Source organism: Tauraco erythrolophus, chromosome 2, assembly GCF_009769465.1.
Source record: "Tauraco erythrolophus isolate bTauEry1 chromosome 2, bTauEry1.pri, whole genome shotgun sequence".
In the NCBI taxonomy this organism is placed as follows: domain Eukaryota; kingdom Metazoa; phylum Chordata; class Aves; order Musophagiformes; family Musophagidae; genus Tauraco; species Tauraco erythrolophus.
In genome coordinates, this window is record NC_141466.1 from 114561955 (window position 1) to 114626078 (window position 64124).

Genomic DNA, 64124 nt, shown 5'->3' on the forward strand with positions numbered 1-64124 from the left:
ACAACGAAGCCCTCCTGGCTGGTTTCAAACAGCATCTTTTGGGGAAGATTTTTCATTTTGCTATGAAAACTGAACCACCAGAAACGTTCGCTTCAGACTGGTCTAAAATGAACCCAGCTGACCCTCTTTTTGATTTGATTAATACCATGGAGAATTTATTATTTGTACAGGTTTATTAACAACCCATCAAGGAAAAGCCTTGGACTGTGGCTGAACCATGTCGGGAGCCTCCTGGAGAAGGGAAAGCTGTCCCAGCCTGACCTGCAGCAGCTGCTGCACCATGAGCTCCGCACAGCTGCTCGAGGCTCACCGAGGTGCTCACTCATCCCGACACCTGAGCTCTGCATCTATCCCAGCTGGATGGCACCTCTTGTGGCTTCGGGGTGCTGCCAACAGCATCCGCCTGACCAAAAAAGTCCTAGCTGCAGCAGGATTTACAAGAAAGAGCAAAGCCAGCCTGGAGCACTTGGAACGGCAATGGAAAGAAGAAAGACTCGCAGTATTTTTTTCCCACTATAGTTATTTTAAAATATTGAAATGTTTTGAAAATACAAAAGACTACTCTGTAGAACTGGCCAAAACAACATGATAATACGACAGGAACTTGTCTGCCCTTTTTTATGCCCTCCTGCCCTCCATCCTCATCAGACAAAGCCCAATGCCAGACTTCATGTCCAAAGAGGTCATGATTTGCAAGAGCAAAGAGACTTGGAAGAAGCTGCAGTTGCAGAGCAACATTGTACAGCAGCAGCTTGTTTCTTTTGGGAATGGGGAAGAGGGGACGTTATTAAATAATAAACTTTATGCTTTTAATCCTCATTCCACTCTTCTCACCCTCAACCCCTTCCCTACCAGCAAATTTACCTGCCATCACCCACCCAGCTGGCACAACAGTGATCAAGGCACAAAAGCCCTCAAACTAAAAGAACAGCCTGAGCAGCAGCAGTGTGTGTGTGTCTAAACTCAAAACTGACTTTATCCAAGGGCCAGTGACCTCACGTGTTACTTGAGAAAGGCAGAAGTTGCTCATGGTTGTTCCTCCTCTCCCCGGCATAGACTTCTTTAACAGTAAAAATGAGTCCAGCTGGTTGCATGGTTCAGCTGGTTGCATGGTGAGATCCCACCTGCAGTACTACATTCGGCTCTGGGGCCCTCAAGAAGGACATGGATCTGTTGGAGCGGGCCCAGAGGAGGGCCACGAAGATGATCCAAGGCCTGGAGCTCATCTCTTATGAAGACAGGCTGAGAGAGATGGAGTTGTTCAGCCTGGAGAAGAGAGGGCTCTGGGGACACCTTCTAGCAGCCTACAAGAGGGCTGCTCCAAGGGGTCTGGAAGAAGGCTGGAGAGGGACTTTTAACAAGGGTGTGTAGTGATAGGACAAAGGGCAATGGCTTTAATCTGAAAGAGGGGAGATTTCAATTAAATCTAAGGAAGAAATTCTTCACTCTGAGGGTGGTGAAGCACTGCAACAGGTTTCCCAGAGAAGTGGCTGCCCCATCCCTAGAGATGTTCAAGGCCAGGTTGGATGAGGCTTTGAGGAACCTGGTCTAATGGAAGGTGCCCCTGCCCATGGCAGGGGGGTTGGAACTAGGTGATCTTTAAGGTCTCTTCCAACCCAAGCCATTCTATGATTCTATGATTTTGCAGGCAGGGCGAATGACCTGTCAGGGTTGTTTTTTCTCTTTTTTTGGTTGTTTTCCCCCTCCAGGCAGGGTTAGAGCCGCCGGCAGCTCGCAAAGCCTCTGCCGTGGTATTTCCTGACAGCAGAGGGAGTTATTGGGCTTCTTTTCCTCCGCCTCCCCAGAGGAGCGGGGCCGCCTGCGCAGCCTGTGCGGGGCTCGGCCCGGTCCCAGCCCCGGTCCCGGTCCCGGCGCCGGTCCCGGTCCCGGCCCTTGTCGCCCCCGCGGGGCTCTCCGGCATCCCCACAGGGGTTCCCGGCACTCTCGGGGCTCTGCGGGCTTCGGCGTCCTGCTGCTCTCCGTAGCCACGGGAGGGAGCGGAGGCGCCCGGGGGCCGGCCGAGAGCTGCCCCACGGCGGCTGTGGGTGCGCGGGTGGGGTTTATTCCATGACAACCTGGTGTCCCGCCCGGAGGGCGCTGGCTGCTCGGGTTTGCTCGTCTCGTCCGCGTCGGGAGGGATGTACGTGGCTGCTCTCGCATAGGATGACATGGAGGAACTGGTGCAGCAGCTCTCTGCCCGGGAGGGCGGTCTGCAGGGGCTTTTTGCCCCCTCCTCATCTCTGAGGGCTTTGGGCAGGAGAGGGTGGTCTTGCCCTTCAGCCATCAAGGAGACACACCAGCTCCGAGGCTGCTCTCACCCCGTGTCAGAGCAAAACCCACCGTGGGCAAAACTCAGAAGCACACCTGTTACCTGAAAGATATTCCCTGAGGGGTTCTTGACGTGAGGTGGAAATTCATTCCCACCACAGAAGTGGGAATTCATTCCCACCACGGAACTGGAAGTTCTTGGCTCTGTGGGACCTCGGGCTGCAGCCAAGGCTGGGCTGGCCTGTCACCTGGCAGAAGGACATCAGCTTCACTCTGAGCAGGTACTAACCGGAGCAGGACAGCAGGACACAGCTCCCCTGTGCCACTCTGACATAGCCCCTGCCCAGTGCCCACCCGGTCGTGTAACTGGTCCCCATGAAACGGTAGATTTCATGGCAAAAGGAGACTGCACGGGATAACAGCACACCTTTTATAAATTGCTTTAGCTCCTGGGGATGAAAGGTATTCTGTGAAGCTAAAATATTAAAACCACCCTGGATTATTCATTAAGCATCAATTAACATCATCACATTTACTGTCAGATGTTTCAACGTTGCTATTCTGCTTGAGGAGGGAACATATTTTTAGGCTGCTTTCTGAAGGAAGGAGGTTCTTGGGATCAGTCAGGCAGTCTGGTTGTCTGTCTGTCCTCACTGGTTTGGGAACCTCCAGGTTCATTTCAGCTGAAATTTACAGAAGGCTGGAAGTCTCCAAAATACTATGTTCCTGCAGGTTAATTAGGAAAGGGGACGGTGGGGGAGGCCCCAGTCCCAGCTAGTGGTGTGGGTGCAGAAAGAGCAGGCTCCAGGTGGGTCGGGCATGGATGGTCCCGGTGGCAGGAGAAGCTTCAAACAGGGCAGCATTGCTGCCGGCACCGGAGAGCTCAGCCATGGGACCCTACCCCACAGGAGACTGGGCTTCCCTAGCGCTGCTGCCTGCTGAAATCTTTTATAAAAATACCCGTCAGGTACGAATTGGCTGTTTATTACACACTGGTTTTGCTGCATCTGCCTCCCCTCGTTTGTACTTTCAGAGCGTTACAAAGTTGGAACAAGTAGGTTTGGTTTAAGAATAAAGCCAGCCTCATCTGCAAAACAGGATGTTCCAAAATAAGGCAGAAGTAAATTGATATCCACTCTAAAGGCAAACACAAACGAGGACTTATTATTTATCATTAAAACATCTTAAAAAGGCTCTAGAGCCCTAAAAGCAAAAGTTTGATGCTGTATAAAAGAATTATGTTTCTGAGATGTATCACTTCAATAATTAAAACAGCATCTATGAAATATAAATGTAAGACATTAATAAATTAAATTAAAGCCACTGAAAGCCAATTATCTTGTAAAAGATCTCTGATAGCTAAACTAATGAGATGTAGAAAGATTAATTTAGATCCCCGTTTTAGGAGGTGATTATAAATTGCTATAATGCCACATCCAGTTACTAGGTTGTTATTGAAACTTGTGAAATACATTTGGAAGGGCTTTTAAATATTCAGAACGAAGTAGAAATTAGAAAGGAGTTAGAAATAATTAAAAATTAGCTGTCTTGCCACATTGCAGCTTTAATCCTATTACATCTTCTAGTTTACAAAGCTTCTGATGTCTCTCAAAGTATTGATCTGTGGGGACAGTGGTGTTTATGAGCAGGGATTTATGTGTTTTAATAATTGCAGAGCTTCAAATATTTCTCCTCGTTTCACTTATTTGGGAATTGTTTCTTTGTAGGATCATTGTGCTTGCTGCTAGCACTGCCTGATGGATTTCTTTGGCCATAGGGCAGGTTGGGCCATCACCCGTGGTCCCATCGAGCCCCTGAAGATCCCACCACTCTCCTTGCAGCTCCTGGTGAAAACACTGAGGAACATCAGTCATGGTCTTTATGGTCAGGGCAAAGCACAAGGCCTTCGCTCCTCTATTCCTACAGCTGTTGTAGCTCTGAGCAGAGCACAGGGCTTCTGGAGAAAACAGAAGGATGATGGTGGTGCAGTTCATCCCTGTAGCCCACAAAATATGCCCTTGCCACTGCCAGAGGCTGGACACGGAGGGTCACCAACCTTACTTTGGTTGGGACTTGCCATTGTGGGGAGCTTCACGTGAGCTCTGTAGCTGTAAGAGCAACCGGGGACCCTCACCCATCTGCACTTTGCTTTGCCTGGTCCAAGTGATGCTGAAAGGCCTCCAGCAGCACAGCTTGGCCATGCTTCTGCAGCACAGCAGGAGCAGCTGCAGTTGCAGCAATCGCTCCCTGAGCTACAAGGAAAAATGCAGCGTGTGGGTGCAGGCAGGGCAGGGCAGCGGGGCCTTGAAACCCTCGGCGTGGGGTGATACCGGCAGCTCCGGCGCTATGAACTACTCCCCCATGGGCAACTGCTGCTTTGCTAGAGGAGCGTGACCTTGGGGCTGGGAAGCACAGCTCTCAGGCAGCGAGGAGGGCGAGGAGCAGGTCTGCAAAGTGTGCACAGCTCTGCCTGGAAGGTCCGTGCAGATGTACCCAGCTCTGAGGACCAAGGAGCACAGCTGAGAGCGCCTTAGAAACTGAGTGGAAACAGCCCCAGGAGGACTTCAGCAGAGGAGGAGGCAGAAACCCTACCACCACCACCCCGAAGAGGCAGACGGAGGGGCTCCAACATCAGCATCACACTGCTGGAGGCAAAGGACTCGGGAGTGACGACTCCTGCAGCCCTCCCTGGGCAGCAGAGGTGTAAGCATAACCCTGGGAAAGCTTCAGTGGCTAAGGGAGGGGTGGTTTTGACACCCACAGGGGATTTTTCTTTTTTCCCTTTTATCCCCTTGCTGTCTAATATTCTAGATATTATTGTCTGTCATTGTAAGTGGATTGATGAGCACTCTTCGATCAGGCTGTTAAAACTTTTAGACAGTCAAACAGTGGGTCCTCCTGTCTAAAGCGTGTTTCTCTAGCCCACGTAAAGGCAGGAGTTGCAGTGCATCCAACTAGTGGAGAAGGCAGCAGCGCTCCTGGGAGCCCTCACGGCGTTTTTGTGAGCAGCCCTTCTGGGAGGCATTTTTTTTGGGTGCCATCCTGAGGCAGTCAGGGACAACCAGCAACAAGGCTATACCCTGTGTTCCCTTAGCCCAGCCAAGTGTCTTGCTTAAAGCATAGCACCCGGTTTTGAGGAAGCAGCAGAGGCACCCCTTTAAAGACTTGTTGAAAATCTTGAAGTGGGAAATCCAGCCAGAGGGAAAGCCCTCGGCCTCCTGCCTAGGAGGAGGAATGCTCAAGGGATTCCCCACTGGACAGGGGAGCAAAAGCCCTCTGCCTTGTCTGCCAGAAGAGCTAAATTAGAAATCCCAGCTTGGGAGGTTTCTTGGTTGAGAAAACTTCTGGAGGGAAGAAGTACATTAGAAAAACAACAGAGGAGCTGCCCAAACCTGGGTGAACCTCTGCTATCTTCTCTCAGCCTGCTCGAGCGGTAGTTTGGAAGCAGCCCTTTCTGTAAAGTCTGAAAAACCTTTAGGGGAGCCAAAATATGTCAGAGCTGGCAAATTGGGTTATGCAGTGGGGACCAAACCCCTGGGGTCCAAACTCTTGCAGAAGTATCCAGCAGGCTGACCTAGAGTTTGCCAAATTAAGAGAGATGGCTAAATCTAAACTCTTCTCCCGAAAATCCTTAAAATGTGCAGGGGCCTGGGCTGTGTGGTTAGTGGCCAAAAGTTTAGTGGAAGAAAAACAGGCAGCCCAGGTAGAAATTCAGAACCTAAGAGAGGAAAACAACAAGCTGAAAGCAGAAATAAAGGCTCAGCAACTTAAACTAGAGGAGAGTAAAACTCGAGAAGGAGTTGCGGCTATGGAGCAAGTGCGGAGCGTTCTCCAGTATCAAGAGGTGTGTGAGCAAAAAAAGGCCGTTTTGAACGAAAACCAGGCGTTGAAGGAAAAACTGGCTGTCAGTACAAAAGCTGTAGAGGAGGTGCAAGGGGCGATCCGAGTACTAGTGCAAAAAATACAGATCCTAAAAGAGAAGGGCACAGACCACCGAGCCTGCGAGGCCCAGATGGAAAAGTTAAAAGCAGCATTAGGGGCGAAGCATGGCACTGTCACGGGCCTTACAAAACCACCCTACCAAGGAGACGACGAGCAGTGGGATGGAAAAAGGTGGATTAATTCCGATGGCAGCCCCTCCAGTGAGGAGCACAAGCCTGCCAGCCCCCATTCGCCACTTTTTGAGATGCCGGAAAAGTTTCAAGCAAACCCTGTGTCGCCCAGCAGCGCCGAGGGGGCTGTGAAAAGGGAAGGTGGAGGAGCAGAAGGGAGAAGCAGGGGAAATGTGCAGCCGGAGGCAGATGGAGTTATCGGGGGGGAAACAACTGCTGCTGCCCCGGCTCCGCACCCCTTCAAACCGGGGAGCGCCCAGGGAAGGAGCAAGCAGTCAGCAGGGAGTGCCTGGGCAAGGGAGGACGGAGGGGGCTTGGGGAAAGGAAGGGGCAGCAAAGGAGGGGAAAACCCCAGGGAGAATTGGGACTCAGAGGTGCCGCAGACCGCCGCCTCTGCCGATGCGACCCTCCAGATCCCCTCCTTGGGGAAGGGGAGGAAGGGAAGGTGGCAGGGCAAGAGGCAGTGGCAGCACGGCACAGCGCCCCGGGTCGTGGTACAAAATACCGTGGCCAGGAGGGAGTTGAGCACGATGCGAGTGGACATATGGAGGCAGCTTCGGAAGCACGGGGAGGATATGTCCTGCTGGGATAATGCTCCTACCAGGGTTTTGCTGGATCGCCTGCTGGAGATCAGCAGGAGAAGGGAGGGGAATGGGCCTGAGGCCCCTGCCCTCCCCGTCATAGTCTAGAGCAGTTGGTCCCCTCCTTCCCTGGGCTCGTGGTCCGACCAGAACGGGACCACTGGGGAAAGCCCCCCCATGCTGGGAGCACCGGGGGATTGGGAGCAGAGCCCACGAGACATCGCCATGTCACATATAAACCCAGGGCACCGGGCACAGGCTGTGCCCGATGCAAAATAAGAAAATTCCTCTGATGGAGAAAACACAGGAGGAGAGGGAAGCGTTACAGGGTTTTTTGTTTGCTTTTTTTCTTAAGAGAAACAAAGAAGGAGAAGTTGACTTTTCCAACGAGAGCAGGCAGGGCTGCGATGAGCAGAGGCTGCTTTAGCTCTGGCACAGCTGCCCTGGTGCCTGTTTCGCTGCAAAGAAGTCCAGGGCAGGGATACCAAACGCTGCTCGGGCCAAGTTAGAGGCTGTTTTGGGAAAAAAATCCAGCAGCTTTAAGGATTGATAAAACACCAGAGCGAGTCTAGGGCTGCAGCGTGTGCGAGCAGCAATGTGCAGCTGCGGGACTGAGAACGAGCTATAGGTATGTGCAAGGAAGCTTATAGGAGTCCCAAGCATGGTATAAACCTTGAGGGTGAGGCAAGGAGAAAAGAATAGCGTCATCTTTCTGGCTCTTCTATGGGCTATCCAGCAGCGTTTGGACTTTTTTTTTTTAAAAAAAAAAAAGGAAAAAAAGCACTGTTTCAAAAAAATAATACCTGCCTGTTATCAGAGGTAAAGCAGCTAAATCAAGGGATGCGAACAAAGCAAATTCAAAAGATACCAACACAAATGAAGTAGTTCACACTTAGCATTAGCATTGTTAAATTCAGTAGTGTGTTTTCACATAAGTATGTGCAGGAAAGAAATTTAGGAGTGGTACAAAAAAAAAACCAAAACAAACAAACAAACAAAAACGGAAAAAAAGGATTGCAATAGAGGAACACTAAGTGCTACCAATACATAAAAAGTTAGAAGCTGGAAAAATGGCTGATTATATATATATATGTATATATATATATAAAAAAAGGTTTGAGGGAAGGGCAATTAATGGTAAAATATTCTAATTGATTTGGGACAAAGTTCACTCTGAAAGCAAAAAGTTAAGCCTGTAATACGGGATTCTAGTTGATGTGTTAATACTAGCAATTTTTTTTAGAGTGAAGAAAAGGTAAAATAATTAAAGAAAAAGAGTGATCGTGGTAAAGATTATGCATTAATGTAATAGATTTTAAATTAAAACATACAGTTCTGTTACAGAGAAGACACAGAACCAACAGAAAACAAATACAATGGAGGATCAGTGAGCAGCTGTTTAAGAGCATAAGCAAGTAAATTGTATAAAAATATGTAAAGATGCAGTTTATTAGATCCTTAATATCATCAAGAAGTTCTATGAGTGTAAGTGATCTACCTTGGTTAACTAAGATGACTATTAATAACAATCTTTGCTATTTTTGTCTTCCATAGGTAGCACAGAAGAATAAGTAACAATTCCAGATTATTGATATTATTAATTGTATGTGGCTTAGCATTTTCTTACCTGCTTTTTATTTTGCTTTATCATCATATATGCATAGATGAAGAGAAAAATATAACCTTTTTTTTTTAAATCAGTTACAGTTGGTGAAGTTCAAGAAAGAGAAAAGTATAAGCAAACTGTGGTGATAGGGAAAAAATGGATCTAGTTTAAAGGGGCCACCATCTCCAGAGAAGAGAAACCCTATTTCCTTTGATGAGGATGAACACACCTCCCATTATCGATAGAGATTGTGATCAATAGATCACCAGCATATGATGCAATGCCTGTATATGTAACACTGAAAACACGTAGCTTTATCTGCAAAACGTAGTATTTTGAGTACTATGAAAAGAAGGATGAATGAATCAAGCGTAGAAATTTCTGGTAGGATAAGATATACTTTAAAAATATATACTGTTAGTGTAGCTTTACATTAGGAAAACTGCATAGCACAGTTTGGAGTCTAATTTAGAGCACTTTTGTATAAATTGATGGTGCTGGGATGAGCAGAAACGTAAAGGTTCCCCAGTGATGGAGTTATCAAAACACTACATATGTGTATGATATGTAATCATATTCCAGTCTGATGAAAGCTTTTGTTTTGTTATGGAGAAGATGATGAGGTGATTTTAGAAACTTACAGCAGGAGAGTTTCCGAGATGAGAGCTGTATGCCAGCGATGATGGACAGCACAGAAGGGTGGATTGCTGCCAGTCACCTCTCTGAAAGGACACCAGCAAGCAGGAAGCACTTACATGTGCAAACTGGATACAAGAAGATGTCAGTTTTCAATGAGTTTAGAACAGCGTTTAGCCAGATGTGAATATGAAAAGTATCCTTTGGTTTCTAGTGGGTCTGTAATCGCTTACAATCCAGCTGTGTTTGTGTGTATACCCAGCATCCAGAAGTCACCTCTGCATGTCTAAGTTGTCTCATAATACACACGCATGTAACGTAACTTTAATTTAATGGTATGATTTTAATTATATGATGCTTTTTAGAAGTGACACTAAAATTACCAGAAGCTTTTTAACTGTGTACTAAACAAAGCCAAGTAACATTTGGTTTAGGCTTTGAGCCGTTGTTGCAGATAACAGAGCATCGAGTTGTAACGTTTATAGTCCCACAGGCAGTGAAACAAACCACCAAGGCAAGGTTTGCAACATGTGACAAGGGAGAGCAAGTTGCTCTTACTGCAACTGCAATAAAAGATGCTGAACATCATTCTCCATGTAAATCTCCCCTTGGTGGGACTCTCATTGGCTACAGAAATTTTTAACTAGGCTGTACAGCCTAGAAGAGTGATCCTGGGTATTGCTAATTGTGCGAATTATCCTGGCTATAAAATCAAACATTAAGTAAAACAAGTAGTGGCTATACACCAAAGCCAAGACCTACAGGCCACCCTCAGACCCACACGAGGCAAGACCAGATAGGACAGAGCAAATGCCTCCAAGAAGATCCAATTGCTCGGTCCTGGTGAGGAGCCTTGAGCCACAGGAGGGTTTGCAACATCCTTGCTGGACTCGTGTGTGAAACCTCATGTCCAAGGACTATCAGGAGGGGGTCTGTATGCCTGCAGCTCACAAGATATGTTCTTGCCACTGCCAGGAACACACCACGGGCTGCATACTAATGCTGCAAAACCTAATACAGAGGTTTGTGAACCTTGCTTTGGTTGGGACTTGCCATGTGGGGAGCTTCAGGTGAGCTCTGAGCTGTAACAGCAACTGTTTAACAACTCTGGGCCCTCGCCCATCTGCACTCGGGTTTTGCTTTGCCTGGTCCGAGGGGTGCCGAAAGGCCTCCAGCAGCACAGCAATTGCTCCATGAGCCAGGAGGAAAAACACCGTGTGTGGGTGCAGGCAGGGGAGGGCAGTGGGGCCTTGAAACCCTCGGCACGGGGTGATACCAGCAGCTCCAGCACTATGAACTACTCCCTCATGGGCGAGCACTGCATCAACGCAGGAACATGACCTTGGGGCTGGCAAGCACGGCTCTCAAGCAGCGAGGAGGGCGAGGAGCAGGTCTGCAAGGTGTGCGCAGCTCTGCCTGGAAGGTCCGTGTGGATGTACCTGGCCCTGGGGACTGAGGAGCACAGCTGAGAGAGCCTTAGAAATGGAGTGGAAACAGCCCCAGGAGGACTTCAGCAGAGGAGGAGGAAGAAACACCACCACCACCACCCTGGAGAGGCAGAGGGAGGGGCTCCAACATCAGCATCGCACTGCTAGGGGCAAAGGACTTGGTGGGTCTATATGATACCTGCAGCCCTCCCCACTCCTCCTGGGGGACAGCCAGCACTGCCAAACCCAGTTCCGCAGGCAGTGGAGGGGTGAGCATAGCCTGGGGAAAGCTGCAGCAGCTAGAGTGCTCTGTGTGTCAGTTTTGACATAACTGGTATGTTAAGGATTTTTTTTCTTTTATCCCCTTTCTCTGTAATATTATTGATAAAATCATCTATCATTGTTAGCATCCTTGTAAGTGGGTTGATGAAGACTCTTTGATTAGACTGTTAAAGCTTTTAAGTAGACTAACAATAAATTGTATGCCTTCTCATACAAGTTGTGTTTCTTGAGCAAACACAAATGGCACAAATTGTGGTAAAACAACTCCAACTTCTATGAGGGCAGTATTTGCTAAGCTGGAATAACAATCAAGAAAAGGATGAGCATCCAAGAGTAACCTCACAAAACCAGGTCTGGTCGAGTGCCACCCTTGGTTGTCTTTCCAGCCTATAGGATTCAGCTCAGGCCTTCTTGCCTTTCTCTGCAGTGCTGCCACTCCCTTGACATGATTAAATAAGTTTTCTCCTTACAGTACATGTAAATCAGTGAAATGCCTGATTTCTAAAGCACAGCCTTGCAGGTGCTTGAAAACAGTGGGCACAAGTCCTGTCTCCAACACCAACAGCCCTGCTACGCAATATTGTATCTCAGATGGTTTTAAGATGCAGACAATGTTGTTCAAACACAGTGCAAGCTGCTGGCTCCTCCATCCTGTCACAGAATAACTGGAGTACAAATTTGTGTCAGGTCATAAAAACGACTGTTTATTTATGATGGCTACAGGAAAAAGACTGAGCAGCAGAGAAGGAGGCTCTGCTGACATGAACGCCGTGCTCGCAGAGTGGATAAAGGGTCTGTACTCTCTTAGAGATGCTACGTGAAAGACAGATGACAGGGTACGAGTTGTACACATCTGTTGCACACACAAGGCCACAGAACGACTCATGGCCAGTCTGGATTCTGCTTTCTTCAGCGTGAGAACTAGTTTATCGCAAAGCTTACACACTGATTACTGTTTCAGGAGACAAAGTGAAGGTTCACTCAAAGGCAACTTACACCCTAGCATTTCTACTTCCATAGTCCTCCAAAGGTGGTTCGTTATGTGCAGGGAGACTGCCTGTTACATGGAAACAGAGCTGCTATCAGCAATAATGGGGGGGGGGAACAGTCCTTCCACCCGGGACTTGTTCATCAGGAAGGCAGGTGATGCAGGCTTCACGCTGTGAGACAGTTGCTGCATCACATATCCAATACTTGTGAACAAATACCTTCTAACAAAATTCCTGACTTCCCACTGTGAGGAAACTCAGTCCTTGCTGCTGGTGCCACCAACCCACAAGAGAGTCACCCATGGGGCCGGAGCATTGCATGGTGCAGCCAGCACAGCACCGTGGACCATCCCCTACCAGCCATACTCAGAGACTGTTCCTATTTTGCCTGCCAAGAAAGAGATTTGAAAAGATTTGCTTTACCTTGGCGACCAACTTCTACACACCTTTTCATTCAAGGTCCCACACACAATTTTCGTCAGCTCCGTATCGGTGGAGTTTCATCACAGGTTCACATCCTGGGGGTGAATGGAGAGGTGACCCACCAGCCAAGGCCAGGTACAGTCCTTATGGAGACAGGAGACTACAGTTTAGGGAAAGGGGTGGGGAAACACAGAACATTTTAATATAAAACATCACAAAAAAAGAAAAAGAAATTACCCTTTTTGCAGGAACATCTCCAAATGCTCCTGTACCAGGGCGAGGCCCCAAAATCACCAAGGTCAGTACTTACAAAAAGGGCCAGCCTGAGAAGGAGCGAAGCCTGATTTTCAGAGCAAGTGGGTACCCGTACCTCTCACTTGCCTCTGTGAGAGAAGATGCTCGCTGCACCCCTGAAACCCTGGCCCATGTCGAGCAGCGAAACAGCAGCACCAACGACCTGGGGCTGCGTGGGCACCAGCCAGGATGAGTCCAGCGATCCTGGCACAGCCACAGCACTGGCACATGCGTACAGGAGCCACATCCATCCCCTATCCTCCTTTGAGGCTGCACATAAACTCGTCCCCCCTCTCCATCATACTTTGCTCATTGGTCCGTCCCTCAGACAACCATCTCCTGACAACACCACGGAGCCTTTATTTATCTTTAAGGGGGCTTTAAACTCCCCTTAATGTACACCCTAACTGCAGCAGTCATCAATTTGTATTGATACTTTCTTTTATCATCCAAATTCCTCTGCTTGCTGGGTTGTTTTCTTGGCATTGGGATTAGACTTTCTGGCATGTTTTAAAAGCATCAAGTATATCACACCCCCCTACACACTTGACCTACAAAACTTTAACACTCTTCCTTTCTTCTTGCTCATTATCTCAGACGGCCTTTGACTAAAAAAACTGGAACTATATTTTCCAAACTTTGAAATCCTGGTTTTAGCTCAACACAATATCATGTACAAACCATGAATCCGGCAATTACTTCTGAAGTTCCCTGAAGTACGCATGCGCTTGAAATAAAGGTTTTGATTCAAAGCTTTCAGGAGTCCAAGTATCTATTAAAAGAATGGTAAAATTACAATATTGTCTGCTAGGTCTGACATATAAATCATTTCAGTACCTTCTGCCTAATTATAGTGAACCAAAGAAAGTGTGTCTACAAGTAGGCAAGGAAAAAAAAAATTACATGCAATGATGTTTATTTCCCTTCTTTTCTTTGGCAAAAATGACTGAGAAAAACATTGGGCATAAGCCTCAGCCTTTGCCTTTGTCTTGTTCTTCTTTTCCTTTTGATGTCTGAGTAAAAAGGGAGTAAGAAAAGGTGACTTCCATAGAAATAAATGCTGCAAGATTTACAGCGCAGCTTCTGTGTTGATTGTTCCCCAGCATCTTCTGAGCCTACTAAAGCGCTCTGAGATAATCAAGAGAAAAGCACTGTAGAAATGTGTTTCTTTAATAAAAATCCTTTGTGCAGTTTACAGATCCAAGCAAGCGTGATGTGTCCAAGGGCATGCTGCCTTCATACAGGCAGGCCCCAAACTGGCCCATTTTGCAAGTCACATCACAAAGCCATGTCCTAAATGTCCCCCACTACATCTCAGCTATTTCGGATGTCTCATATCTCTCTCATGGAGAGGCAACTTGCCCCCCCTCCAGGACTTATATTTGCATTTTTCCAGGTAAAATATCATCCGGTGATTTTATTCTCGTGTTTCCAATCTCTAGATAGGTGCATTCCTATCTATAGAGGACAGAGGTTAGCGTAACACAGGATAAAGGCAAAATAGGAACTGGTGCATACCTGGATAAAGCCCTCAGGTAAGACTCCTACAACTTTCCAGTCCCTACACAAGTAAGAGGTGGTGTAAACCCCCAGCTGCAGATAATTCCTTGGAGGAATGTTGTTAGTATTAAGAAACTTAACAACAAGAGTCTCAACAGTGGTTCTGTTCACTATATCACAATTCAACGAATCCGGTAAACTCATCAGTCTGGCTGAAAAAAAAAATAGCAGCAATAAAAGCAAGGAAACTGTTGAGGCATTTCATAACTGTTGTTGCACTCTTTTGTTCTCCTCCCCTTATCTGATATTCCCTCTTTCCTTGCCCTATTTTGGGACATTTTTTGTGACTCCTTCAATGTACTTTAATTCTGGTAGAAAAGTCTACTTTTAGCCCACACCACGGATGTTTTAAAGGCAGTAACTGACTCAAGTTAGTCTTGTGATGGAAACTGTTGTAGCTTTATGTTGCCATGGCTTCTTTAGTTGACAAAATAATACTTTTGACAGACAACTTCTAGGTCTTTCCTAGCCCTCATTTCACACAGGATGGGAGTAACTTGAAGGACAAAAAGTGAAATGACCTTGTAGGAAAGGGGTTGTAGGAGAAGGCTGGTGGCAGAACTGGGCATAGACCCAAGGCCTCTCCATTTCCAGGGCTGTACCAGCCACCCTCCTTCCAACTCTACTAGACACAAATAGGATTTTCATCAACAACATTTAGCCCAGTGCTGATAAACACTCATTCACCCAGCCTGTGAAGATGTGCTGGGTTCAAGGAAGCTTGGCTGAACTGTGTTACCAAGACCCTCAGCAGAACTCCTGTTTGGGGCAATGCTTGTAGCTGCTCCCTCTCCCCACAGTGCAGTGCTTATGGTCTGCAAAGGAGACCTGGTTTTATAGCAAAACCTACGCACACATTTTGGGGTAAGGACTTCAATTCAGTGCTTATAAAGACTTCATTCATAGCTTTATGCTACAGTGAATGCACTGGCCACCAGCTATTAACTTCTGCTTGTTCCTCCTCTCCTCCTTTGAGAAAGGGGGAGGGCGGAACTAACCAGGCACCGATGTTGAATACTTCGGTGCAGCCCTATGCAGAGGGGGAGAAAATGTCTAAATCGGTCCCTGTCAGATGTAGGCGTTAAGTCACATTCACTCTCTGTGCAGGCTGCGCATCCCAACCTCTTCAGCCAGAAGCTGGCTCCTGATCTTCCCCTATTCTCCCCCATAAAATATATTTTTTTAAAAAACACACACACACACAAAAAATAGACATCAGGAAAAAAAGAATCAGTCAAAACATACCAGCTACTGCTTCCCTCTGCGTTTGCATCTCAGCCTCATTATGTCACCTGAACAATAGGAATTCTCTTGGTCTATTTTAAGGCAGCAGCTGCCTTGGAAAGCTCCAAATCTGACACCCTCAGTGTGGAACCCTGGGGAAATAAAATTGCTTTAGATTTCCTACAAATATTTCTTCATGAGACTAACATCTGTCCCAAAGCTTGATGGTGCAATAAACAGCTTTGGGAAGAATCTGACCCATGCTTTATTTCAGAAGGAAACAAATACAAACTTGGCATCTGGCCTGAGAACTTGAAGTGACACAAATGTATTTTACTCCAAAAACTATAGTCAGATATTATATATCCTTCAAGTCAGTCATAAATTCTCATCCCCCTGCAATCCTCTGGTTCACCCAGGAATACTGGAATACTTCAGTAACAAATTACAGCTGCAGTCTCCTTGGGAAGGGGGTTGAAGTGATTCTGTGAGGACAAGTCAAATTGTCTTCCTTAGCAGCTTTGACCAACCAGGAAAATAAAAAGAGAATTTTCAGGGAAAAATCTTTTAAGGACATATGTTTGTCTTGAGGCCCTGGTACACTTATCAGAGAATGGTTCTCCCCAGTCAGGGCAGGGTGCCCACTCCTCAGCTAAAAGTTAGGCAGGGAGACCTGGCAAAGTCTAAGAAAGAAGGCAGGACCACATCTCTAGGCTGCAGTGATTCAGTGAGAGGCCTCTTTTCTTTGGCTCCCAGGTAATATATAATTTGTTTCAGGTTTTCCTCCTCAGCATTTCTGGATCTTAAAACTTCCAGGGAGGCCCTTGTGCTGCCAGAAAAGAGCTCTTCGCTAAAAAACAGGGTTGATAACGTGTGGCACATGGTATATACCCAGCCATTAACATTTTTCAGACACAAACATTATTAGAATGAGCATATCTCACTGTAAAGCTAATGAAGGCGGGGGGGATGCAGATGGCCCCAGGAGGTAAGGTGGCACTGAGCTGGATTTAGACCACCCCGTAAGGGTCAGCTCACAGATGGTGTTGGAAGGGATTGCAACAGCATTTTCTTAACAACAGAAATCTTTAAAATAGAGCTGACACGTGGAACACTGGTGCTTTGCAGAGAAGCTGCATTCATCCCACATGGACATGCAAACGAAGCAAGGCATGTAGCAGAAATATGAGTGGCTGTCATTCCTCTCTGGCATCTGGCCACATCAGATATCAGAGTAGCACAAAAATACCCCTTTATAAAAAAAATTATCGAAGGGAGTACGCAAGGCAATCCACCATCTATGGATATTGCAGTGCCCAGCTGCAGAATTCTCTTTTTCTATTGTTTCTTAGGCTGAGGGAGGTAAATAATGGTATCTCTATGCTGGGGTCCTCGTCACTGCTTGCTTCCCCTCCTGTATATTAATTTTGTCACCTCCATCACACCTCACCAGCTGCAGCCAGGTCAGTTGGGGATTTTATTAAAGGTAAGTTGGGGATGGTAATCAGATACACTCAAAGCATAGAGGCGGCAGTCAAGTCAGATGCACTGCATTTGTTGAGGGAGCGATGGAAATGATCCTACATTAATCTTAAAGACCTCCAGGCTCAGTTTCAAAACAGAGGTAGAATGCTTGTTGAGGACCCTTGTTCAAGCCTCTGGCACATTTCACACCAATCCTACCTGCAACCTAGTAAAACAAGAGTCAGTAAGAGCTCCAAACACTACTTGACCTAGCAAGAAACCACACAGATTTGATGAAGAAGAAAGAGGATGCAGAGAACAGCCAAGGCCAACAAAAGAAAGAATATGATGGGATTGGAGAAAGGTGGAGCTTGGTGAAGGTCAGAGTAGGTGGGAAGAACAGGGAGCAAAAGGTCTTCAAGAAAGAGGGACAGCGGTTTGGCAGGATGTCATGTTGAGAAGTGTCCAGTTTGTGATGAACAGATGGAGACAAAAGACAGGAGCAAAGGCAGGGAAGAAATAAATATGGTAGATCCACAAATTTGTTTATCTAAGAGGACTTAAAAGGAATCACTCTGAAAGGTGATTGAAAAATGACATCATTTCATCACTTGCTGTCATTTTAATTCAGCACCGGTCTAAGTCTTGCCATAAGGCATAACTGAGTTAATATTTGGGATAACATAACCTTACTGACTGTTACCCTCAGGTTACACATCCTCAGCATGTCTTCACCAAGTAGCACTTCCCTGCCACCACCGGCCAGCAATCCGATGTCAATGGATAAAGACTTTTACCCAGGGTCAATGCACTCCCAGAGTCACAAGCTATAAGACCTCAGAACTGCAGTGTAGACTCCGGGTGAATCATCTGAAGTCTCTGAGCATCCATACACAAAAGTGAGCAGTCAGTCTCAGCTTTTTTTGTAAAGGGTTTTGAAGGCTTTGGGTTAAAATCTGATATTACTCAGCATTTTTATATAATTCTCATTTGTCAAATATAAACATGTGCAGCACGTGGCATACAGAGTGGAAAACTGTGATGATTTGCTATGGTCATTCCAAAACTGATCACATCTGTTACTAAGCTTGATAGTAGGAAAGGTCTCCATTTTCAACTCATGCTACAGCATAGAGCCTCAGCTGTGAGTGGTTAGAGCATGGATTTCACCTGAGCTGCCAGTTCTCGGACCTCAAACCAGGGTTGTACTTTGTACTGCCTACAAAAAGAAAAAGAAAAGCAATGGTTTAGTGTTCTTTTAACAAGTATTTCAATCTGGTCTTCTAACTGATGCAGGTGGGAAAATTTACAGCTAAGAGCAAAGTCACACAAAACTCTAAAGAAACCTACAGTTATTATTTAGGGAAAAGGTGCTTACAAGTACGTTTCAGGAGACTACTGATCTTGGAATGTGTGCACAATGCCAAGTAAAACTGAAACCCATCAGGTACTATGATTTCACTTCTATTCTATATAATCCTCTATATATGTATATATACAGAAATATATAAAAAAATATATCTATATATATTTCTACTCAGACCAAGCCTGTAGGGAATGAGTAGCTCCAATGAAGTCTGCTAATGACAAGAGAAAAAACAGTGTAAAGGAGAGAAGAATCAGGTCCAGAGTCTTTCAAACACTGATTATTTGGCAGCTAGTCAGTGCTGGAAAAGGTCACTGAACTAAGCCATTTCCAAGGCAATACTGTAAACATTTAATTTTACAGTGTGAAAAAATGGACAAAAACATGTGCCTTTGCTAGATTTTATACAACTACCTATGTAAGACTAGAAAAAACAGATGTATGTATGCATCCTGAAAAGAGATATCAAAGCACAACAAAAGAAAGGTAAAGATGTGGTTTTCCATTCCTCTGTCCAAAGTGATGCACTGGTTGGCAGCTGGGCTCTCTTTTATTTTCTAGCAAACTGAAGTGTCTGTGCAAAAAGTGACTCCTAAATTAAGGCTGCTTGGCACTTTCCAATACACAGCTCTGTTTTCAGCTGGTTATAATTTTATTCACCAAGCATTAAACAGTTGGGTTGAAGTTTTCCATGCTGGAGGTCTGCTTCAGGATAGGTTATTATGTTCTAAAATAGTTTATCTAGAAATGGTTAGGCATTTCTGAAAACAAGGCTCAGGGGACGTATATAATTTTGCCCATTTAAAAAAAAGCGTCCAATTAATTTGTTAAAAAATTTTTGTGACACAATACTTTGGAGCTGGGCCAAGGAATTGTGCAGAAGAGATGAGCAGAGACTTCTCTGTATCTGTCTCTCCCGAGCAGCTGTGCCACCAGGGCGGGAACTGAGAACAGTAAGATCACTTCACTTGTGTCTGTGTTCTTCACGCCTCCCTGGCGGCACAGAAGGGACAGGGATAAAAACCTGATTTCAGAGGTAGTGCCGGCACAAGCAAGCCTTAGCTGCTCTTTGCATCACTCCCAGCAGTCTGCCCGCATGGCTGCGTGTGCCGTTCGCGTGACAGCCCAGTGAATCAGACCGGCAACAGCTTTTCTGTCTCCCTGCACCGGTTCACCATACGGCCACACCACCAGCATTGCTGTCACGGGGCAGGGATGAGGAGAAGCCTGCGGCAAAGAGCTGAGCCCGGCACCAGAGAACTGCAGTCTCTGATGCCACGCTGGGAGGAACAAGGTCACCTGCTGAAAACTCAGCAGGGATGAAAGGAGAGAGAGGAAGGAATGGGAGCGTGGGGAGATGGCAAGAGGCAAAAGCAAAGACTGCAGAAGGAGGAACAAAGCCCAACAGGGAGAGAAGTGGTGGGAAAGGAGACAGGTATCACCTTCCCCAAGGCACCTGGAGCCAATTTCTAAGCATCAACACTGCCAGCAAGTAACTGCAAAACCTCTGGCAGAGCATCCTTCTCTGCCTGTGCCTTCCCCCCACTCCCTATGGCAGACTTCCACCAGCTTCTCCTTCAGCCTTTTTGACAGAAAAATACCAATGCTGCTGAAGTGAGTTTTATAGGGGAAATAGCTTTTGTGTTTATTTTTGGTTTCATACAAACATTGGAATTTTTTGTCCTAAATCTGCACTGGACTGAGTGTTAAAAGCTGTTGTTTTTCTGTGCCTCAGGTTTGTTTTGACAGGCAGCCGAAGTTTGCAGAAGCCCTTGAGCTTACCTGCAGCTTGAGAGAGCAAATGAAGCAGGGTGGGATAGACAGTAAGCTACCTCCAACTGCTCCTTCCTTTCCCAGAAACGTAGCACACGAATCATGGGGCATTTCTCTCCTTGATAGGGAACATGCATGGAGCAGGAACCTTCCCAACTCAGCAGACTGGAAGCAAGAGAGTCAGTTTCTCAATAGGAAATGCAGAGTCATTTTCATCTTCCCATCTCTCCCTTCAAAGCCCTAAACGGCAAGAAATTACCAACTCCAGCCATCAGGAAGGAAGAAAAAAACCCAAACAAAAAAAAAATCCCACTCCACAACCTAACCAGAACCAGCATACAAACCAAAAAAGCTCCCTATCCCTTGCCGAGACCTTACATCAAATGAAAATCTCTGAAGCCTTGGTCGGACATCTGCTCAGCCTTCTTTGATGAAAAGCTTCCTCCAGTTGCTGGTTAAGTAGCAGTCAGCCTTGGAGCTTAAGTAGTAACAGTCACTGCATCAAATGGGGTTCTCAGTTCAAATCCCAGTCACGAAGAAGCCAGTAATTACAAATGCTTAATCTGAGTTTCTTTTACTTTTGCCACTTAAATTCACATTAAAAAGTTCGTATCCAAATTACCTTTAGAAATAAAATTATTAAACAGTCAAACAGTCCAGAGTTAGGAATGGTGGGACGGAGGCTGTAACTACAAGTTCAATGCATACCATATAAAAGAGTGATGATGGTGCCATCCTTACTCTTGTGATCACATACCACTTTCACCCCAGGCTGCACATATGAAGGGACAGGATAACCACGTGCTACTCAATCCATTGGAAATCTGGCATTTTTTAGTGTGTTCTACTTTTGTGACCTAAATTGTATCTCTGTAATGTACTTTTTGGCTACAATAAGAAATCACACTGAGAAACTTCATCCAGAGAACAGAGGCTTTATTGAGTACATCACTAAGCTAATCCTTCCTCGGCAGGGAGGCATGGAATAGACAATCCATCCACCCCTTCTGAGCTGCAACGGCTAATCCATCATGCTGGTATAGTGATACTAGAAGTGACCCTCTAATATTGCCAAAAGCAGGCGCCTCCCCAAATCCTTAAACTGTGCTAATTCTGTAGCGAAGGTGCAGCAATCACTACAGATTCATGCAGTTATGGCTTTTTTTGCATGCGTTTCACCATGTACATCTGTGGGTGCTGATTAAGCTAAGGTAGGTGTTACTTTCCCCCTAATCTCTAAAGCAAAAAGATTCCCCTAAGGAAGCCTAAGCAACTTGCTCTAGTTGAGGGCTTAGGCAGCTGCACTAAGTGTCCACTTAGTGTGGACTAAAGCATACCTGCATATAGATTTCCAGACCAGATCAAACCTAATAAAAATGGGCAGGACAAGGGAGAAAGATCTGCTGACCAAATACCAGCATCAGCATAGTCACAGAGGCCATTTCTGCACCCTGTCCACGGAGCACACTCGAGCTCTCACCACCGCCCTTAGAGCATCCCACCTTCTTGACAGAGCACATGAGCAAAGGTCCACCCCCGAAAATTAACAAACATCCTTTTCTTCTGTCTCTACTCACCATGTATATGTGCTTAGAATAATAGTTTTCAAACACTTACAAGGACAGGAGACTGATACTCAGTCACAGGGACAGATGAAAGCCACCAGGCAGTTGTTTGGCTAATCGCCCTTGTAGGAGCTAGCCATTCTGCCTTGTGTTCCTCTAGTAGGAAAGGAGTCTCCCTGTTTCACCAGCTGCATCTATTGCAGTGTCTGCCATTATTCTGCAAACAACTATGGCATGCAGTCTGTTGTAATTCAGTAAACTTACTGTTTCACACACTTGCAAATGTTTACAACAGTCAAATCAAACGCTTCCAAAAGGACAAAGCGAAATCCCAAATCTAAACATCCCTGAGTCCTAGAGGGAAACAGCACTGTATCCTGGTGTCAGGCAAACACGCATCTCTCTCATGGTCAGTTAAAATGTAAGGTCTGAACACCCTTCCCTCCCCCACCTACTCCTGTCAGACACTTGGGAAACACAAATTAATGCCATAGTTTTTTCTTCCTGCTATTTTTACTTCTGTAAGAAACGCAAGTTTCTGATAGTGGTAAATGCTTCAGATAATGAGAACAAAAACAGAGCCTACTTTGAAGGACAAATACTTTCCAGCTGTCTTCATCCAAACACACAGAGGCTAGAAACTTAGCTCTGGTTCTGCACTTCCCATTATCCGTGTCCTACAGCGAGGACATTCAATGAGGTTCTCAAAAGAATTTCTCCAAAGAAATATTCTCAAAGGAAACAGAAGTACTTAAATTCAGTCTCTTCCTCTGTTTATCAAGGGACCTTAGATCTTCTACAGCACCCAAGTCATTTCTACTTTCCCTGAACCCACACAAGGCATAAAGAAAAGGTGCAAGCTTACCTCTAGAATTTCTCTCACCTCTGCTGCTTCTGAGTGAAACTGCCTGGTTTAGTAAGACTTGCATCACCTCTCACACACACACACACAAATGTTTTCCCTCTTTCATCTGAGTTTCTCTTCCATAACCTGCCTCCCACTGCAGAGAGATTCTGGCCATTTCTTAGACAAGTGTCAGGGCTTATTTTTGCAGTTAACAAATCAAACAGGAACACAGCCACCCCTTCCACTGAGAAGCAGACAGAGCAGCCTGTACCAAACTAAGTATTTCAGGCCCCTGAGAGTGAAATGTCACACTTATGAGGCACAGACTGCTGTCTCACAGTCACTCCTTTCTAAAAAGAGGAGCTGCAACGCAAATTTAAGCTGATCACACCGACATAACATCTGATGGAAAGAGATGTAGCATAGCAACGGAATGGAAGTGCCCTGCAAGCAGGGTGTATGAGGTCTTGCTCCACATCACCTCTGCCCAGAGCAGGATGTTCAGTCAAGTATCACTCCCAAATAACCTCTGCCTAGACTTGAGGATGAGAGAGATGATATTGTCATTAACACTCTGCCAGAATGGCCCTTACCTAGTGAAAGGCTGGTATTAGATCCCCAGCAGTTCTACTAGGATCACATAAATCCATTCAAATAAGAACAATCCTATTTGTAAACAAACAGAACACTGGAATGCAAAGGTGAGGTTTCCTCTTTTATAATTTCCTACACCTACCAGAAATCCTTGCGCCAGAGAGGTGGTGAGGGAAGTAACAATGAGACCAGGAACAGCTCCACACTGTCAAAATTAGGCTTATCAGAAGCTGTTGAATGTCTTTGCCATGTAATAGTTGATCAGATAGACAGGAGCTCATTTTCCTTAGCCATAATATTTCAGATTTCCTGAAAGAATAAAAAGTCTTACATCGTGACATTGTCAATCAGGTCATACTCCTCCTCACCACTCAGAGTGATCTTTTTAAGTTTACGGGCACTTTTAACTCCAGCTTACGAAGAGAGGGGTCCCAAAATTGATTAATTCTTTAAAGTTCTACAAAACCAGGGCCCAGATTGGAGAGGGACCCTAATCAGTGCCCCAGTCAAATAAACTGAAGTCTGAAGCATTTCATCCCTGTCAGGTATCAGATCTGTCAGGCCCTCAAGATCCACAGGAAACCAGGTTTCACTGTATTTTATTTATTTATTTATTATTGTTTTGTTAAAGAAGCGAAGGCAGGCCAAAGAAGGAAACACAACACATTATTTCTGGCTTTTGCACAGCGGTACTGGAACATCACAGCTTAGGTTTCTCTTCTAAAATAGAGTTGATTAACCAGCTAGCCTTTTCCCACATCAATGCCATAACCTTCGAGTCACCTCGTCCTCATACCTGACAATTCTGTCCTGAACTGCAGCTTCACTGGTTCCTTACCTGTTAATCCAGTGATGATCTGCTGACTTTGCTTCCTACAGCTCTGGCAGAATCTGAAGAGACAAGTTTGCCCTGTAAGAATAAGCCTGTGTCAGCTGATCATAGCATTCCCAGAGCCCAGTGTAATGCCACCTTTTCTAACAGAGCCATGAGATACGCATGCTATTTCAAAAGTTCTTTTGAACGTCCACAGAAAGCATAACTAAAATGCTTTTTTTTCAATCCACAAACACGCCATCCCATCTTTTCACCTTTCCAGAGCCGTTTTGCTGAAATGGTAGTGTCCTGGTTTTGACTGGGACAGAGTTAGCAGCTTCACTGAAATACTTCAGTTTTGGGTACACCCACACTGCAACTACAGGATGAGAACACAGCACAGGTGATGTAAACTCTAATTCAGCTATTGTTAGGTGAAAAGTCACAGCACCACTGCTGGCCGAAGCTGCAGTCTAAGAGCACAAATTCTGAGGTCTCCATACACACTCAGTGGAGCGCTGTGCACCATCATTCCCTTGCTACCTTATTTGCCTAAGACAGGACGGGCCCAGCATCACATGCCAGACACAAGGTCACTGTAGTGACACGTTTTGCTGTGCCAGTTATACCCTGTTTGGGAATTCAAAGGCTACTGCACTACCACAAAATAACTTTTAGCACCAAATAGCACTGTCTTCCCTGTTCCTAGCTGTACTGTAACCAATTGTTTTGTTCCCTACAGATAAGTTATCTGCATTCACGAAGTGTCTCAAGGAGGAGCAGTCAAAATTTAAGAGGCTGAACTCTCCCACAGAGCCATCAAGGTGATATAGAAGGGAACAGCAACGTAGGCTAAAAGAGCAATCCAAGGTCTATTGTTTTAAAGCTGCAGTGGACTTGCTTGAGCTTCATAGGATTTTAACGAATTCAACTCAGTAAGTGTTTTTCAAATCATAAACTTTGGGGAAAGCAATATTTAACATCTCACAGTCTAACATTCTTCCCAAACAAGGTCTTAATATGAGTTAAAATAAACTCCTCAGGCTCCATGACAGCAATAGAATGATCATCTCACCTCAGTTCTTCAGCTACAGCTTAAGAAGTTGATGAGCTCCTAGAAGAAGGCTCCCCCCTAACATTTGCACGCAAAGAAAAAAGGACACAGAATTCCAGATGTGCAAATTCCCAATTTCTCAATTCCCAAGCCATTTTAGAAGATAAAGCTTCACATTTCTTGCGGAAGCTGGAGTTTTGCTTAGCTTGCTGTCTTTTCAAACACAGGGAAAGAGGTTTGGCACTCAGAATTCCATTAAATGAGCAATTTCCTGTTTTTATCCTCTTTAACAGGAGTAAATTGAAGGCCTTCAAGTGTCCAAAACCAACAGTACACTCTTCTGCCACCTATTCAGAGAGAGACGCTCATCAACAGCTTGTAACTGAGCTGTAGAAACCTGATGATTTTCTCAATGCAGGGAAGGGAAGACAGGTTATGTCATTCAGTTGACAGACTCCATGGAAACTACGCAAAAAGAACAGCAAATATCAATTCAGGACAAAACATACTTTATTGTACTGTAATGTCAGAAGTACAAGAAAAGTACTGCAGAGAACCATGCTAATGGGGCTTTTAGGGTCTGTGAAGGACAGAAGTACAAGATAATGGGGTACTACTGTACTCAGTGCAAAAACTGATTCATTTGAGGCACAAGTACACTATTGTTTAAGCAGCTTGATTCAAGCGCAGCTCTGGTATGGGATCTACTCTGTTTTCTTTCTATGTGACAATTCTATAATAAAGCTACTTTTACATGAAATAGGCAGTAGATTCAAGTCAGGGGTGTCCAAATCGCCACTTGGCAATCAAAAAAAAAATTAAGAAAAATACTCTGCATAGTCACCCTCCACATTTTAGTTTCAGATATGGAGCTGTGGCTAGTGAAGAAAAGTTATTCTGAAAGTTCAGAGCCCACATCTGTTTGGTTGGGTGGGGTTTTTTTCCCCTCTTGTACTTCTGTGGGTAACTTCTTTCACATTGACCACAATTTATCCAATGAGAAAAAAAAAACCAACTCGTATCTTTGATAAGGAATCATACATATCTAACATTCAAATTAATTTCAGCCCTTGATATCTTAACTTATGGCTTAAGACACAATAAAAGTGTTTGGGCACCCTTGAGTTACGTTAATGAAGAGCATCTTTGCTAAAAAGGCAAGCAAGATCACTTTTCTAAACAGAGCTGACCTCTACAAGAAGAAAGCAGGAATCCAAGTCACTAGTTGCTACTAGGCTGACATGTACTGCTGCCCAGAAAGATAAAAACGTAACATCACAATGAAAAGGTTCAACAAAGTTGAAAGATAAAGGTTTCAACACCAGAAGCAGCATTTGAAAACAAGCTGTTTAAGTTCATCTTTTCAAGAGATGCAGATTGCATAACTCTAGGCATGAACAAACATGCTGGCAATCTTCTCCTTTTACACAGCAGCTGTGTTTAACATAGGAAGTTCTGGGTTTAAAGAAAGCTACTTGAAGAAGAACTAAGATTTGCAATTGCCTGTCTACTTAATGAGATTAGTAGAGAAACGAAAAAAATTACTACTGAAACAGTAGTTTCTCAGTGGATCCCTATCATTACAAACACAGCTTCTGATTTGTAAGCAACGCAAGACTAAACAGACAACTATTATTTTATATTATTACTATGCTTATAAGTTACATCAGTTAAAATCAAAAAAAAGCCAAGCAGTTTTGCCCTATTTCAATAGTTTCCAATCAACACCAGTTTACATGGTGAATGGGACTCCACAAATAAACGAGGAATGGTGACATCTTTGGGTCAAGAACGACAAGAAATAATGGGCTCTGTGCTACCAATCAACCTCAACAAGAATATGGCACAAGGGCCAGCCCAAGCTGTACCAACACTGAACCTTTAGCACTCGGCACAAATTCGGATCTCTTCACTTTAGCTAGCAAATCAGGTGAAAAGACTGGGTAAAAAAAAAAAAAAACAAACCACCAACTAAAAACTTAAGCCAAAAATTGGAATATACTTTGTAAAAAACATCCGTAGTTTTAAAATAACTTTACGCTGACATCAATTTGTGCAAACTAAAAAAAACTCATTGATTTCTCTCTAACAAAAGACAAATCCCTCAAATATTTTCCTTTTAGCCCACTGTATCTGTAGATACAATCTCAAATCTAACAGATATAAATGCAAGAGAGAAAAAGTTACAGCATCTGCACAACATTCTTTCTACAAACAACTGCTGGAGGGAAAGTAAAATATAAAAGGAATAAAGAAAGGAAGGTTCCATCCGAAATACTCTCACAATCTTTCCCACTCTGTAGTCCATGAATCCGACTCTGATGCTAAGGTGACAGTGTATGTAAGCAGATTTTTTTGTTGATTTTATTATTTTTGAGTTTCACTTGAAGAGAACCTGCTAAGAGACTGAAGTCTCTTCAGGAATTGTCGGATGGAACATGCTCCTCAAATCCTTCACTCTCTCGGACCAATGCTCTTTCCAGGATAACGCGGCCTTCCTTGTAGCGCTGGCTGTCTTCAGTGGCAAATTCATAGATCCAACCCAGTTTGCTGTTGCAGTTCTTGCAGCTCACGTCTCGAACCATGTGGCGGCCAGTGAGCATGACCCGATCCTGAACTTCACTGTATTGCAGATTTACCACCTGATACAAACGTAGAAGGGACAGGGAAGAGAAAGGATTAGTCTGCCTAGAGCAAAGCTTGGTAACAATGCGCATGAGTATGAACATTTTAATAGTACAGAGCCTGTGGCAATGCACATGAACTGAAAACTGCAGTGTAACAAGCCAACAGCCCTTGAAAATCTCCTGCTTGAGAAGGCAGCACTTTAAAGATGTGCTTCACAAGGACGTATAAGCCTCACTGTTCAACTGAGAGACGCAAAATGCTATCACAAGACATATGAGAGAGCAGAGCACTGTGTTCAACTTTGGGTGAGAAATTCCTGGTGAATAGCTTGTTAACTAATTTATATTAATGCACTTGTAATATAGCTAACCCATTTCTTCAACTGATGTGATCGCTTACTCTCAGATGTCAGAATCAAAACATGCAAAGACATACTTCTTTAAAAATCCTGGAGTGTATTTGAAATAATCATCTAAGAGAAAGAAAGGCTCAGAAGCTGAGAATGTAGGCAATATGCGCTCACCTTTATCTGTGTGCCATCTCGGCAGTTTAAAATGGACTTTTACTTTCTTTACGCAGCAACACCACAGAACCAGGAGGTATAATTCTGATGGAATTAAAGTTGATGTCAGAGCTAGATCCAAACTGCTAATATGTGGTAGGATTCTAAAAGACAGGGCTGCACTGCTTTCTCAGATTTCTACCTGACTGTGCTTGCCTTCTCTGCTTCAGATGTAAGGCTTCTGACTGCAGAAATGTAAAAATCAAACCTCTGTCATTAAACCCCACTATGTAACACAAGAAAAATTTGAACATCAGGATCCTGTGCTTATAGGACAAGAAAGAAATCAGATACACAGCTCTTTTTTAGCTACACAGCCTGACACTTACATATAACTACTACTGATAGGATACAGCACACCAGAAACCCCAAGGCCAAGCACAGTTATGTGAAGATATTACTGATGCCTCTGTCAGCTCTGCCAATGGCCAAATGGCTTTCAAGAAAAAAAAAAAAAAAAACAAACTAAAACACCCCAATCATGACATGACCAGGAACTTTGTGAAAAAGCAAAGGACGATCACTGTTTTTTCAATGAGTCTAACAGACAAGTCTGTGTGGAAGGGTTAATAAATAATGCTACAATTCCCTCAGAGGTATGACTTTCATATTTCAATCTGTTGAATTAAATCAAATTTTATCAATAAAAAGATAACATTAAACTAAACCAAAGTATTATTGCCTGTAAAAGAGATTGTGGTTACCTGAAGTTGCCAAACGACTGTTAACTTAAATGCGTTTCGAAAATTAAACAGAGTACTATCTAGACTTTTTTTTTAACTGGGTAGAAGTACAAATGCCTTTAATAAGGCCAAGTGCAGAGTCCTTCACTTGGGGTATAAAAACCCCAAGCATCGCTATAGGCTCGGGGAAGAGTGGCTGGAGAGCTGCCTGGTGGAGAAGGACCTGGGGGTGCTGGTTGACTACCGGCTTGATATGAGCCAGCAGTGTGCCCAGGTGGCGAAAAAGGCCAATGGGATACTGGCGTGTATCAAGACTAGTGTGACCAGCAGGAATAGGGAAGTGATCCTGCCCCTGTACTTGGCGCTGGTGAGGCCGCACCTGGAATACTGTGTCCAGTTTTGGGCCCCTCGCTTTAAGAGAGATATTGAGCTCCTGGAGCGAGTCCAAAGAAGGGCGACTAAACTGGCCAAGGGGCTGGAAAATAAAACTTATGAGGAGCGGCCGAGGGAGTTGGGGCTGTTTAGCCTGGAGAAGAGGAGGCTGAGGGGAGACCTGATTACAGCCTACAGATACTTGAGAAAAGATGGTGGGGAGGTAGGGGAAGGGCTCTTTACATCAGTGTTGGGTGATAGGACAAGAGGAAATGGGTATAAGCTTAGTCAGGGGAGATTCAGGTTGGATGTTAGGAAGTATTTCTTCTCTGAAAGGGTTGTCAGCCACTGGAATAGGCTGCCCAGGGAGGTGGTTGAGTCCCCATCCCTGGATGTGTTTAAGAATAGGATGGATGATCTACTTAGCGATATGGTTTAATGGGGATTAGGGACGGTTGGACTGGATGATCTCTAAGGTCTTTTCCAACCTAGAAATCTATGAATCTATGAAACTCTTTGATAGACGAAAGATACTCTCACAGTGAATTTGAGGTTCATATTACAGAAGTCTCCAAAGTTAAAACCCCATGCATTTTGGCATGATGCCTCTATATACACAATCCTCTCTATAGTCTTTTAGTATTGCAGATAAACTAATTTAGATAGCTTGCCATCAATAGTGAACACCTTAAATAAAAATTAAAAAAATAGCTATTATATAACATTTCATCTCAGAAGTTTTTTTTTAGTTTTGATGACAGATTCATATCCCACAAACTCATTTTTCAATAGCAAACAGTAGTTCCCCCTCAGCTTCTTACCAACCTTGTTAAAAAGAAAGGCTCTTCCCGTGGCCCCCGTGAAACGAGTGGAGATGAGCTCAGAACGATTGGTCAGAATCGTGTCGCAGTTTGCACAGGAGAACAGGCGAGTGCCACCGATATGATCCAGAAAAATTCTTCCCATTTTTAGAACTTACGTAAGTTTATACTCAACCTGAAAGCGAAAAGAAAGACCATGTACATGTGAATAAAGCTTTGCAGCAGAAAAAAATAAAATCCAAAACACCCTGTATATATGGCAGAATATTCTGCAAACCAATTCAGCTAACGATGGCAGAGGTTCTTTATTTCATAGATGAATCACTGAACTTATAAACCACGTTCACCCTTTCTCATCAGGTTGAGTTCTTTCCCAAAGTGACCATCTTACCAATAAGATGACATACCTAGATGCAAACTAATTACATTAAATGAGCAAAACATGAACTGAAACCTTTAAAATATAGTTCAGACATTTGCAGACCACTACTGGACCCTACAGTTCTTAAACTCAAATTTCCTATTTTCTTTTCCTCTTTAATGCAATACTGAAATTTCATTCCAGTATATTTCCAACAACTCATCCATCTTAGTCAGCACTGGGAAATGAAGCACTGAGAAGTACACTGAGTCACCAAGACAATTATAGTTTAATTTTCCTAAGTCATCCCCCCTTCTTTAAATATATATTTATTTTGTCACTTCTCCTCAGCTTTGCACAATTTATGACATGCAACCACACACCACCACCATCCAGGACGCTTTAGTCTTCTTGTATAGCAGACTGGGCTACTGTATTTGACTTGACACTTACTGGTTTCATATACATAACAACATAGGAAAGGTTTGGATGCTACTCCACATAATAAACAATCCACCTAGTCTTTACACTAGACAGCTTTATATGCAAGAGTTTAAAGCTGTCTAATCTAAATGCAAAATACTGCGTCACTTACCTAAGCTATTTCCAAAGCATCCTCACTAAAATACCTGAGCAACTCCAGTGAGCAGAAAAGGAGACCTTAGAAAGTTTATAGCAGCAGAGCTGCAGTACCTGGTAAATAAACCTCTCCACTGCTTGGAAAAATTAAAGTGTCTCACCAACTTTATACTAACCAACATAAATTACTCAAAGTTAACTAGTGAGTAGGCACAGAACATATCAGACAGCTGAAAACTTAAATCACGAAGGATGAGGTAACACGACAAAGGAATTAAATGATGATGTCATTTCCATTTCAACTGCAGAAGAGTTTTATGACTAAACATCTATAGTTAAACAAGTTAAATATACCTCCATTTATGCTTCAGATGTGGAATCAGAAGAGTATTGTCTCTTCTTTTTTCATGCACAGCAATGCAAAGTAAATCTGACACACTGCAATATTAGAGTTGTGTGGGTTTTAATTTTCAGAGCAGGAGACAGTGTGCTGTTCATAGAGAAATTAATCAAATTTTGTGCTCATCAAGTTGAATATTTTATGTCAAATGCCTTTAAGAAGTGCAAATACCTAAATTAAACCCATTTCATGTTTTAGGGGATCAGCTTCTTAAAGCTTACTCTGACGTGCACAAAGCAAAAGGACTAAAACACGCACCTGCACACACAAAACTTAAAACACCATTTTTACACGTAAAAATCATAAGTCACTGACATAATGACTTTTTTTCATTGTTTTATTTCACCACTTTGTTTTGTTACAGTGTGTGGCAATGAAAAGGGTTCCTAGTATTCAGCAGAATTTAGCACAAGTTCCTTACATTCAGACTTTTCTAATCACTATTAGTCTTTTGTATCCCATCTGGAGGATACAGAAAAATTCAAAGCAATGGAATGACTCTTTCCTTTAAAGGTGATATAACACCCCCTTTTCTTCTTGAAAGGATAAATAACACAGGTCTTGAGTTAGACAAAAATGTCAAAGTCTTAGCTGGCTGAACGTAGGGGTGTGACTCCTTGTGACTCCACTCAAAATATAGGAAGCATTTTTCTTCAATTTCTCTAAGCATTATACTTTTCTAATATGTCTTTATCTTTCCTAGCAAGCGAAGGCAAAAGAAAAAATTAAAATGTGAACAGTGACAGCATGAAGGAAAATGAACAGACAATAAGTGTGAATAAACAAGTATCAGTCAAAGTCTCCAAACAGAAGAAACTGCAAATACAAGCCGTAAAAGCAATTGTGACAGATATGCCCACAAGGCACTTGGCCTAGCTCCATGTGCCATCCTTACTAATTTTGGATAATGTTATTTTTGTGTTGATTGTATTGTGAATTAAGAAACAATTAACCGATCATAAGTTATTGTAAATGTGGAATCAAACATCCAAAGGGGTATTTCTTTCAGGGTAAACACAATGCTTACCCTGTCAGTATTTTTAGAAACTATCATAAAACAAATCCAAAAACATCTCTCTCTACCAAGAGCAACACAAACACTAAGCTTGGCAAGTGACAAGAACAGATCCATTACACAGACTAACCTTGCAAAGCATGCCATTTTGAAAAACACACATCTGGACACTTAAAATGCAAATATGTCACCTATCTAAAACCAGAATTCATGTTACTGCACCCAGAAAAGCAGCAACCCAAAGCCACTAAAACCAAAATTTTAATACTCCAGAAGAGAGTGTGAGTGTAATTCTCACAAGCAAGTGAGAAGTCAAAGTGACACACAAATGTATTACTTCTGGATATGACACTATGCACACCTTGAAGTGCTGAGTCCTGAAGATGCTGAACACTAAACTCAATGCATAAAGAAATATGTCCAAAGACTTAAGGCTGAAAAATCCATCTGTAACACAAGGCCTAAAATCTGCAATTATTTGTATCGCCCCAAAAAGCCGAACGTATCTAAATGAGAAAGAAACTTCCAGTAAGACTTAGATCGCAACAGAAAGACAGAGACAGCACAAGGCTGTAAGAACTCAGACCAAAGTTACAGCAGAATCTAATAAACCAACTGGTACCAGAAACATTTTCTTCAGAAAACAGTGTACAAGAAAACATGTATTCTTGAAATAAATAAATAAATCCACGGTAAAAAATTTAGAAAGTGGAATTCTGCAATCTAATTATAAGTCAAAACAGATTAGATTTTGGGTATGTTTTTTTTTTTAAGAAACTGATAAAATAATGGAATTCTACTAGAATGTCTAACGTTTAAAATAACCTCTACATTTAATGCCGCATGGTAGATTTCAGTCAAAATAGATAGCTGCCCACAACTATCATTGGCTCTGGGTTTTGGTCCCTACAGATTTCGATGAACCCTGCTGAAGTGTTACAAAGCTAGTTACCACACATTATCTTACTGCTCACAGTAGCAAAGAGTACAAAAAAAAAGTTACAAAATGATTGCTAGTAAGGCAGCCTTCAAACGCTACATTTGATCATGAGTTTTCTGAATAAGCTAACAAGGAACTTTTGCTTTTTCCCCTCATATAAGGCAGAGAAGTTAATTTCAACTTGGGATCACTTCACACTCCTCACCCCCGCCGCCCCCCCCCCCCCTCAAGCTAAAAACGTAATATTCACTTATGAGACCAATCAGCAGGTACTTGCTGTGGATAAAGACTGTTCTCTCCCATGTAAGGATCCTGAATCCAGTAGGGCATACTCATTGTACACTGGGCAAAAACAGAACAAGGGAAAGCAATTTGCCATCGCTCTGAGGCTCACATCTCTTACATACAGAAGCGGTGTGTACAAAGTCACCCAAGATAACTGTAGGGTTTTTTTTCCTATAGTTTTCACTTCCCATGTAAAAGGTGTGGGCGTCTATTTATGTTCACACATATATAAATGATCCGAAAAAAGCCACTTATAAGCAGCTTTTATAGGCAGTGGGAGGGCTCTCTTAAATGAAGAGAAGTCAAAGCATGGTGAAACATTAAAGCATTTCTACAGCTTAAGATCCTCCAACTAGGGGGAGGAAAAGGTAAGAAGTGCACTTACCCATTCACCCACTTTCTATACTTAAAACCAGTGAAAACAACTGCCATTGGTTCAGAGAGCCAGTCAAGATCCCCATTGCTATTCACAACCCCAGAAAGCGACACTACCGTATCACACCAATTCCATCCTGCTACTAGCAGTATTTTCAGAAGCAGTGGAGAGGAATCTTGGTTATTCATAAAACCAAATGCTGAGGAAAGAAGAGAGATTTTTCTTTTCGGCCCATGACTTCACCTTGGAAGTCAGCTAAGCATTCTTTGTTGGATATGCGCCAGTGACTAAGTCCTAGTGATCCTGCCCTCATGCAAATTACCAAACACAAGTCATAATATTAAATTTATGGCTCAAACGTAAAAAAGGCAGACTGACTTACTTTTGCTAACGGAATATAAAGTATCTACCACTTATCAAATCTACCTAAAGAGACAGGTACTTTTATGAACGGAGAGTGGATGCCACTGTGTCATTAGTCAGCACCCCGATCGCCACTATCAACGCTGCATTCTTGAGAGGACCTTTAGCAGAACAATCAATGATATCTTGTATTACTTAGCTTGCTGACAGTGCATTGTTTTAGCAGTATGGACCTTGATACAACTTTAGTCATACTGTGAAACATTTCCTGCCTGCATGCTTCTCCTAGTGAGTGCACGGCCAGCCAGCGAGCACAAGCTCTGTGGCTGTGTGCTATAATACGTATTTGTAGAGCACCATGCTCCCAAACTTCCACCTGTCTCTCAGTGTTGATTTTGGCAACATTGAGCAACAGCTGTCAAAAAGCTGACATTCAACAGCTTAAATCCGACCACTGTCTGCACACAGAGCTGAAACCACCTGAAGCACTACTTGGTTGGTATTTGTGCTGCCTAATCTTCCTACCTTCAAAAGCAATAAAGAACAAAAAGGTAACACAAAGAATTATTTATTAACATTTTAAAACTAACAGTCAGTGTTTTCTTTTCCCAGAGTGCAACTCTTGAAGACACAGGACCATCAATGTTTGGGAGATCCAGCAGGCACTTTCTATATACACACTGGACTGTGGATACTTCAGGAGCCTCAGCGTTGCTTCAGCACCATCTACTGCATCTCAGATCTACAACAGAAAACAGCTGCTAGTGAAAGGATAAAAAACTGACATCCTCTCTTTTGCCATTTCACTGGCTAAAAACATTTTCCTTTGTACAGTGAGCCAACAAGCACTACTCTCCACAGTGAAAAAGGGCCATGCATTCCCCTAGGCTCAGTAAAACATTCTCAGGATGTACTTACTCTGGAACCGGGCTTAAAGCTCAGCTTTGCATCTCAGGAACTGGGCTCAAGCTTCCTCTTCTTATCTCAGAGACAGACAAAAGAGGAAAAAGAACACTTAGCACAGCTACACAAGACCACACATTAAATAATCACTGGGTAAGCATGAAAAAATAAAACTTGTTCCTTACCTTCCCAGGCTTCTGCTGCTCTCAAGTGGGGGGTACATCTGAAAATACATACGTGCTCAGTCTCTTAGGAGGTCTGAGATTCAACTGTCTGTCTGCCACCAACTTCTGCAACTGCTGCAGTAAGCAGGGCCCAGCCTCCGGCCTCTGCCTACGTGTAGAACTCGTTATCACAAAGCACCACACGTAGCCAAACACAAAGAAAGAAAGTGAACTGGAAGAGCATGCTGTGCACACTGGAACCACCCAGCTACTGTAGCAAACAGCACAAGGAAGTTAATACTGTCAAATGACCCAAGAGGCTTCAGCAAAGTAACGAAAGCTGTGCCAAGAGGCAGTGCACAGCATCCACCTAGAGCAGGGTGTCTTGCAGGATGAAACTGCATTTGTGGCAGTTACACTAGCGTGATTTTCTAGTGCAAGTTGCAGATGTGTGATTTTCTATTGCAAACTGGCTTTATTTCTTGCTAAAGCAGAGCATCACATTGGGATACTGCCATTTAAACACGTTAACATGACGTTATATTGGTGTATGCAAATATACACTTTTTTATATATATATATATATAAAATATGCAAACACTAATACAGGGTAGTTTGTGTCAAGTTTACAGACAGCAGAGCCATACAGACAGGTGCTTGTTTCTAACACAGCCCCCATATCTCAACATCTCCCACACAGTAACTTACACCCTCACAACAGCCTTGCCAGGTAACATATAAAAGTATTCGTTTACAAATGGTATCAGCCTCAGATTAATTTTCTTTGCCACTACTACACAAAGAGTCCAAAAGCAGCAATTATTCCCATCTCCTTGTTTCTTTTTCCTTCCTTTTTCCCCCTTCCCTTCCAGTCTCCCCTTTCACTTCCCTATGAGAAGAAAAGGATCACTTTTTCCTCTCTTAATTCCTCAACTGTTTTTAAGAAAGCTGTATTTCTTGGGTTTGTAATAAATTTATTCTTACTTAATTAAGCAGATAAGACAACTTTTGCCTATCACTCCATTCTGCAACTTTCACAAAGCTCAACTAATTCAGATTTTCTGTTTTCACTAACTTTAGTGCTGAAGTGATGCAAATCGTCACCTGAAGACATCACTGGTCTCATGAGTTAAAAAAAAAAAAAAAAGAAAAACAATCAAATGAACTAGCTTTAAAGAAATGATGAAAAGACAGCGATCATCAAAACTTCCACACAAACTACATCCACTGGCAGAAAGGTCACGAACATGCTTGGTGCATCACACCAACAAATTCTTACATCAACTAGGAAAACTCCTAAACGTAGGTAAAGGCTCCAAAATTGAAGACAGTCTTGCTACCAAACACCCACAGCATACAGGCATTTGCTCTATACATTTAACAAGACATTTTTAAGTTAAACCTTGCTTAAGGGAATTATGTATTTCAGCAACTATAAATATTCAACTATATTTCAACTATATGTATTGAGCAACTCAAGATTTCAACATAGCTCAAATGATAGTAAACAAACATGAACCGATGACCTAACTTGGACAACACCTCTTCAAGCTTGTGATGACTACCAGCAGAGGGAATGCTAAATATATATATATTTTTTGTGTGTGTGTGTGTGTTCATGTGTACAACTCTCAGTCTGTCAGATGACAAGTAACAAATCTCATCTGTTCTTCTCATCTCTGCTGGGCTTTGAGGTGCAATTTCTTTTGTCCTCACACACTTGGCAGTCACATCCAAAACTCACTCATCGCTATTATTATTAAAATCTATATATAAACAATTATATCTGCGTTCTGTAAGTTCAGTACTTCCACAACTCAGGAAGTGAAAGTAGCAGATGACAGAAGCCTCCAAATGATATTTCTAAAAACCAACATTAGAAAAAGAGAGTAACACTTAAAAATGGACAGTTTCGTTTGTCACAAACATTACTTGAATTCAGCTATCCGGAACGAGTCTATACGTAACAGGATTTGACATAGCTGTTATACAGTTATGTATATTACCTATATGGCTGAACCAGTGCATGAGGGAATCTTTACAAGCACGGAGGAAGCTCCCTCGCTTCTGCCATCAGTCACAAACATCGGTTACACTAACAGTTCACCTATTGCCATTAGTTGTTGACATCAAGAGTCGCCCTGTAACACCTACCACTTTGAGAAGAGCCAGGCCCTGCGCTTCTCTCTCACAAGACTTGTGTACTAGCTTTGTTATTCCTTCAGTCTAACCCTAACGCCATGTTCATTGTTTAAAGAAGATAAAAGAAAACTAATTTATTAAATTATATCACTGCATTAGTCCAAAACGCAGCCTTTATTCTTAAATAAGCATGCTGGATCCATCTAATGTGTATCTGCCTGCAGATTATAGACGAGGCCTGTACACAGAGTAACAAACGAAGAGACAGATGACAGTGTTCACATTCCTTTTTGCTTTGACTAGAACCTTTCCCAGAGCGAAAAAGCGCTTGCCAAATATTTCGGTTCCCTGGGAATCCATACTTCCGAGGGGAAAATCCACCCTAAGAGCTGAGAGGCAAAGCTGGCTCATTGCTGGAAGAGCCGCCAGCACCTCCGTAAGCAAGTAACAACCACCACTCGACCCCGGGCAACCGGCTTCCCGTGACAGTCACCTAGGAGGCAGGGACACGGGTTTTACTCAGGGCTGGTTCGGCGATGAGTAAGTCCTCAAGGAGTGGCGAACAAGCAGCACCTCCTAATCGGGAAGGGAGGAGAGAAACGCGTCCAGCGGCACTGCTGCCCACCGTGCGGCACGGCTGCTGCCCTAACCAGGCAGCGCAGCCGGCAGACCCGCGCTAACGACAGGGCGGGGGGGTAGGGGGCAGGAGCGGCGGGACCGGCGGAGGCGGCCCGAACCCCCGAGCGGCGGCCGTGGGCACCGTGCGGGCGCCGGTGTCACGCCGAGGCGGGGGGCGGGGGGGCCACACGCCGGTCCCCACCCCCCGCCCACGCGTGCGCGGTGCGGCCCCGCGCGCCGCGGCCGTTGCCCCCGCGCCGCCGCTCCGCACAAAGCCCCGCGCGGGGGCGGGCCCCAGCTGAGCGCCGTCACGGGGGCGCGCGCAGCCAACCGCCGCCGGCTCGGCCCCCGGCGCCTCCGCCGGGCGCTGCCGGCAGCGCAGGCAACTTGACAACAAACAGGAGGAAACAGCTGACGGGAGGCCCCGCCGCCGCCGTGAGGGGCGCACAGGCCGACCACCGCCCCCCCACCCCGGCCGACCCCGCCGTCTCCGCTCCCGCACCGGCTCCCTTCTAGCCGTGCGGTGGGGAGAAGACGACGCGGCGGAGGGGCCCGGGCACGGCTCCTCGTCCCCTCGCCCGGCGCCCCGCGTAGGAACGGCCCGAAAAGTTGCCACCGCCCCGCCGGGGAAGGGAGCCGGCAGCGGCGGTGCAAGGCCGGTGGAGGAAGTTGTGGCCGCGGCGGGGAAGGGGTGCTCGGTGCCGGCCCTGGGCGGAGGGCCGGGCAGGAAGGCTGGGCGGCGCTGGGAGACGCTGACGGAGGAGGGGACGGGGTGGGGGAAGGCCGGTGCTTTGTCGCTGCGCCGGGCCGCAGCGAGGCACGCAGGGCCGGCGCTGACCCCTCCGCGCCGCCGGGCCGGAGCGGCTCGCCCGGGGCCCCCGCCGCGGCCCGAGAGACACAGTGCCGCGGCCCGGAGCGGCGGCCGCCACCTCCCTCCCCAGCCGCCGGCGGCCCGCCCCGGCCTCCCTGGGCAGCGCGGGGCGCGACACAGCCCCCCGCCCGGTTACCTGGCGCAGGGGAGCAGTGGCAGCGGCGGCTCCGTGCCCGGTGTCTTCCCCCCGCCCTCCACAGCCCCGACGCTCCGGCTCGGCCACACGACTCCGCCCCCCCGCGGCCCCGCCCCGCCGCACGTCAATCAGCGCTGCCGAAGCTCCGCCCCCTCCGCCTCACGGCCCGCCGCGCCCTCGGTCGCCTCACGGCCGCGCCTGGCGGGGCGGTGAGCGATCCCATCGTGCAGCCTGCATCGCCGCGGCTCTCGTCGGCGGGGAGACGGGGTCGGGCGGCAGCGCCGAGCCCTTACCCGCCCGCCGAGTCCGCTCTTCAAGCGCCTGTCAGCCGCCTCCCCGAGCCCGGTGCCCCCCGGTCGCGCCGCCGGCCTCCCGGGCCCCCTCTCCTCAGCGGCCCTGTCACAGGCGCCCACCTCTTGCTGCGGGCGCCGAAAGTCAGAGCCCCACTGGACGTGCCGACCGGGCCTCCCTGCGCCCCGAGAGCACGCCGACATCGGCTGGGAGGAAGAGGAGTCTCTTCCCCACGCCCCTGCACGCCCAGCGGCTTGGCCTGCCCTGGCAGCGAGCTTCACCATGGCACAGGTCCTCTGAGGGTTTGCGGCAGGGAGGGGCGCAGAGGTGACTCTCCAAGTGAAGCTGTGGCTGATACTGCTTGCCGTGTTTCAGGTCACTCAAGTTGAAATCTTTGCGTGACACCTTAAATACTGCCCGTGATGGAGATGAAAGACAGGGAAGAAAGCAGCAAAGTATTTGTGGCCCTCATTGGCCGTTGGTTGCAAGCGCTGTCAGTTCCTTGCCAGTTTTAATGGCTCAGAGCTCATGTAGAGGTTGCATCCTTGGCAAATAAACAGTGATCTTGGCCAAAATAGAATGAAAAAAATCCTTTTGAGTTGTTGGTTATGAAAAAGACATGAGAAGGGGTGGGGTTTTCCTTCTCCTGTGGGGCAAGCTGTGCCATTTTGAGGATTGATGTTCTAATAACGCCACATCCATGATGGAGAAAGTGTATTTTTCATGCATGGCAATTCCTGGGTCTATCCATGTGGTATCACCAGAGGAGCTGTAGTGATTGCAGGAGGGAATGACTTAGCAGGACTCTTCTGTCATTTCACATCGAAGGCAAAGGGACATCTCTTTGAATGTACAGCAGGTAGCACATAATTATGTGTCCAGCTGTTCTTCAGCTTGTGTCTTCTTGCATGGTGGTGTGGTTTAGCCTGGACGGCAACTAAATGCCACACAGCTGCTCACTCACCCACCCGCAGGGGATGGGGAAGAGAATTAAAGAGGAAAAGGGAAGGAGACCTTGTGGGTCAAGATAAGAACAAGGAAGGAGACCTTGTGGGTCACGATAAGAACAATTTAGTAACATAAGATAATATATTAAAATCTATATATGCATAATTATAATAATATATACAAACAAGTGATGCACAGTGTAATTGCTCACCACCCAGTGACCAATGCCTGTCCCATCTCAGCTAATGATCCCTAAAGAGATAAATCCAAACACTGCAATCCCAGATGAGCGAGAGGCCTGAAAAGAGAGAGAGAGAGTACTCTGAGAGTCCAAGAGTGAGAGCCCCTGGAAAAATACAGGCCCTTCTTTCTGGTCAACCCTCATCTTTATAATGGGCATGACGTTGCATGATATCAAATACTTCATTGGCCACTTTAGCCCTCAATCCTAAATCTAAATTCAAATCATAAGGAAAGTTGTGGACCCTCTGTCCCGGCCATGCTCCCCCCGCAGCCTGTTGGCCTGTTGTGCTCCTGCACACTGGTAAAAACATGGGAAGCTGAAAGATCCTTAAGGTCTCAGTGCCAACTATAAACACCAGTGCGCTATCAACATTCTTATCATAATGAATCCCAGACTAAAACCAAAACATAGGGCTCTTCTAGCTGCTAAGAAGAAGATTTCAGTCCTGGCTGAAACCAGGATTCTTTCTTTTACTGTTAGAAATAGCTAGGTAGAGGGGTACAGAACTGCCCGCATGAGGGTAGACAGTCAGTGATGGGTCAATGTGGATATGTTAAGAAATGCTGTTTGCTTTGGGCAGACCTCCGAAAAATCAGATCTCTTCCATGTGGTCAGCTCTGGCCTGATCCTGAACAGAGCTGGGAATTGACATTTCGCATCGACCTGTCATCAACCTCTCTTTAGATCATGCAAAGGAAGTGAAAACCTGAAAAGTGTTGGAGCAGTTTGTCAGACAGTAATCGCCACTTAGTTGATGGCATGGGGACAACAGAAGTACTAAGAATATTAGAAGGAAGCCATAAAGACCGTGCCTGGGGTCCCATTTACCACCAGTAAATGGAGGAAATAACTGGTCTAACATGCCCTGTTTGTTAAAAAATTGACCTGAGCTGCTGGTGTGCTTCGCTGAGTAAGCGTGAGCTTTGTTCCTAGTGGGTCTGCTCAATCTCGTCACAGGAGCTATATGAAGGTCCAAGTCTTAATTGTCTTTGGAAAGCTCCTGTAGAGGGCACTGCAAAGGGAGCCAAAACAAGAGGGAAAAGAGAGGCAGAGCAACATTGTTTCAGTCGGCGTCGGTGACTGGGTCTTACACAAGGGCCTGTAAGTTCTCTGCTTAGCTCTGCTGCCGAGGCACCTGTACATCGCTCTGCAAGTCAGTTCTTTCTGCCTCATTTTCCTGGCTGTAAAATGAGGAGAGCAATCCTGTATCTGCCTTACTGGGCGGCTGCATGTTTGCTTAAGTACTGTTCTCCAGCCCGGGCGAATGGAGGGGATGTAGGTTTGAAACATTGCAATCGTCATAAAAATATTACCATGAAAATAAAGCAAAGCCCAAACCTATGGACAGTATTAAATTCTCAGCAGCAGGAAGGGTAGCTGTACCAGTCAGAAAGAAACCAAACTGACCGTGAGACAAGCAGAAAATGGATCAGCCTGTGCTTGACAGATGGTGCCAGGGTCTGATGTTTTTATTTCCCTTGCAGAGGAGCTTAGAGGAAGGGGGGCAGGGGAGGGTGAGGTAGGGCACGTTTATTAGAATGAAGCAGCTGGCTATAGCACTGAAAACACCAAAAAATACCAAAAGCAGTTTCCAATTAGTTTGTAAGGGATATGCTACATATCAGCTACAGGGTGAAAAACAGGAACAGCACCACATGGCACTTTTAATTTTCAAAGCAGCCTGAAAACGTTAATTAATCCTCCTCTGACACAGGGAAACACAGTGCAGTCAGCAGTTTTTTTCTTTACTTCTTATGCCAGGATTTGGGAAGACCCTGGGCCTTTTCCACAGCTGATTCGTATCATGATAGCTCAGATTACTCAGGAGGAGCCAGTCGTCTGTGCAGCACTACTGAGCAGAAAATGCCCTGTTAGACCTGGAACTTAATGAACCAGAGAGAGGGGAGATGCCTGCACCCAACAGCCTTAGTAAGGCCCACCTTTAATATTTGTCCCATCTAAATACTTTTTCCAGCACTGTGAGCAAGGAAGCATTTCAGAGAAAATGAAGTGACTGCGGAATTAATCGCAATCTCAGAAAGCATTGTGCAGTGAAACTCAGACACCAACGTATTGATGTAATTAAAACCTCTGACAAAACTTCAGTGGAATTCGGCGGGACATGGGTACATCCCATTGAATTAGTGTCAGGGCTTGGGGGCTGCTTGGGCAGATCTTCTCTCTTTAAAGAGAAAATATTACAGCTTAGTGGTTTTTACTCCTACAGTCTCCAGAACCACTATTAATTTTCCAGTACGCTTGTGGATTCCTGTGTGGCAAAGCTGAGCCTACCAAACCAGGCATGCCTGAGGTGGGACAATGATCTAGCGGGATTTTTCATTGCTGTTTCTCCCATGCCCAGGATTTCTGGCAGCAGAGAGGAGGCAGCTGAAATACAGAGCTAGACTTACAGGCTGTGGTCTCTCTGAGAGGCAGCTTGACTCCTAGATGCTCTCCCTGTGCCGTCTCAGCTTTGCCTCACGTGAAAGCCTGGGTTCGTCCCACTAGGTGCTCTTGTTATTTGACAGTGGCTACTGATAGCTGGCGTTTTTCTGTGGAGCTGGTACAGCCTGAAGCTTCGTTCTCATAAAGTAAGCCTATTGACACAGAAAAAAAAAAAAACTAATTACCTTTCATTTTCCCTCATAAGCTGACACCTATTGCTTTTGGCTTACCTGAAAGCTGACATGGGCACAAGCGCCATTTACAGACATTTTTTTCAGAGGGCTGTGTTTTGTCAGGGGAAATTATTTATACAGTTAATCTTAACATCGGAAGATGAAGATCAGTGATGAGGAGGTCCCTCCGTGCCCTCTCCATAACAGCAGAGCTGGTCTCATTATCCTGTCACCCTACCTGGTAGCCGTTGGCTAGATTTTAAAAGGTGTTTAAGTGCAAAACTCCAAAGCACCTGGGAGCGTATGAAAGAAAGAACTTAATGTCCAAAGAGAGACTCAGAATTTACGTGCCATTAGTAAGATGCGAGGACGGAGACAACAAGCAGGCCCGATGCCAGGGAATGCATAATGCTCTCCTGAAGAAACGAAGAGTCATCGTTGTGAGCATTGCAGTTCAGGGAGGCCGCAGAGGGACAGAAATCACCCTGAAGCCATTCATTACTGCAGTGAGCGGGACTCACCGCCATTGCCTAGCAAAGGAAGCAAGGAGGGCTGGAACACCTCTGCTATGAAGACAGGCTGAGAGAATTGGGGCTGTTCAGCCTGGAGAAGAGAAGGCTCTGGGGTGATCTTATAGCAGCTTTCCAGTACCTAAAGGGGGCCTACAGGAAAGCTGGAGAGGGACTTTTTACAAGGGCGTGTAATGATAGGACAAGGGGCAATGGATTTAAACTGAAAGAGGGGAGATTTCGATTAGATATAAGGAAGAAATTTTTCACTCAGAGGGTGGCGAGGCAGTGGAACAAGTTGCCCAAAGAAGCTGTAGATGCCCCATCCCTGGAAGTGTTCAAGGCCAGGTTGGATGAGACTTTGGGCAACCTGGTGTAGTGGAGGGTTTCCCTGCCCATGGCAGGGGGCTTGGAACTAGATGATCTTTGAGGTTCCTTCCAACTCTAACCATTCTGTGATTCTATGATATCAAAGATGGGACAGGGATCTTGCAGGTCTTTTTGCATTGCTAGGCCTTCTTTTTTCAGTCTTCCGCAGTGGAGGACGATTACTGAAATAAGGAAACTTTCAGGTTGTGGTCTCCTGCAAAGGGTCAGGCTGGTTATTATTCTTTCTGTATACAGGCTCCCATAACCATCTTATCATAGGACAAAGTCACTTCATCCCTTCTTCCTGGAAAACGTTTAGAAACCCGACCCTTCTCAGAAGATCATGAGAGGCTTGGAGGACAGGCTACCTGTAGGACAGCTATGTGCTTGTGCTTTCCTCTGCTGCTGTCTCACAAGCTGCTGTGCAATGGCAATGCTCTGCAAGATCATGTGAGTTATCAACCTTTTATTTGGGGGAGATTTTATCAGGTGTTCAACACATGAATGATAGCCATGTGATTACGTGACTTCCTCCACACAGTCCTGGTCTGATGCACATGTGTGTGAGTGGAGAGAAGACACCCTGGGGTGGTACTCCATTGACCCAGCTGAACAGGGCAGGCAAGGATCCAGCTGCCAACTCCCCTGTATTTTACAGCACGTGATTTCAAGTGAGCTTTCATCCTCAGCTGAGGAAGTAAAGCTGGAACCATTCCTTTGGCACAGAAAGACTTTGCAACAGCTGCCTACCAGGAGAGGAGATAAACATTTTGAGGGCGAGCAGCTACTCCAACGCACGTGGACTTCATCAGACAGCCTGGGCTGTCCCTATTGTTTGTGAGCACTGGATGAGAACAAAGCCAGATTGGGCTAGAAAGGGCCCCACACAGAGACATTCAGAGCACATACAGAATAGGACGCTTTAATGGCTACACTGGATCACCATTTTTTGATATAATCAGAGGAATCTACTAGCTTGGGAAAATATATATATATGTCTATATACCCAACTGAGGCCTAGATGAATTCCCATAACTGTTCCTTTTTGGTTGCACTTATCAAGAGATGAAACTGGTCCGTTCCAATTGCTGCTTCACAGAGAGGAGAGTGAGGAAAAACCTTCGTAGCATTGTCAGGCTTTTTCATTCACTGTTCCTAGAGCTCTGGGTGGGGCTTCCCAGCTACAGTCAACACAGCATTTCCTTGAAGGTCTTGGAGCTGGTTCAATATTGCTATCAGTCTTTTAATAGTACCACCCCTTGTTCAGAAGGCACACATCTGGGTGTCAAAAGTGAGCCTATTTGAAGGAAAAGAGCTAGCCCCACTCTAGGCTTACTACTCTTTTTTTTTTTTCCATAGATCTCTACCCAAAGACATTTATCAAAGATGCTAAACTCAAAGGGAGCAGAAAGCAAAAGGCAAGCAAAGCCTAAGGAAAGAAACAACTGGCCCACATAAAGAGAGGAGACAGAACGTGCAAGAGAAGGGAACAGGACATGGAAGCCTACCCAATAAGTAGCCATCCATACCACTGAAATGATGGGGGAGAGGCTTGTATTGTGGTCTTCTTGACAACCTAATAATACTTGTAGTCAAACACTCCTGTGAAGGCAAAGTACACATAAGACTGGGAGAAGAGCTCAGCAGATGTGTGTCCGAGTTTAAAACCAGTCTCCAGGATGGAGAAACCTTGAGAAGGCAGACTTGTGTCCAGCAGCTGTGACATGCAGGTGGCACCACTTCCTTTAGGGCACAGTGTGTTTCAACAAGTGAGGCTTGTGAGAGAAGCCCCCACCTGATGAAACAGAAAATGCCTGGCTCCCCTTCTGCAAATGCTTTAGAGGTCTGTGAGGGGGCTGTCAGCTCAGAGACCAGCTGTACAGCTGAGTAAACAATAACATATTTGTCTCCAGGAGAAACGAAGCACAGTTTATTCCAGGGCATTACTGAGACCACCACAGAAGTGAGAAAGGATTTCTTTCCTTCCCAGGTACAACAGTAACAAAAAGCTGGAAGCTGTCTGCAGGTCTTACATTGGAATGTCTGGTGATGAGATTTTGTACTTACACAGTATCGTGCACATACAGATTTTGAAGTATTTTGTTAAGCTGAGTAAGCAGCGCAATTCTTGCTGCAGAGATAAAAATCAGGAGTACAAGAGAGGCAAAGCAAATGATCTGGAGTGCCTTGTCCTGCCAAAGGGAGAATGGCAGGGTTAGGCCAGGAGCACAAGCCAAAGAGTCTTCCATTTGCTGTGCTCTCCAGGCTCCATGTTGGCCAAGAGCCCAGGGGAAGGCTGTTTGGGGGCTTTCCTGCGATCAGTTGCTTATACGACAAATATAATTGTTCAGCACATGTGATTGGCCTTACACAGGTCAGGCTCCAAGTCAAGGTAGCCCGAGTCATTCATAAGGCAGTGAAATAGGTGAAAATAAGAAGAATAAGGAGCACTATGGGTTCAAACTCAGACCGGCTCACAAACCTGTAGAACAGCATGCTTGTAAGCAACCCATAACATGCCTGATTCAGTTTTCTTATTTCACTGGGACTACACTTAGAGATTGCTTACATTTGACAGAGGTGAGAAAGCTTTCTTCTTAGGTTTGCAGGTCTGATACAAGGCGGATATTGGCCTTCACAGATGATTATGCATCAACAAATATATCATGGGCAGGCAACAGGGCATCAACAGTACCTCAGCAGGGACCAATACGAGACCTGCACACCCAACAGAGCACAGGGTGAGGGTGGAGGGTATGGAAGGTTAGGTCCTGGAAGAGGAAAGCTTTAAGGGAAGAGTTGGACACTCCATGCATTTTGAGGGGACACAAAGCAGGAACAAAGCAAATAAAACCACTAATTTGCCTATAAAGCATGGAAGAGTATTCCATCGTTACTGTTGTTGCATCATTATTAGTCAAGCTTCTAGGCACCTGCTATGTGACAGCTAATTATTATTATTACAGTGTTTAGACAGATTTGTAAAAGGCATCATGTAGGTGCCTCACTCCCATTCATTCAGAGAGACTTAGCTCATAGTCCAGCCTCAACCTGGAATATGGGAGGCTAAGTGAAGCGATCATCCCTTCATGAATCTCTTAACCAGCAAAAAGCAAATGTACTTTCACAGGTGCCCTGTTAAAATCTAGACTTGTTTGAAAAGACTCATTAGACTGAACTAACCAATCTAATGCTACATCTGAGCCCTTGAAAACTAAATTGTGAAAAAACAGTCTCCATCTCATGCTAAGTTCCAAACAGGAAAGACCTGCAAAGGTGTGTTGTGCCTCCTCCTGTTGTATTCAGATACATAAATCATATAGCAATGAAGAGAAGATAATAGCAATTAGAAGATACCCGCATGGCAAGACAGGGTTTAATTTAATGGAAAAATACTGCTGTAAGGACTGCAAACCCGAGAAACAGTCTGTTACCATCAGCAGGAGAGCTGGGTGTCAAGAGTGCCCTCAGATGTCACCTTCACAGGCACAATGCCATTGAAAAGCTGCTCTCATGGGCTATGCTAGTATGGTCTCTAGTGAGCTATCAAGATAATTTCTTTACAGGCCAATTAGTAAGGCTAATGTTGCAGGTCTGGAAGGAGGCCTGAGAACATGTGGTCATCTGCAAGTCCAAGCATACCCTGTGGTTTAGTAGAGCTTAGAACACCATCAGGGTCATAATCTACACCATGTGGAGAGACGATAGGAATGTCTAGTCCATATTTACTTATACCACCAGCCACTCCCCACTTCCACCAAATCAAGAGCATTCAAAAAGCAAACTCCAGAGGGATGAGTAGATAGATATGAAAAAACCTGTAGCAGACAACAGAAAGGACCTGTATAAACCCATTCATAAGATAAAAAGGAAGAGAGCTGCAAAGCATAAGTAGTATATTCCTCATGGAATTCAGGTTTGCAAGTATGCATAGACAGCTCTGCATAGAATCATAGAATCATAGAATCGTTAGGGCTGGAAGGGACCTTCAAAGGTCATCTAGTCCAACCCCCCTGCAAGGAACAGGGATATCTCCAACTAGATCAGGTTGCTCAGGGCCTCATCCAACCGGGCCTTGAACGTCTCCAGGGATGGAGCATCCACCACCTCTCTGGGTAACCTGTTCCAGTGTTCTACAACTCTCATAGTAAAAAATTTTTTCCTAATATCCAACCTGAATCTACCTCCCTCTATTTTAAAACCATTACCCCTTGTCCTATCACAACTGGCCCTCCTGAACAGCCTCTCCCCATCTTTCTTGTAGGCCCCCTTGAGGTACTTTGCATAAGCAAAGATGAAATGCCACAAGTAGCTGGACCTCCTTGCAAAGGGTGCTAAGCTGAACTGGCTTCTTCCAGTAATATAAACGACAGCAGGCTTAGCTCCAGAATATTTGCCAGGAAACAGCAATGGCCTTCTGTTCCCAAAGGGCAGGCAAGCCAGGAGGCAAAGGCAATCCCAGCACAAGCAGTGTCCTCAGTGATGGAGCACAGCCCCACAAGACCCAAACACAGCCAGCAGGGACAAATGCCGGTGGCAGGGTCCATCAACAGCCCCAGACACAGCAAGCAATGAATCAGGTCCAGACTCCATGGAAGAACAAAAGGAAACAGAACCAGGACTGGAGATGAGTTGTAACATACATCCCGGGGAACTCATCCAGGAGAAAAACCACCTACTGTGGAGGTCCACAGCCCACCTCAGAGGCAGGGCTGGAGGCAGGCACACCTGCAACACAGCTCAGGCAGGAGTTGAGCAACTGCTCCATCCAGAGCTTAAATGGAGCCCTGGAGCCTGTGGGCAGGGAGTGTGGGTGGAGACCCCAGGTGAGGCTGGTCAGTGCAGTTAAGGCCTTTTAGTACCCTCAGGGCCATGACTGTATTTCAGAGTTAACATGCCACCGCTAACTGAGGAAGTGGATGATAGGAACAGGTTAATTTGAACTTCTCACAGTTTAGCACTTCTGTTGGCCTTTCCTAATTCTTCTTTAAAAAAAAAAAATCAGCTATTATAATTTCTCCATGGAAATATACTGACCTCAGTCTGGTGGAATCTTGAGTTCAAATCTGATCAGTTAGCAAGAGAAACGTGTCTGATCTCATTCCAATTCCTTGCAACTTTTTGCCCAAAAAATCATGCACGCTCTTGGCAGTTTCCAACTCACTTTGGGGAGATCCAGTTTTAAATAGCTGAGAACAAAGTCAAGAAGAAGCACATCACAAGGACTAGGACGCTTTAAAACGTGATACTCAATTGACCTGTGTTTTCTTATTTTCCTGTTCCCCCAGTTGGTACACCAATTCAGCAGTAACTTCACAGATCCCTTCTGTACTTTTCCTCCCCTTCCAGATAAAATCTGGTAGTCAAACCTACTGGGATTTGTGGTTGTTTTTTTTTTTTGTTGCTACCTCAGGCTGAGAAGCAAACTCAGAACCTCACAGTGTGCAGACAGTGTAACCACTTGCAAACAAAGGGAGCTGGCTTCTCCCAGGTCCTCTAAGTCCTGACCAAATGTGTTTCTGTTTGGAAGACTTCTTGTGGGTAGCTCCCAAAGGAACAGAACGATGCCGTACTCCTTCCTCCAAGACAGCAAACAAACAAGATAAATCCAGTGAGGCTTACACAGAAAAAAAAAAAAGGGAGCTGATGAAACAAATGGAACAGCTCAGGACTAGGGGCAGAAAAGCAAAATGACAGAGCCAAGAGATGGATTAAAAATAAATAGGTCAAAATCTGTCGGAAACACCAGGAAAAGCTTTCTCTGGCAAAGTCGCTTCAGTGCCCGATCAGTAACTGAAAGCAGAGTTGAACCATGTGTCAGGCAGGTGAGTTTTCTGTGGTTGTTGGTTACCCCCTGGTTTCTGAAGGCACCATTAGTGGCTATCGACAGTGTGTGAAGCATCACTCTCCTGCCTACATCCCTAACCTCTAGGACAGTGATGCATACATGAGCCACGTTAAATTGCCGTCCAGCCATCCACGGGCAGCCCACATACTTGCATCTGTGCAAGCTCACCGTTACTAAAAGTTGTCATTAGCTGCTGAAAAATGAGCGTGGTGGGTCTTGGCTGGGGGGAGGTTAGTGTGCAGTGACTCACTGCATGTACCCGTGAGCAAAACGTCAGCAAACACAATTGGGACCGAAGGAGAGATGGTTGCTAAATGATCAATTTAAGTTAATCAAGACTTCATTATTCGTGGATTTTGATTCTGGGTAACCTGGGAGGTTTTCTTTTGTGTGGCATAGCTGCCTATGTTGACTTATCACACTTGAGGGCAAATGATCCTTAGCCCTCGTCTTAGCTATTAAATTATGGTATGCAGCTTGTTTGTTTTATCTGTTCCTCAGTTCTTTGGCCCACACCCACAATCTGGTCTTTCATTTACATGGGGGCAGTGGCAAGCTCCAGCTCTGCCTTAGCTGTTGAACACAGAAGTCTAGGTAATACTGGGACAAAGCTGAGATATAAATTAAACTGAAACCTTTCTCTAGAAAGCTGTCTTGACACCACTGCTTAAAGTAAGCAAACTGAGCAAACAGTGAGCTGAAATAACTGCGTACATAAACCATCTGAAAATAGCCTGAGGCGCTATATTGAGGTAGACAACCACCTTATAAAAGAGGCCCTTTATGCATGTCCCACTGAAATATCCAGACCCAATGATTTTCCTGCCTCAAGCAAACCAGCATTTGAGAGTTTCTTAGGGATTGTTCCTCCTCACTGCGCATCATGTGCTTGATTCTCCACTGCCGTGCTTTTTGTGGAGTCATTTAAGACTGGACTAAGCTCTGCGATCCTGCCTCTCTAGGAGAGCGCTGTAGAGTTATAAATACTCAACATGAGACAGAGTGGCTTAGAAATCCATTTTTGGCTCATAACAGCAGCTCTGAAGTGGCGACTCACAGCATCGAGGAGTTGTTTCTTATCAGCTGAGCAGAACTCAGCTTTCCAACTAATGCTGGTCTTCTTCCTTATTTCTAGAAACCAGCATATGTCAAGTGAAAAGGCAAATAGAGGAAATAATTTCCTGATGTTACTCTCCCATTAGTTTTACACACAACTGTTGGAGCCGTAGCAAGACTGATCTGTGGCTGGGGAGGGAAGAGGAGGCCATCTGTGCTATCATGAACAGGGGAGGAGGTCTCCACAAGGCACTTCCCTGCTCACATGAGCCTATGCCAAAAAAAACCCCTGATGGCAGAACGCAAGGGCTTTGCTGTTGGTCCTACAAGCAAATCACTCAGTGCTCTGCGTGATGGCAGAAACCCATCTCAACTTTTTTTTCTATACAAACTTGTATATTAAAGCAGAAGGGAGGTAAAGGAATGGGTTACATCCAGGCAAAGAAGTCAGGAATAAACGTCCCTTCGAAGTACAGAAGAAGCATACACAGAGATGTGGTGAGTAGGTGCAGTTTATTTCTCCTGTCTCCTGCGCTTGCTGTGACTGTGGGCTCTCGGGACCTACACTGCATGCCACCTTGCACTTTGGCAGGCATCGAGGAAATCAATTCCAAGCTTCGTTCCCAGACGTTTTCCACATCTTTCCTATTTTCAGCCTTGACCCTGCCCTCTGAGGCCCTCACTGGGACCTAGGAGCTGAAGGCAAAACATTTCAGGTTGCAGTTGTGAAGATATTTGAACACAGCCTTCGGACCAGTTCAAATGCTAATGAGAAAGGGGTTAATCTATTCCCAGGAGAGGGAGAAGTCTACAGGCAGGGATTTGCAAGGCAGTAGGGGCCATACCAGATGTGAGGGAACCGATTAACCCACCGAATGCCCCCCAGTACCACAGAGGAGCTGTGCATAATTGGTACCTTATTTTAGCAGGGAACGATTTTGGAATGGGAGGTCTATAATTAAGAGCTTAGACTAAATCCACCCTGATTGGGGAGAGACAAGTGAAGAGAACAGCTGGGACTGTCTGGTACCATAGTGTTCTGGGCTTTATCCCTTCTTGAAGACAAGGGAAGAAAACCTTAAGGAAACCAAACATTTCTGTCACAGAGTTACCCTGATTTTGTTAGAGGCAAACAGCAGCTTTTCCCACCCCGAAACAGTGTGAGTTCTGGTAAGTGCTTATTTTTAAAAGGAGTGATTCATAGATACTTATTTTTATTTAAAGATGAATTGTTTTCTGGGGGATTTAAATCTGCCTTGACAGTGTTTCTAACTTGAAGTGCCACAAAGCAAGGCTGTCACACAGCAACTGGAGGATAATACTGACGAGAAGAGAAAGAGAAACTGGCTATTCTCGTTCGGCTGTCTGGATGGGAAGGAGCCGCAGACAGCGAGCAAACAGAGCCACGTGAAACGCTGCTAGAAGCAACCTCGAGAGGTCACCTCTGTTGCTAGGCAGGATCCGCTAACACAAGCAGGGAAAGGAAAATTAGCCTCGGAAAATAATTTCAGCTTTAATAATCCAGCGTGGTGCTGACATTGAGGCACAGATTCGATTTTTAGATGCTGATTTTTATTGTGGATGTAACCTTCCCTCTTTCTTTTCTCTCCTAGCCCAATTTGCTTTGAGAATGGTTCTCAGCCCAAGCTCATGATTGACGTTGTTTAGAGTCAGCATCTGTGGTGGTGGCCCCCATCGTGATCCCACCCGTGGAACTTAACCACCTGGAAAATTTGGGCCAAAAGACCTTGTGTGGATAGCCCTCCAGGGAGACAGAGCTTTTTAATTAACTGGCAGAAAATGTTGGTGAGGAATGATTGCCAGTTCCATCTGAGGGGAGCAATCCCAGCTGCACACTATAATTTCTGCTACCTGTGCAGTGGAAAAAACTCATAGTATTAGCCCTTTTTTTCCTCTCAGAGGAGCTAAAAATAGGCTCTTTGAAAAACACAAAGTGATACTGGTTTGGAATGAGAAAGGGAAGAAGCAAAGAAATCTGGGACCTACGTGGAGGGCACAATGACAAATGTGCAAAGTGTTTCCTGTGACAGCGGTTCACAGGGAATACTGCGTTCTGAAAATCATTGTCATCTGTCCCATAAGTAATTATTTGTGCAGATTAGTCACTACTGGCTTTGGCAGGCATTTTCGTTTGATTTCAAATAAGAGGCTGAAACCTCTAGTTCTGTCAGACCTACTTGTGGTACACTGGCCAAAAAAAAAAGGTCCATGAGGACAACATGGCGCTTGTCTTCTAGGCAAGGGGGCAGAAGAACATTGAGTGGCATTTTGGGAAGACAAAAGGAGAGCTGTCTGTTCACATTAGCCTTGGACTGTTTGGTTTGGTTTAGTTTGATTTGTTTCCTGTACAGTGAGAAGCTCAAGTTAAAACGTGCAAATCTACACCTTGTTGGAGAAAAACCTAAACATTTCCAGCTTCTTGGGTTATGGAGTCCTGATATCAAAAAAGGTGGCTTGCATTGGGCTAGTGAGATGGGTCCTACATTGCCAGCTCAAACTGGCAATTTGCTGCTCAAAAAAAAAAAAAAAAAGAAAAACTCAAATTGCTGCTGTATAGCATGACTGGTGTCTGCTTGCCACAAAAACATGAGGCTGCCAACTAGGAGCCAGCTCATGAGCTGCATCAAGGCCCGCTGAGCCATCTCATCAGCTGGGCAGTCTGGGGAGCAGGGCTTGGCAACCTCGTCAGTCATACCAGTGAAAATCATCCCAACTCAAGACTCACCATCCGGAGAGAAAATAAATGTTGGCTTGAAGAAACATTTCGAGCCAATTTCATTGCTGGTCAGCAGCAATGTCTGAGGGAGAGGGCTTGGAGCCTGAGAGTGTTCAGTCATAAATCTTGGGACACTGAAGAAGTCTTACACTCAGATATCAATTTGATGGCTCTCATTCACACTTCCAGCAGATGTTTATCCAAATGACACTAACTGCTGTACACAAAGGGATTAAAGCATAAAGGTATCTCTTACCTAGAGCTGGGTTTTAACCATTTCAAAGTATAATTGCCGTTCGTACCATACTGTAAACTGCTCTTTGTTACTCAGTTACTTTTTCATGCTTCCACTTTTCTGAAGGATGCATGCTTCCACTTTTCTGAAGGATGATCTGCAGGTCCTCCAAATGCAATGAAATACACTGACACATTTAATCAGTGTTGATTCCCTGAAGAAGTGCCGGGAAACAGGATTTAGAGACAAGAGCTGAGCATGCTGCATTTGCCGACCATGTGCTGGGATATTTTCTTTCAGACTGGGCTCCAGCAGTAGCTTGTATTTGCAGGCATAGAAATGGAAACAACACAGATTGGGAGTAAACAAAAATCCTGTTGAGATCTAGCATCCTTTATTTCAGAGAGGGAAGCAAAAGAAAGAAAGAAAGAGAGAATGAGATAAGGGCAGATCACATCAGAGGCTGTGGGGTGAGCCACAGTGTTCACTGGCATCCCAGCAAAAAGAAGTTTAAAGGAGGGATTTGAAGGAGAATAATTTGCAGATGTTTACAAGGAAGATGAAACGAATGTGGCTGTAAGGCGGAAACACTCCATGGAACTGACTGGTTGCCAAATCCCGCCATCAAGTGACTTCTGATGAATGACATAGTCCGGGGTTGTGCCAGAGTTTGCATTGCTTCCACACGCATGCAGAAGAGAAATAGTGAACCAAGTTGCCTTATCCCTTCAGCTGGTCACAGGACTGCTCGTGTCTGTTCTGAGGAGGACGAGCCACTCACTGCTTTGCACCAGTTCCTCACCTCCACTCAGCCCCCTGAAGCTCGCTCTGCCCAAGGCTGGGAGGCAGCTGTGCTGGGGACAGGGAGAACAACAGGAACTCCAGGCCAAATACATGTATTAGTCACTGCAAGGACCAGGCAGCCACAATACTGCTTACAGGGAGCCAGGAAAGCTCCAGGAAAGTTTCGAAGGACCCTCTAAAAACCTGGATTCCTTGGTGTAACACAAGTTGTGCAGAAACAAGTAAGTCTTAAGCCTGAGCCTAGGCTTTTTGAAAGGGAGGCCCATCAACCTGCTCCAAAATGTACTCCCTGCCTACTTTGACTGTCTCTCTCTTCCAGCATCTACCACCCACAGATAGACTGGTCTCCCTTTTCCTGTCCTACTGGGCTCACTTCACCCTACAGGCTGCTGCAAACCTGTGAACTTTCTCTACGTGGAGCTCTTGTCTTACTGACCAACCTGCTCTGCTCCAAAGGTCAGACACCGTTGGCGTATCTACATGGTTTAGGCAGCTAAAACTCAGAGGGACGCCCAAGCTCCCTTGGGTCAATGAGATATTAATTTGGATTCCTCTCTTTATGACATTTTGCAGGAATATTGTGGTGAGTGTTTATTGCGTAATTATCATATCACATAAATTATCAATATTTATTATTGAGAAAAACTTGTGGTGCTTGTTACATGTGTGCAGTGCTTGGCTACAACCCAATCCACAATTGTATTCCAGCTACGACTGAGTTACCCTCTCTGAAGTGATCCCGTAGAGGGGCTGCGATCTTCAGGGCTGGAAGTCAGACCCAGTGAGGATGCTGGGGAAGGAGGAGAGGAAGAGGTCCACCACATGACAAGATATGCCCTGTAGCAGAGTTCTGGACAATGCAACCAGAATTCATGGAGGAGAGCAGTGCAGTGGCCATAGCTAGGAGTGGTGGCTATGGCAATATTTCATAGGGCTTTCATGGCTTTGAAGCCAAAAGAGACATGAGGCTGTAGCAAGCACTTGCTGTGCACATGCGAGGCTGTATTTGTTATTTTAAATCAAGAAGGACAGTGTAGCCTGGTTTTCTAAGGAAACAAAGCTTACACTCTCACGCTGTTTGTCCATCTGTTTTCCCTTTGGTTGTTTGCCAAACAACCTCGCCTTGGAGCCCGTTGGCCAAGGTCAGCCGAATTTGACAGTGGGACAGTGGGCACTTCCCTCTGTGGAGAGGTGGGTGGCCTGATGCAGGGGAAGGCAGGGATAACCCAGCTTTTTAAATGAGAAAGGCACCAGCCAACTGGACGTGAGCACTGGCTGGCCTGTCAGCCCACGCCTGGCTCTGGGTCCACCACAGCTTGTGCCCAGCCATGGAGACTGGGTAAGACCTCGGCTATCAGTGGGTACCAACTGTGCCTGGTGGGGAGAGTTTCCTTCCTATCACTGCATTAATCAGCTTAACCCTGCAAGATGACATCTGATAAGCTTGAGCTCTCTAAGAAATTATCTCACAGCTATTTTCTGTTTGGGTGATTAAAAGCATCCTGATAGGAGATGATATATTATTAAACCCCTAATTTTCTCAAGAACCTGTATTTTGGCCTGGCGATATTTTGAAGAAGCCCTTTGAGGGATGTCTTTTTTTCGAAGCAATCACAACTGTTATTATAAACACATACCCTGATCAGTCTCTCCTCTGACCTCACGCCATCCGATAAGCAGGCTCAGCCTTTGGATGTCTGTAGGGATTACTTCGTATCTGTCCATAGCGGTGACTGAGATAAAGTGATCTTTTCTGCAAACACAGTTCAGCCTTTAGGAAGTTTCTGCTTAACTCGTGTGTTAACCTCAGATATGAGCAGGTGACCAAAGACAGGCAGACTGCAGCTTGCCTGTGCTAGTGAGCTATAAATAAAGAGGAGCCTGCAGCTACAGCTGCCTGTGCTCTGCCGCAGGTGAATATTTGTCCGTGGAAGTTTAGTGAGGGCAGCTTGTGTTCAAATGGCTGACCACATATCCCTACAGCAGACTGAAAAAAAAAAAAAAGCTTTGGTGGCATCAGCTGCCACAGGGTATTAAGACTCCCAGGATATAAAAAAAAAAATCTCAGGACATTACCAACCTGCACCTCCTAGGCTGAGGCAGGAGCAAGTACTTCTACATCATCCTAAGTATATTTTAAATATCTCAAATGGCAAAGATTCCACAGTCTTCCTAGGCAAACCTAATATTTGTGACACATTTTCTTTCTAATGGATATTCCGTTCTCATTCTCTGGTCTGCATCCTCCCTGAAGTATGTCCAGCCTCTGACTTTGATTACAACTGGCTAAGTTCTCAGGAGCTGCTCTCCTACATTCCAGTGACTTTCCTGGTTCGTAAATCTGACAGCCTCAATGGCTTTGAATATCTTCCTTCCTTAATACATTCAGGATGAGGATCACTCCTGATTCCAGCTTTTTACAGATTTCTGGCATGCTAATGAAAAGCTAAAGAGCAGAGAGGCTATGGTGCGGGACAGTTTGAGAGAACTCCACTTCCAGACTCCTTGCAACACCCCTGGGTTTTGGCATAGACACAGCAGGTTGACTATCTATCCTCTTCAACCCTGCGTATTTCTGCTCCTTTCTGTTCCTGTAAGTGCTAACAAAAACAAGTGCAGAGAGATTGTGTATTTAATACCAGGTGGACATCCAGTACCAGTTTATTCCCAAGCATCTGGCCTTTTTTTGCCACTGTTTGGGACAGGGTAGTAGGCTGTATGGCTTGACACAGCACAGCAATTCTTATGTTTGGTGAGTTTGTTTGTTTGACTTGGAATAAGGCAAAACCTTCATAGTTTGGGTAGGAACATCAGAGCCCATCTAAGAGGCTGCTCAAAAGAACAGTCTGTTGAGGCATATTCAACAGAGAGAGCGTGGGTCACTTGGGTAGGATGCTATGCAAAGGCAGAGTGGGCAGAGAGCAGAGCACTGAGGAGGACAAAAGGGGTGACCATGCTACTCCTGCACCATTACTACCTGCTGCCACTGCTTTGCAAACTCCTCTGTCAGCAGCACCAAAAGGAAATTTATTACTTTTGCCTCTAAGGCCTTTTGTGGCCTCTTTTCATGCAATCCAGACGTCTCCATTTAGCAAAGGACAACAGTCTCATTGACTGGATGTTCTTTCTGCTCCACACCATGCAGCAAAGGAGCTCCTCTATTTAAATGCCATGACATCACCTTCAAGGTCATCCTATAAATTCCTCCCTAAAATTCTTCTGTCGTAAGCTCTATGGAAAACTCAGTGAGAATTAGATGGATGGCCTGCACTAAACACGCTGCCAAGCATGCAACTTAGCTCTGACCCGCTACTTCAAGCATGGCTGACCTGTGAGGTAGCATCTCTGTTGTCTTGTATCTCACGTTGCTGGTGCATGGGCCGCCTTTTTCTTCTATCTTTGTACAATGGGTACCTCAGTACAAAACTGGAGCTCTGAGCTGAGATGCAGATAATAGGCAAGTGGGTTGGAGCGAAATGGAAAACGAATATCGGTCCTTTTCACATTAAAAAGCTCTTGAAGCTTTGTTAATACAATTTCACATTTCAGTGAAAATTTCAGTATTATTCTTTATGAAACAATCCTGCTTCACCAAGATGACCCACCAGACTTTTCCCATCTCTAATTTTAGTGTGGTTTTATAAAATGGATACGTTTGGCGTATCATCTGGAAACATTAACCAGGGAGGTTAAAGGGGTGAGGCTCTTGGATTTAAAGCATCCATTTAGTGGATAGATAAATGAATTGACTAAGTGCTAGCACATTTGTCATAGGGCTATTATACCTGATTTTTTTTCTGGGCTGGTTATAAGCTATTGGTTAATGGGGTAGAATTAGATTTTTACAGAACTCTGTGCAGATAATTTTCTTGGAAAACATTTTGAAGAGCCTGCCTGTCCAGAATATGAGATGTGATGTTCCACTGCTGCCTGATTGATTGCTCCTCAAACAGCAGGACTGCAGTTGCAAGTGGTAGCCTGTGGCTCCTCTATTAAAGCTTCTGTGCTAGCACAGGAGAGCTGTAATAAAGAGAAATGGCACATAGATGTAGAAGCAGGCTCAAAGCCCTCAGATCTGAGCATCATGGGACATTAAGGAAATCTAATGTTTGATCTAGAGCAGGGCTACTTGGCCTGGGGAACCTCAGGTCCAAAGTCATCACGTCTTCAAATTCTGGGTGCAGATTGTTTAACTTGAGCTCATTCGTCCTCATAAGATGAATCCAAATAAAGAATAATACCAAGGAAACTCCCTCACAACAGGATCTCGGAGAAATGTAGACTCATCTCAAATGGTATAAGTACTAGGTAATAGCAAACCTGGCTGGACAAAACAATTGCTATCTAATATGCCAAAAGCTATCCTGCACCAGTGGAGGCAGAAGCAGGGAAAGATTCCCCATTTTCCCTATATTTTCCCATAAATGTTTTCCTCTGAAAAGCTTCCTGCCTTTTGCATATTCTAGCATCTCATTCAGTCAGGCTGAGGAAGGTACCTAAGGAAAGCTCTGTGATGTTCCAGGGTTATGAAGTATTTAATCTCCAGGACACTGTTATCTGAAGTTGGTTGAGACACTTCAGACAGAAATAGGTCTCATCCTAACAGGCAGCAAAGGGAACATATGATATCTTCTAGTTGCTGATTGACAAGAGTCCACAAAATCACCACCAAGAAGTTACAGACAAGCTTTTTTTAGCCCTAGCGGTGAGGCTGGATGACGGATAAACCACAGAAATGTTCTACAAAAGGTGAGGGGCAACTCCCTATACACTTAGCAGAGCTTATTTGCCCCAGCAAGAGGTCTAGGGGAGGGTGGTGTTATTCCTTCTGTGCGCATCTCCTTCGGTGGTCTCTTTTTTATCAAACAAAAATGATCTTCTCTTTCCACTGCATATCCTTGCCCTTGCATATGTTCATCATTGAGCTCATCATATCATCCTGTTTTGCTCTTTTTTCCTTTCTTGTTACACTTTCTTCAGCAAACAGAGTCTCATGATGCTCTCTGTGCCTGGGAGGAGCTCCCCCAGCACACCCCCGCATCTCACTTGCTGTTCTCTGTTGAAATCCTCCTCAGGAAGCCCGAATGCTTAAACAAAAGTTGGCAGTGCATAGGCTGACACGTGCCACTCTCACGTTTGCTTGTCTGGTAGCTCCTGCTTTTAGCCCCCAGCCAGCCTGTGCTCAGGTTTTTTCTCTGCCTTGGAGACTCTTTTGGGAGTGTGTTGGCCGTTCCGCTCTGAGTCCACGTCTCAGCTAGCGTGAAAAGGTTGAGTACTCCGATTGGTACCTGCCCCTGTGTTTTATGAACATAACGTTAATATTGTGAATAGTGAGCTGCTTTAGGACCTCAGCTTGACAAGTTCATTCATGCTGACCCGAAAGTGGACTGGCACCCAAAATAGCCTGTGAATGCCTGACCAGGGGAGGCTGAGACAACAGGCACCCAGCTTCCTAGCTGGGACTCATTTATTTCGCAAGCAGCTCCTGTCAGAGGTCAGGGCCTATTTATTGGAACATGCTGTGACTGCATCGCGTCTGTCAAAATACAAACAAAGAACAGTGTCATTCCAGTGAACACTGAGAATGGTCCTTTTAATGAGGTGCACAAATAACAGACTGTCTCACTGGAAATCCGTAACTGTGTCAGTACAAAACGGGGGATAATAAGAAGGAGGCACCTCCAGCTATCATATTAGGTATATTGTCTCTCTCTAGATTTTGCCTCAGAAAGTCCCCACCACATCTTGGGGGTCCTGCAAAACCCAGGTGTTCAGCTTTGATAGTCATAGAATGATGAAAATGTTGGCTGGAAGTCCCTCTGCAGCTCTCCTGGTGAAAATGTGTTTCCTAAAGCCCAACCTGGGCCTCCTGAACAGTCGGCTGTGGCCACCACCTCTTGTACTGTCTGCTACTGCTGACAAGTATCTGCCGTCTTTGCATCTCTCCATGGAGTGATTGAAGGCCACCACTAGCTCACCTTTCAGATATCTCTTTCCAGCCTAAGCAAGCCCAGCTGCCTCCACCTCTCTGACGGTGTCCTTGCTGTGGGCCCCCGAACACACACGCAACCTCCACCAGGTCCTGCCAGTTTCCTCACATCCCCCTTGACCTGGGAAGGGGAGCTGAGGGCAGGCACAGCAACCCAAGTGTGGCCTCACCACCAGCAAGAGGTCCAGAATAAGTAACTTGTCTCAACGCTGGCTGCCTTCCTCCTGCCCAGCAGCTTACAGGCTTCCTGAGTGAGGCGTTGCTGTTGAATGTCCCTCATGGGTTCTTTTCTTCCGTGAAGTTGTCCAGCTGGTTTTTGAACCCCTGTAAAGGTTTCCACCTACAATCTACTTCTACAAGGAGTTTTACAGGTTTCTTGCATGGTATGTGAAGAACCACTTCCTTCTGCTTGTGGAGAGCTTGCTAATTGCTTGCTTAATTTCTTGTTCTGGTATAAGAAAACCTACTGAACCGTTGTATAGTATTTATCGTCCTCCTGCCTTTCGTGATTTTATGGATCTCTATAGAAGCAACAACAAAAGAGAGGACAAAAATACACGAGTAACACAAACGCTATATTTTGCTTCTCTGTGCCTTTGTTCCCTGCAGCATGTGACTCCTCATGCTTCATTTGAGTGTCAGCTTCAGAGACTCCCTCCTGTCTTCTGTTTTCTTCTCCTTTGTGTTTAGGGCACTCCACCAGTAAACAGTGACTGGGAGCAACTAAGGCTGTAAACGACTGTTTTCCTGCTCATTTACCTGCGTTGTTCTGGCAATTGCTTAATGGTAAACATGTGATTTACTCACACACTTTAGACAGCAATGTTCACAAGTTTAATTCCTTGCCTTTGAAAGACAGGCTAACACAATTTTCCTTTGCATTCCTCCAGGCCACAGAGTCAAGAACAGCCACAGGCGGAGGTGCTATCAAGACCCCCAGCTGGATTATCATTTGAATTTCATTATAATTATGAATAGTGCTGCCAATGAAGTTGACTGGGTAAAAAAGCAACTTAATCTGTTAAAGAGCTGCAAAAGAGAGCTGTAATTCTTTCTGAAAGATTATTTTGGCTTCTTGCTCTGCTAATCTGGTGTTTGTGTTTATGAGGACAGTCAGTACGCATCCTCGAGCAACGATTTTAATGTCTGGTCGACATATGCTGTTTACATGATTTAGAAGACACTGATCTTGCAGCCAGTTTGACATTCAGCAAAGAACAGGGCCTGAAGGGAAGGAGATAACCTGCAGGTTAGGAACAACCAGCTGAATCCTACAAAAGCTCATTCTCATCTCAAGAGGAGCTTTGCTACAGCAAGGGATTGAGGGTGGGTCTGAGGAAGTGGTACACTTCTAAGCCACCTGTCTGAATCCTCCATGTCCTCAGAATCTTCTGTTCATTCAAGACCTAACAGAAAATAAGCTGGTCATCTCCATGTGAGTCGGAAAACTAGAGTATAGCTGGTCCTGCTAATACTGAAGGGAAGGGTTCCCACGCTTTACTCTGTTGACTCAGTTACCCTGAGTCTGTCAATAATGGAGGACAGTGTTTGTCCTGTGAGCAAGAGGTGATGATGCAGAAAGGACAAGCAGCTGCTGTACAGGAAGTGTAATTATCACGGGACTGAGTTACTTTTGCCAGGGACTTTTCCCGTGTCTGTTAGCCTATTCCAAAGAAAACTAAGCTGCATATTTATGGGCCGTGAGGTTGCAGATGACCTCTAGTTAATCCAACACAGAGGTATGCTGATAGGGAGGCAGTCTTAACCATGAGATCTATTACACTGCAGAGTCATCTTGTATGGAGGAAAGCCCTTAGGACTGCACATGGAGGTGGACACAACCCTGCAACAGGGAAGAGGCTGGAGAGACATGAGGCATCAGCCGAAAATCCTTGATATAGAATCATAAAATCGTTTAGATTGGAAGAGACCTTGAGGATCATCAAGTTCAACCGTTAACCTAGCACTTCCAAGTCCACCACTAAACCATGCCCCTAAGCACCACATCTACATGCCTTATAAATACCTCCAGGGATAGTGACTCAACCACTTCCCTGGGCAGCCTCTTCCAATGCTTGACAAACCTTTTGGTGAAGAAATTTTTCCTAATATCCAATCTAAACCTCCCCTGCTGCAACTTGAGGCCGTTTCCTCTTGTTCTATTGTTTGTTACTTGAAAGAAGAGACCAACACTGACCTCCCCTACTTTCAGGTAGTTGGAGAAAGCAATAAGGTCTCCCTTCCGCCTCCTTTTCTCCAGGCTAAACCACCCCAGTTCCCTCAGCTGCTCCTCATAAGACTTGTGCTCTAGACCCTTCACCAGCTTCGTTGCCCTCCTCTGGACACGCTCCAGCACCTCGATGTGTTTCTTGTACTGAGGGGCTGAACACAGTACTGGAGGTGCGGCCTCACCAGTGCCGAGTACCGGGGGACAATCACTTCCCTAGTCCTGCTGGCTACACTATTCCTGATACAAGCCAGGGTGCTGTTGGCCTTCTTGGCCACCTGGGCACACTGCTGTCTCATATTCAGCCAGCTGTTGACCAACACCCTTCAGGTCCTTTTCCACTGGGCAGCTTTCCAGCCACTCTTCCCCAAGCCTGTAGTATTTCATGGGGTTGTTGTGACCAAAGTGCAGGACCCAGCACTTCGCCTTGTTGAACCTCATACAATTGGCCTCAGCCCATCCATTCAGCTTGTCCAGATCCCTCTGCAGAGCCTTCCTACCCTTGAGCAGATCAACACTCCCATCCAACTTGGTGTCATCTGCAAACTTACTGAGGATGCACTCAGTCCCCCCATCCAGGTCATTGATAAAGATATTAAACAGAACTGGCCCCAGTGCTGAGCCCTGGGAAGACCACTTGTGACCAGCCACCAGCTGGGTTTAACTCCGTTCACCACAACATTTTGGGCTCAGCCATCCAGCCAGTTTTTGACCCAGCGAAGCTTACACCCATCCAAGTCATGAGCAGCCAGATTCTCCAGGAGAATGCTGTGGGAAACAGTGTCAAAGGCTTTACTAAAGTATAGGTAGACAACATCCACAGCCTTTCCCCTATCCACTAAGCGAGTCACCTTGTCATAGAAGGAGATCAAGTTAGTCAAGCAGGACCTGCCTTTCACAAACCCATGCTGACTGGGCCTGATCAGCTGGTGTCCTGTACGTGCCCTGTGATGGCACTCAAGTTGATCTGCTCCAAAACGTTCCTGGGCACTGAAGTCAGACTGACAGGCCTATAGTTTCCCAGCTCCTCCTTCTGGCCCTTCTTGTAGATGCATGTCACATTTGCGAACTTCCAGTCAACTGGGACCTCCCCAGTTAGCCAAGACTGCTGATAAATGATGGAAAGTGTCTTGGTGAGCACTTCTGCCAGC

At 45.3% G+C, this 64124-nt stretch overlaps 1 protein-coding gene across 6 annotated transcripts; it reads right to left on the bottom strand.

Annotated features, from left to right (window-relative positions):
* Nucleotides 1-25367: 25367 nt before the first annotated feature.
* On the bottom strand, nucleotides 25368-39176 carry YPEL5 (yippee like 5). Of its 6 annotated transcripts, XM_086631772.1 has the most exons (7): nucleotides 39099-39176; nucleotides 37961-38049; nucleotides 35353-35496; nucleotides 35183-35247; nucleotides 34855-35006; nucleotides 29950-30120; nucleotides 25368-27521 (listed from the first exon to the last, which is right to left on the bottom strand). In XM_086631772.1, exons 6-7 carry the CDS (start codon nucleotides 30088-30090, stop codon nucleotides 27297-27299), a joined length of 366 nt encoding a protein of 121 aa, XP_086487898.1. In that variant the 5' UTR covers nucleotides 30091-30120; nucleotides 34855-35006; nucleotides 35183-35247; nucleotides 35353-35496; nucleotides 37961-38049; nucleotides 39099-39176; the 3' UTR covers nucleotides 25368-27296. The 6 variants fall into 6 exon arrangements, with proteins under 6 accessions (XP_086487898.1, XP_086487900.1, XP_086487899.1 ...); XM_086631774.1 differs by lacking the exons at nucleotides 35353-35496; nucleotides 37961-38049; XM_086631773.1 differs by lacking the exons at nucleotides 37961-38049; nucleotides 39099-39176 and having other exon boundaries at nucleotides 35183-35242; nucleotides 35353-35882.
* Between the last annotated feature and the right edge of the window lie 24948 nt (nucleotides 39177-64124).

Coding starts and splice junctions, on each gene's coding strand:
- YPEL5 (XM_086631777.1), bottom strand. CDS start 30,090: ATGGGAAGAATTTTTCTGGATCATATCGGTGGCACTCGCCTGTTCTCC. Junction 27,522..29,949: donor GAGCCTTTCTTTTTAACAAG/GTTGGTAAGAAG, acceptor CGTTTGTATCAG/GTGGTAAATCTGCAATACAG.